Here is a 72,089-nt window from a genome sequence, read left to right as displayed (position 1 = left end):
CACTTCTGCAATGTCATTAAGCTTTACCCAACTACAGGTGGAACCCACCATTCCTTCTATTACCTATGTCATCCGGAAAGGATGATCCTCAGGGCTGCCTTTCATCAGGGGAACAGAGGACACAGCAGGCTCAGGGACTGAGTTATTCATATTTAATTCCTTTCCCTCCTGGGTTCATTAAAACCCTAACTTTATTTAAATTTCTTCTGGGCTCCTCTTCAACTCGAGCCTTGCTGATGCTCTTGCCTTTCACATCTATGGCCCTGAGGTCAAACACTAGCTTTGTTGTGAGAAAATAAGCTTTGCTGAATGGAGTTGTGGTGGATTTCTTATCCTATGTCCCATTGGTCCATGTCACAAAAGCAAGTGCTATGAGGTATAATCAATAGTTACATGGTTAGAATAGACAAAAACAGGAGGGGGAGCTGCATTTGCAAGGATTTCTGTGTTCCTTGCCAGGAATGGTTCTTTGCATTCATTCCTTGTGCGGTAGATTTGCATTTTGGCTGCTGTTGTTTTGAGTTTCAAAACAAACATGGGGTTAGCATTACAAATGTTTTTAATGTGTAATAAAAGCACCACACCAACAGAGCTGATGCAAACCCCAGAGGCCTTTTCTACCTCTTGGCACAGTTTATTATTGTGACATTGCACCCCATATTCTTCATAGAAATGTTGTTATAATATGATTATAGCATATATAAGATATATTTTATGCAAGATGGGTCTTGTGAGATATCATTGGAAAGGTTATGATTTACTGAATAGGATTATCCTCTTTGTATGCATGTACCATTTTGTACCTAAAGTTAGGAATATTGATTATACATCTGTACTACAAAAGTGTTTGCACCTGGGGAATGCCCACCAGACAAAATGCAATCAGTCTGGCTGGTTAGCTGGGGACAATTCAATAAACCATTAGGGAGAACAATAGGTCTTTGAAGATGCTACTCTCCCACCTTCCTGGGATGCTACAAATGGCCTTTGATTCATGGCTGCTTTGACACGTCAGGGTCATGTGATCATGTCACCTGGTACTGGACTCCATGATAGAATACCAGTATTTTTCCACTGCGGGGGAGGAGGAACCACAGTGGAAAACAAAGGATCCCCACCATATGTAAATTCTATTTAAGATAGGGGAGGGAGATGATCAGGGTTCCTTCTTCACTGAGTCCCCACCCAGGAAGACTGCTGGAAATATCTAAGAAAGAAAGACAGACAAGGGGAGAAAAGCTGAGTCTGGGCTGGAAAAGGTGCCTGGCCTGTGAAAGAAATACCTGGAGTTTTAAGCTGCAGGCAAGAGCAGCTGGCCTTCAAGAAACTCTGCAATCTGCCTAAAACAACATTGGGGGGGTGAGAAATTACTACTTGTAGCCAGTTTCTATAGTGTATTAAGCTTAGTTTGCGTGTTTGTTTTATTGCCTCAGTAATCTGCTTTGATGTGTTTGCTATCCCTTATAATCACTTAAAATCTATCCTTTGTAGTTAATAAAATTGTTTTTGTTTTCTCTAAAACCAGTTTGTGGAATTCCTAACGGGGGGGGGGGGCAAAAGCTGTGCATATCTTCCTCTACATTGTGGGGCGGGGGGCAATTTCATGAGGTTATGCTGTAAAGTTCTCTGTGCAGTGCAGGACAATACAATTTTGGGTTTACATCCCAGAGGGAGTGTGCACTTGAGTGCTGGGCAATTCCCTTGCTGAGTTTTCCCATGCAGAGCTGATCTCAGTGTCTGTGTCTTTCACAGCTGGATGTGTCCCTATCTGTGTGTGTGCTAGAGGAGGCTTGAGGGCCTGACTCAGCAAAACAGGGTAAGGGAGCCCAGGCTGGTGGAACACATGGGCTCAGTAGTACCCCACTACATCAGGTGGCATCCCGGAGGAGGGGGCAACCCATCACAATTATGACACCTCATCTTTATTACCATCCTAAATTCCCCGACAGCTGGATTCTTTCATAGACAGTTCATTTTGTATGAATGCCTGCATAATGTGATAACAAGGTATATCTGTGTGCTGGTGTCCTCTGAGCTAGAAAACAAGGGAGTTTTGTCAGGGAGTTTAGAGGGGGAGTGTGAGTCACTGCATCCAGGTACAGCTAAGAGACTATAACTACTAGAAAGGTGCCAAAAAAGCCCCCTTGAAGAAAAACATGGGTGGGAGGGGAAGGGGGAGAGAGAGAGAGAGTGAGAACAAAACCCTGATACACCTAACAAACATACTCTAAACGTAGGCCAATAACACCGCCACCCACCACCAGAAAAAAATCCTTACAGGAGTACAAATAATGCAGGCAGAAGTCCAGCAGCAGAGTGGGAGCTATCCAGTTTATTGCATTGAATGCAGCATGTACATTTTTTACCTGTCTCATGGGCACGTGGCTTGTGTGTGTATATGGTGCAAGCAACTCATGACTCTCAGAGACACAGTACAGGCTCTTGACATCAGAGTAGCTGAACTGGAGCCGCTAAGGGAGACAGAGAGGTACATAGATGAGCCTTTCAGGGACACATCAGAGCAGTCCCACCCCAGTCTGACAGCCTCCATGTTGTTGAGGAGGATGAAAGTCTCAGGGAAGAACAACATCAAGCTGGAATGGAGGGAAACAATTCCATAGTTGGGACCCTCTTTCCAGAAAATGCCATGGTATCCTCTGCACTGAGGATACCTCTCCAGGGGAGGGAACCCTCGTAACTTGGAAAAGCACATTAATAATAACGGGGGATTCTGTTATTAGAAATACAGATAGTTTGGTTTGTGATGACTGGGAGAACTGCATGGTAAATTAGCTTCTGGGTACAAAGGCTGCAGACCTCACAAGACATTTGAACAGATATATGTGCAGCATTCGGAAGGCGCCGGTGGTCATGGTACACGTAAGTACCGATGACTTAAGAAAAGGTAGAAGAGAGGTCCTGGAGGCCAAATTTAGGCTGCTAGGTAAGAGATTCAAGTCCAGGACCTCCATGGTAGCATTCTCTGAAATGCTTCCAATTCCATTCACAGAGTCAGAAAGACAGGCAGAACTGCAGGGTTTCAATGCATGGATGAGATGATGATGTTGGGAGGAAGGTTTTAGGTTTATAAGGAACTGGGGAACCCTTTCGGGAAGCAGGATCCTATACAGGAAGGAGGGGATTCACCTAAATCAATATGGAACCACATTGCTGGCATGTAGAATTAAAAAGCGTATAGCAGATTTTTTAAATTAAGGACTCGGGTGAAGCAGAGTGCAGTGGCGCACAGGATTTGGGCACAGACATCCCCCAGGGATGAATTTATTAAAGGGGGAACTCTATATCCTAATAAATAGGACAGGCAAGACATTGGTAAAGTACAGATAGGAGCTAGTGAGGAACAGTCAAATGTAAAAGAGTTCCATTTAAATATAACATGAAGGTAAACAACTGAATATTGACAAAATGTACTAGTGCTTATATAAAAATGCCAGAAATCTCAATGCTAAGATAGGTGAACTTGAATGCCTGGTATTAAAATGAGGATATTGATATAATAGGCATCATAGAAACATAATGGAATGAGGATAATCAGTGGAACCCAGTAATACCAGGGTAAAAATATACAGAGATCGTCACGGTGGTGGAAGAGTGGCAAAAATCATAAATGAATCAAACTGTACCACAGAATGAAATTCCATGCTTGAACAATAAGAGTATAGCAGTAGGAATATGCTCCCGACCACGTGACCAGGACAGTGATGGTGATTATGAAATGCGCAGGGAGATTAGTGAGTCTACAAAAGGCAGAAAATGCAATAATAATGGGTGAATTCAATTAGCCTCATACTGACTGGGAACATGTCACCATAGGAAGAGATGCAGAGAGAAATTTTCTAGACACCACAAATGACTGCTTCTTGGAGCAGCTTGTCCTAGAAAACAACGGGAGAGGCAATTCTTGATTTAGTCCTAAGTGGACCACAGGATCTGGTCCAAGAGATGAATATAGCTGAACCCCTCAGTAACAGTGACCATAATGTAATTAAATTTAATATCCTTGTACGGGAAAAATACCAACAAAACCCACCACAATAGCATTTAATTTCAAAAAGGAGAACTACACAAAAATGAGGATATTAAAAGGCAGAGTCACAAGGGTGAAATGTCTGCAAACTGCATGGAGACTACTTAAAAACACCATAATAAAAGCTCAAACAAAATGCATACCCAATATTCAAAACACACACACACAGTAAAAGGACCAAAAGGTCACCATTGCTAAACGGCAGAGTAAAAGAGGCAGTTAGAGCCAAAAAGGCATCTTTTAACAATTGGAAGTCAAATCCTCATGAGGAAAAAAAACGGATTCTGGCAAGTCAAGCATAAAAGTATAAGAACGCGGGCCAAAAAAGAATTTGAAGGGTAGAAATAATTGGTCAGTTTTCACAATGGAGAGATAAATAGCAGAGTCCCCCAAGGATCTGTACTGGGACTTGCAAAGACTTACAAAGGGATCTCACAAAACTGGGTGACCGTGCAACAAAATGGCAGATGAAATTAGATATTGATGAGTGCACAGTAATGCACATTGAAAAACATAATCCAAGCCCTACATACAAAATGAAGGGGTCTAAATTAGCTGTTTCTTGACCTTCACCACTGTGGTGTTTAGATGTTGCTTGTAATTATTAGAATTGGGAGAACTGGCTGTTGGGAGTCCGAAAGGCCTGAGGTAGCGTTTACATCGCAAATCTCTTCTGCTACAGTAATTAAGTTCCTCTCTTCAGTTTTTAGCAGGGAAGGTAACCCCAAAGAACTGGTTTCAGACAACTGTAGTCAATTTACTTCCCTGGAGTTTGAAACTTTTCTAGCACAGAGGAACATTTTACACAGAAGGTCATCCCTATAGTACCCTCAAGCCAATGGGGAAATTGAACAGTTTAACAGAAGTTTGAAAGGGAGTTTTCAAATGGCTAAACTAGGAGGGCGATTGTGGATACCCTTCACTACTGATTTCTTGCAAGCATACCAGGCTACACGACGTGCTACAACGCAAAGATCACCTGCAGAGTTACTGCATGGGAAACAGATGAATACTAAACTGAACATTGCTGGATTGTTAAAGGCACGACCTGAGGCCCCAATCGAGGATGATGTGAGAAAAACAGTTGAACAGAACCAAGTAAAGTCTAAGGCTTTCACAGACAAGCGGCGGGGTGCTAAGGAACCAAAGTTTGAGTGTGGTTCCTTCGTTAGAATACAAAAACCTGGAATTTTATGCAAAGGGGACCATAAATTCACAGCTCCTCTTAAAATCATAGAGAAGAAGGGACCTTACACCTATCAACTTTCTGATGGGCGAGTATGGGATGCTTCTTATCTTGCACCTGCCTATGCACCAAGAGGAGATTATGCCAACACCCAGTCTGCACTGGATGACTTCACCGTAGTACCAACACAACAAGACATTGCATCGGAACTGGGGCTTGAGAAATGGCCTGTCAGACCCAGACGACCACCTGTCTGGACTAGAGACTATGTTATGTAGTATCTACAGTGTTTTCAGTGTAATATTCTGCCAACAGTATAGGGTCTTGTTTCATATTTGTTCCTACGGTTAGAACAATAATGTTTATTTTAATTGGGAGAGTTTCTTAAGAGAGGAGGGAATGTGGTGTTTAGATGTTGCTTGTAATTATTAGAATTGGGAGCACTGGCTGTTGGGAGTCTGAAAGGACAGGAAACAGGAAGGAGGGGGAGAAGTTGAGAGGCTGGGAGAAAGCTACAGAGGGTGCAGCAGAAGGGCAACAAACATGATGAGGGGTATGGAAGAGCTTCAGTATGAGAAGAAAATAAAAAGACAGACCGGTCAGCTTAGAAAATGAAGGACTAATGGGAGAATATGATAGAAGTTTATAAAATCATGCATGGTGTGGAGAAAATGAGTAGGGAAGTGTTATTTACCCTTTCACATAACACAAGGACTTGGGGTCAGCTGATGAAATTAATAGGCAGGAGGAAGAAAGTACTTCTTCACACAACACACAATCAAGTTCCACAATTCATTGCCAGGGGATGTTGTGCAGGCCAAAAGTATAAGTGGATTCAAAAAAGAATTAGATAAGTTCATGGAGGCTTGGTCCATCAATGGCTATTAGACAAGCTGGTCAGGGATGCAACCCCATGCTCTGGATGTCCCTAAACCTCCAACTGCTAGAAGCTGGGACTGGACAACAGGGGATATATCACTCAGAATTGCCTTGTTCTGTTCCTTCCCTCTGAAGCACCTAGCACTGGCCACTGTCAGAAGGCAGGATACTGGGCTAGAGCTGGACCATCGGTCTGACCTAGTATGGCCATTCATATGTTGGTTGGAAGAATTTAATCAGGTACATGTGTTTACTTAGCCTCCTAGTGGCAGAAGCCTTCTCTTCCATTCCTCTCCCTGCTTGAGGTGTCAGGGAAACAGTCAGCTCCTGATCTTGGATATTGACAGGCGATGGGGAAAACAATTTTGATTTTGATACAAAATGTATTTATCAGACCTTTGCAGCCTTCCCAAATCCCTCCAGAGGTAATCTTCCTCAGGCACTTTGGTTTATTTTGACTTTTATGTGTAGCCTCGGTGAGTTCCATTTCTTAGTTGCTTTGGGCATTGGAGGAACCGCAACAGCTCCTATAACTTAAGGTCATTCAACCTGGGCCTTTAGAGGAAAGCTATAACTGAGCTCAATGAGGCGTAGGGGAGGATCGAGTGTGTCTGTACTTGCAGTTAGCAATACAAAGACACTGAACTCATATATTTTGAAAAATCGATTTTTCCTTACTGCTTAGATTATTCAACTGAAAGGACTTTAAAACTCTAAAGTACCAGTTATCATTTGAGCTCTTTACTTTTTGCTCCTCGCTCAGTTTAAGATGGTATAACTACAGCCTGCACCAGCTATCACTAGTCCTAAGGGACCATTATAACAGGCAAGGAGAGGCTGGGTGCAGGAACGGCTACTGTGTCTCCTGCACTGCCTTTATGCATCCAACGAAGTGGGTATTCACCCACGAAAGCTCATGCTCCAATACGTCTGTTAGTCTATAAGGTGCCACAGGACTCTTTGCCGCTTTTATGGAGGGGGATCACCCTGAGTGGGCTGAGACAGCTTTAGGGCTGCTTTGCACCCTGGAGCAGCGTGAGTGACTCATCCAGATACAGTACAATTAGAAGACTGTATCCTGTGGGGACACTATAGACCAGTGCTACTCAAAGTGGTGGTCCGTGGACTGGTGCCAGTCCGCGAGCCATCGGCTGCCGGTCTGCATGCACATTGGGAAAAAAATTGCCGGTCCCCCACATTAGATAGCTTGAGAAGCACTGGTCTAGAGAGCACAGCCACGGTTTGTTTTCCAGGGCTTCTGAAGGAATTCTTTGAAACCAGTGATTCTACTGTATGTCCTTCTAGGCCTTGTCTTCATTAGGGAAAAGGTGTGTTCTTACTTTGTGCTAGCTAACACATGGTAACTAACACAATGTTATATATCCTAGTGAAGACAATCCAATCTGCAGTTTCAATAAAAGTTAGGAGGTCCAAGTAAACCCTAGGTTCCCTTAGTGTCTTTACTATGACCTGCTTATGTAACGCTGACAGACTCCAATCCTCAGCAGGCGGGATCAAACCTGGGAGCTCTGAAGCTTATTATATGAGCCTCCACTGCAGGGGTGGGCAAATGTTTTGGCCCGAGGGCCACATCGGCATTGCAAAACTGTATGGAGCGCCTCCGCAAACAGCCTGGCCCCCACCCCCTATCCGCCCCCTCCCACTTCCTGCCCCCTGACTGCCCCGCTCAGAACCCCCGACCCATCCAAACCCCCTGCTCCTTGTCCCCTGGCTGCTCCCCTGGGACCCCACCCCCTATCCAACCCCCCCTGCTCCCGTCCTCTGACTGCCCCGGCTCCTATCCACACCTCCACCCCCTGACAGGCCCACCGGGACTCCCACACCTATCCAATCTCCCCCCCCCATTCCCTATCCCGACAGCCTCCCCCCAGAACCTCTGCCCCATCCAACTGCTCCCTGTCCCCTGACCACCCCCGCAGAACCTCCGCCCCATTCAACCCCCCCATTCCCTGTCCCCTGACCGCCCTCCCCAGAACCTCCGCCCCATCCAACCACCCCCTGACAGGCCCCCCACACCTATCCAACCCCCCCGTCCCGACAGCCTCCCCGCAGAACCTCCACCCCATCCAACTGCTCCCTGCTCCCTGTCCCCGACCACCCCCCCCAGAACCTCTGCCCCATCCAACCACCCTCCCACCCCGACAGGCCCCCCGGGACTCCCACGCCTATCCAACACCCCCCCATCCCCCGTCCCAACAGCTTCCCCCAAGAACCTCCTCCCCATTCAACCCCCCCCAGTTCCCTGTCCCCTGACTGCCCCCCGGAACCCCCTTCCCCTTATCCAACTCCCCTGCCCCCTTACCATGGCACTCAGAGCGGCAGGACTAGCAGCTACACTGCCTGGCCGGAGCCAGCTGCACTGCCTGCACGGTGGCATAGCTGCAGGGGAGCGGGGACTAGCCTCCCGGGCCAGGAGCTCAAGGGCCAGGCAGGATGATCCCGTGGGCTGTAGTTTGCCCACCTCTGCTCTACTGCACGACCTAAAAGCCATGGGCCTCAGCCAAGGCTGTAGCTGACTCATCCATCTCTAGGTGGGCTAGGTGCCACTAGAGGGAGACAGAGTGCCCCACCAAGAAGGCATGGGTTACACTACCAACTGCGTTGTCCTCGCTCAGATTTTCCCTCATGTTAATTATCATGTATTAGCTAATGCAAGGTATAAACACACCTTTTTCCTAGTGAAGATGTTTCCTTAGTGGGCTGAAATTCATCCCTAATGTTGTGTAACTTCACTGTGTTTGGTCCACCTGTGCTGTGGGTAACATGCTGACCCCCCTCTCTGACAAGCACGCAAGGCACTTGCCTTGATTTCAGGGCCATTTCAATGGGGTATGGAGCATGCTTTTCTAAGCCTGCCTGCTTCCCCCTGGTGTATTTTTACAATGTAGTCAGGGCATTCTGTTGGGTGAAACTGATCCATTCAGTAGATCTGAGGGTATGTATGTGCATGCCTTTCACAGACCCTTCAAGTGCCACACTGCACATTCCTGGCAGATCCTCCATGCCTTAAGCTGCACACGTATTCCTTTTATGAACACCACATGCATCACACTGCACATGCATTCCCCTTGCACATCCTGTGTGAGGAATGCATGAGTGCATTCCCCGTGATATTTTATGCTGCAAGTGCTGTTCCCGCTGCCTATTAATTAGTGTTACAGTACAACCTCAGAGTCACAAACTCTGACTTAAAGAGTCAAGAATTGACCAATCACACACCTCATTTGGAACTGGAAGTACACAATCAGGCAGCAGCAGAGACAAAAATAAAAAAGGCAAATACAGTACAATACTGTGTTAAATGTAAACTACTAAAAAATAAAGGGCAAGTTTTTTTAAAAAAAAAAAAGATTTGACAACATCAGGAAACTTTCTGGACTTTTTCAATTAAATTCAGATGGTTAAAAGCAGCATTTTTCTTCTGCATAGTCAAGTTTCAAAGCTGTATTAAGTCAATGTTCAGTTGTAAACTTTTGAAAGAACAACCATAACGTTTTGTTGAGAGTTATGAACATTTCAGAGCTACAAACAACTTCCATTCTCAAGGCGTTCGTAACTCCGAGGTTCTGCTGTATTAGGGATAATTAATCCTCTCTCTTTGGTAATTAGCCAATGAGAAATTCATGACAGGCAGTTATAAAGGATTTCATCTCAGAGCTTTAAAGCAAGTCAGGAAGAGATTTCACAAGCCTATCGCACTTTACCACAGATAGCCCACTGTGTAGGGCATTGTTTTAATCATCTTTTCCCTTGCAGCAGAGCCAGGCGTGCTCAAAGAGCAGCACTATGCAAACTACTGATTGAAGTCTTTGTTCGAAATCTCTGGAGCCTGATACTGTTTCCAGCTCTACCTGCACGGAGAGTCTGAGGCACCAGCAAAAATGGAAGCTGAGAGCAAGTTGGACTGATCAATCCTCATTATGAACAGAGGGCCACAAGCTTCATGCACTGCAAAGGAATTTGTTATTGAGGCTGCAGGACACCACCAGTCCCTCTGGTTCTCTATCTGCCAGTCTATGCTGCATGGTGTCCCCACCCAGAGATGCTGTAATTCCTGGCCTGGATTAGGCAGACACAGAAGGGCTTGCTGACTATACTACAGGCACCTTTCAGCAGCATGACATTCACTTAACAAGTGTGAAATGTTTGTAGCCTTGTGTGGAGGAAATGCACCCCGACCTGATTTATTTGGGAATTAGGTCCTGCTTTGAGCAGGGGATTGGATTAGATGACCTCCTGAGGTCCCTTTCAACCCTGATATTCTATGTTTCTATGATTCTCAAGAGGGAAAAAAGCGTTAAAAGGAAAAGACAAATAGCAAGCACAAATGATGGGAGGCTGTTATTGTCAAAGCACCTGCTGGATGTAACCATCTTCTCTGCACAGTGTAAGGGAATACCTGTGCTGTACCTATTCACCGATCTGTCATTCCATGTAGTTAACGCAGGGCTCTGTTATTGCCCTGTCACTTGTAGTAAGGCACATGGTGGGACTCCATGCTGAGGAGTGAAGCTGTTACATTAGCAAAGTACAGGACCTGAGTGTCTCTTCTGCCTGACGCACTCTCCCCTCCCTCCCTATCAGCTTTCCTGAGTGACTCTCATTACTCAGTGCATATTAGACATGCCCAGTGGTGAGCTGGAGCCGGTTCGTACCGGTTCGCTAGAACCGGTTGTTAAATTTAGAAGCCCTTTTAGAACCGGTTGTTCCGCGAGGGACAACCAGTTCTAAAAGGGTTTCTAAATTTAACCAGCCCAAAGTGGCACCTTAGGCGCCGACTCCACGGGTGCTCCAGCCCTGGAGCACCCAAGGGGAAAATTTTGTGGGTGCAGAGCACCCACTGGCAGCTCCCCACCCCACCCCTAGCCCCAGCTTACCTCACCTCCGCTCCGCCTCCTCCCCTGAACGCGCCGCCCCGCTCTGCTTCTCCGCCCCCCCCAGGCTTCCCATGAATCAGCTGTTCGCGGAGGAAGCTGGGGCGCACTGAGAAGCAAGCGGCAGCTTCGGGCTCAGGCCCAGGGAGGCAGAGCGGAGGTGAGCTGGGGCGGGGGGGCGCGAGGAGGGCCGCCCGCGCCGCAGCAGGTTCTCTCACCCCCTCAACCCCCTCCAAAAACCACACACACAGACTCACTCTCCTGCTGGTAATAGCCTATCCAAAGTGACCACTCTCCTTACAACCTGCATGAAAATCAAGGTGGGCCATTTGCAACACAAATCCAGGTTTTCTCACCCCCCCCCACCCCCCCCCACACACACAAACTCACTCTCCTGCTGGCAATAGCTCATCCAAACTGACCACTCTCCCCACAATGTGCATGACAATCAAGGTGGGCCACTTCCAGCATAAATCCAAGTTTAACCAGAACGTCTGGGGGGGGGGGTAGGAAAAAACAAGGGGAAATAGACTACCTTGCATAATGGACTTAGCCACTCCCAGTCTCTATTTAAGCCTAAATTAATAGTATCCAATTTGCAAATGAATTCCAATTCAGCAGTTTCTCGCTGGACTCTGGATTTGAAGTTTTTTTGTTGTAAGATAGCGACCTTCATGTCTCTGATTGCGTGACCAGAGAGATTGAAGTGTTCTCCGAGTCTGTGTGTGTGGTTTTTGGAGGGGGGTGAGGGGGTGAGAGAACCTGGATTTCTGCAGGAAATGGCCCACCTTGATTATCATACACATTGTGAAGAGAGTGGTCACTTTGGATGGGCTATTACCAGCAAGAGAGTGAGTTTGTCTGTGGGGGGGCGGAGGGTGAGAAAACCTGGATTTGTGCTGGAAATGGCCCAACTTGATGATCACTTTAGATAAGCTATTACCAGCAGGAGAGTGGGGTGGGAGGAGGTATTGTTTCATGGTGTCTGTGTATATAATGTCTTCTGCAATTTCCACAGTATGCATCCGATGAAGTGAGCTGTAGCTCACGAAAGCTCATGCTCAAATAAATTGGTTAGTCTCCAAGGTGCCACAAGTACTCCTTTTCTTTTTGCGAATAATTGCAAAGTTCTTTGTTCAGGCTTGAGGCAGCGATGGAATAAACCGCTGGCTTAAGTTAAGTCTCTGGTTGCTTCCAAATCATTGGAAGGTCCTCAATTCCTTAGTTAGAATGCTTCCATTACTATAAGCCCATAGTCCAGAGGATCGAGCAGGAAAGAGGCTGGAGCAGGAAAGAGGCAAAATGGAGATGTTTCCAGTGCCTTTTATAGCTTCTGCCATGTGGAGGGAAACACCATTGTTCTCACTGTGGAAAAGTACAGTAACAAGATGGTGTTTGGAGTCACATGGGCAAGTCACATATTCATGCATGATTTCACTTAGTCATAGCAGAAGCCATTACCTATACCCCAGACAGAACGTTCATAGGACAGTCCATTCAGTGTAGATGGGCATCTTCCACTGTGAGTTAAATGTCCTTTTGATGAGCCACTTAACTTGAATAGTTCCTTCACAATGTGCTGGCTAAACATCTTGTTGGTGTTTCCCAGAAGCAAACACATTAGAAATACAGGCATAGAGCCAATACTTATAACTTCAGATACAAAAATGATACATGCATACAAATAGCATAATCATAACCTTTCCATAGACACCTTGACATTTGTACAATATTTGTTGCAATTATATAACAGTGGTAGCAACAATGATCTACATGGTTATATTTTATCAGATAACGTCACAGCAGGCAAGAGAGCTTCAAAGTATAGAATAAATAACACTCTCCCCTCATCTTCTCCTCTCCCCCTATCCCCTGTTCAGAGGATGTGAAGGGATAGGTTTCCAGATCTTCATGCTGTTAGGTCACAGAGCTTAAAAAAAAACATCCTAAAATCTAATGGTTAACTGGGCAGTGTCCCTAACCTGTGAGCGGTCACAGCTATAGAACACAAGGAACGTCTGTGCATGTCTGTTCCAGAGGGGACCCCATGAGAGATACATCTGCTCTGAGTGGAGCATCTTTCTCAAACTGAAGAATTGCCAGGCATCTAGCTGATAAGCTTTGAATATCCTTGTAGTGTCTTGAATATCCTGCTAGAGATTTCCAGCAGTTCGAGGGATTGCATGCACCCCGGCATCCTAATGTGCTGCCAAAGTTTCTGCAAGGTGGGGCTGATAAAACAGGAAGGGGAGGGAGGAGCCAGCCTAGTTCTGATTTATAGGAAATGCGAGTTCCAGTCCCCCCTTCTCTGCTGCCAGCTGCTGTCTACAGATTGCTAGCTTTTATTCACAATAGCAAGAAAAATACCCCCCCCCCAACCCAGGGCTGCTTTGAACTGGATCCTGATGTGTGATGCCCAAAGTCTCAGCAAGACCAGAGGGGAACTCTACCTCTGTCTGTGTACACTGTCTCCACTTCCTTTCTCCCCAAGAGGACCCCAGCCTTTTGCATGTAACTCCTTCCCCTTTGGACATTTTCCAGGGGGCTGGGCTGTCCCCCTTCCATGAGTGTATGGTACCACACCGCCTGAGTACTCCAGACTGACATCTTACATAAAAGGCCGGTGGAAGAGCGTACACTCACCACACTCTGAGAGCTGGGTGTGGTGCAGCAGGCTCTCTTCCTCTGTCCACAGCCGCTGAGGCCTTCTGGGAGCCTGCCTCATCTCCAGGCTCAGCCCTCGGACCAGGTCACATTTAGTCTGCCCCTTCCAAGGTAAGCAAAGAGCCCACTAAACTGAATGTAAATAAACCTAACTCTTTGACCCTGCCTTGGCCCACTCCTCTGCAGGTGCCTTGCCCCTTCCCAGGCTCAGCAGGGTATCCCCCTACACTTGTGCAGGGCAACACCTCCCAGGCCTGTCTCCTGGGAGCCTGGCTTCAGACTCAGTAGTCCTTGTCCCCTTTGTGTCAGGGGGTTCTACAAAACCTTTTCTAGCTGCTGGTAGGGAAATCCAGGCCCTCTCTCCTCTCTGGGCTCCAGCCCAGGGCTCCTAGGGCAAGCAGCTATGGTCTACTTCCGGAAACTCTTTGCTGTCTCCCTGGACTACTTCTTCTTACCTTGGCCTTCCCCCAGGGCCATTCCTTCCGCCCCTCCCTGGGCTTACGATACACATGCCTCAATCTAGGCCTTTCCTCCATTCTCTCGCAACCAGAGGGCCTGCAGAGCTCCTTTCTCCCTGCAGTCCCCTCCTCATCTGGGCTTCCTCTCATAATGCTCACCACCCACCTCCTCCCCCTGCTGGGTTTCTTCTTAGTTTGGGCCTTGCCCATCCTGCAGGTGTAGCCAGGTGCACTAATTTCTCTTTCATTAGCTGTGTGGGGTATATACTGGAACTCCACAGCATATCAGCATTATTAAGGCTAGAGAGGTGAACAGTATTGGCTAGAACTAGGTTTAATGCAACCTGCAGTGGTAGCCTTTCATCACACAGCTCTGCCAATGCACCTCAATCCTCATTTGCAGCATCCCCTACGTTTCTTGGTTCCCAAACAGGAAGAATGAGGTGCGTGCGTTACAGTCATCTGGAAGCCAAAGGATGTGAGCTAAGTGAAAATTCAGCAGTTATATTCTGAAGTCCAGCTACAACAATCTGCAGGGAAATTCTCTTCAAATCCTGCTCTTCCAGCACGGTAAATCTGGAATTCTTCTCCAAAACTGAGCCACAATATGCCAGGCCTTATGAAGTCAAGCTGTTCTCTGTGAGCAGGCTTCATAGCTCTTAGCCAAAATCCCAAGATTTGCTTGGAAACATTCCCTTCAACTCTGGACCAGGACTTTGGAACAACCCAGGCAGGGGTCGAAGAATGCAGGGCACATTTTACCGAAAACATCAGCCCAGGCAGACTAATCGACATTGTTTACACTTTGTAGCCCTCCAGCCTGGTTGGCTGTGCTTAGCACAGCTACGAGTTCTACATTTCAATATTAACTCTTAGGGTATGTCTACAGTGCAATTAGACGCCCGTGGGCTAGAGGGGCTGTTCAATTGCCATGTAGACGTTCAGGCTCAGTCTGGAGCCTGGGCTCTAGGAGGGTCCCAGAACTTGGACTGCAGCCTGAGTCCGAACATCTACTGCCCCTTGGCTCAAGTCAGCTAGGACAGGCCAGCCGTCTGGGTGTAATTGCAGTATAGACATACCCTTAGGGCAGGGGTCGGCAACCTTTAAGAAGTGGTGTGCCGAGTCTTCATTTATTCACTTTAATTTAAAGTTTCGCATGCCAGTAATACATTTTAACGTTTTTTAGAAGGTCTCTCTCTATAAGTCTACATATTATATAACTAAATTATTGACATATGTAAAGTAAACAAGGTTTTCAAAATGTTTAAGAAGCTTCATTTAAAATTAAATTAAAATGCTGATCTTATGCTGCCGGCCCGCTCAGCCTGCTGCCAGCCTGGGATTCCATTCACCTAGGCCGGCAGCGGGCTGAGCGAGGCCTGCGGCCGGGACCCCGGCTGGCAAGGGGCCAGCGGCTGGGACCCCAGACCGGCAGTGGGCTGAGAGGCTCAGCCAGCTGCCACTCAGCCCCCTGCTGGTCTGGGATTCCATCCGCTGGCTCCTGCCAGCCAGAGTCCCGGCTGCCGGCCCCGCTCAGCTCACTGCCAGTCTGGGATCCCGGCCCTGTCCACATAGAGTGGGTACCTACCTTCTCCCTGGTTCTAGCCCATTCTCTTCCACCCTCAGCTCAGTGCAGAGAGAGGGAGTGCACTGAGCACAGGGCTGGGGGTGAAGGAGCAGGCTGGGAGTTGGGGTGTAGGGTCTGGCCAGGAGCTAGAATGAGGGAGGGGGCTCAGGGTTGGGGCAGGAGGTTTGGATGTGGAGTACTTACCTGAGCAGCTCCCATTTGGTGCAAGTGGGAATGTGGTGGGGGGTGCAGGAGCTCCCGTTTGGTGCTCAGGGTGGGGGTGGGAATGTGGGGGGTGCAAGAGTCAGGGCCTGGGGTGTGGGGGGGCTGGATATGTGTGGGGGGTGCAGGAGTCAGGACAGGGGGCTAGGGGTGTGTGAGGAGGGTGCTGGAGTCAGGGCTGGGGTTGTGGGGGGTTGCAGGGGTCAGTGCATGAGGCTGGGGTGTGTAGGGGGTGCAGGGGTCAGTGCATGAGGCTGGGGTGTGTAGGGGGTGCAGAGATCAGGGCTGGGGGGGTGAGGGGGTGCAGGAGTCAGGGCATGGGATGTGGGGGGCTGGGTATATGTGGGGGTGCTAGAGTCAGGGCTGGGGTCGTGGGGGGGTCAGTGCAGGATGCTGGGGTGTGGGGGGATGCAGGGATCAGGGCTGGGTGTGTGGGGGGGGTGCAGGGGTCACAGCAGAGGGCTAGGGGTGTGGGGGTGCTCCCAGCCCCCTGCCGTGAGCCGCTCTGGGCAGGGGGCTGGAGGGGGTATGCCCTGATTCCACCCCCTTCCCCAAGGCCCCATCCCCACCTCTTCTCCACCTCCTCCCCAGAGCAGCGAGCACGGCGAGGGGAAGAGGCAGGGGAGAGGGGAGCTTGCCTGCCCTTCAGCAGCAGCCGGCAGGACCAAGTTTCTTCACTCTGCCCCCATGGGTGGGGGGCGGAGAAGAGCAGGCCGGGGCGGGCAGGATTTTTAATGGCATGCTGCTGCCTGCCGTGGTCCCGGCCGCTGGACCCGCTCAGTCCCCTGCAGGCCTGGGTTTGGTAGCGGGCTGAGCGGGGCTGCCATGTGCCGTCTTTGGCACGCATGCCATAGGTTGCCGACCCCTGCCTTAGGGTGTTGTTTCAAGCATCTCTGAAAATGGAGATGCAATACTGCCCTCTCAGCTCCAAGAAAGCAGCTTCTTTAGAAACCCTGCAAGCTGAACTGCAGCCTTGCACCAGGCCTGAGGTTGTGTGGTTCAGTTGTGTCTTCACAAAAGAACAGTTTCACTGACCTTTTTCACTAGGGCTCGTCTACATTCACATTGTACCAGCATAGTTAAAGTGGTACAAAGCCCCTAGTGTGGATATAATTATACCACTATAAAAGTGTTTGTAGGGGTATAGCTTATTCTCCTTCCTATACAGGAATAAGTTATACAAGTATAAGGCACCATTAGACCAATGTAACGGTGTCCACGTTAGGGCTTGTACCAGCATAAGTACTTCAGTGAAAAAATATTACCCCAGTACCAGTACAACTTTCAAGAGTAGACCAGACTAATATTTCCAAAACTGAGTGTTTGAAGTTAGGTACCTATACCTCTATACCTAAACAAGTTGTCTCATTTTCACAGATTAAGAACCACAGCTCCAACTCAAATTATTGCGCATATAACCTTAACGCTGCCCCTTTATGTGTGGTCATATCTTATTTCCTCACATGGTTTTTGTTTTTCCTATCATGTGGAACATCTTGTAGTTCTGTGTCTTGTTCTGTATATGTCGGACAAACAGAATGGGGGAAAAAACTCGCTGAAAACCACCAATATTTCCTTCTTAAAAATTTATTTAACTACAAATACAAAAAACATTCAAGAGCATTGAGTCCAAGATGGAATGTGGGAAGCCCCAAAACATTCCCTAGTACATTAAAACACAGGATTTTTTTTTTTTTAAACAGCTGACGGGGGGAAAGGAAAGAGCTACAGCACTGATTTACAATGCCAGTGAATTTACAAAAATATAAATTACCTGTTCACAACCTTTACAAAAATAACATTCACCATAAAAAATACAAACCCTATGTATTTCCATGGGCAATCCCTGACTACAGCAATTGAAAACAACAACAAAAACCTCATGAGATGCACCAGGATGAGTACCATGAGGATGTCCTCCTAGCACTTTAATTAGAGCTTTCTGAACACACGAGAATTAAGAGTGCCTGGAGCACTAAAACAGCTTTCCCAGCAGCTACCTGCTCACATAAAAGCATATTCAGGCTAATTCAATTCAGTATCCCTGTTCAAGACAGCATTTGAAATACATGTTTAAATGCCATTAAAGTCAACTGGACTTAAGCACACACTTAAAGGTAAAAATGTGCTTAATTGCTGCCCTAAACAGGGATGGACTTAAGGATTTTACTACATTCTTTCCTGAATTAGGGCCTGAGACATGACTGGGAAAAAGGAAGTTGAGCCAGGAAATATTTCCATGTTTCAAAATCAGTTATTCCCAACTGAACTCTTACAGAGGCTGAATAATTTTATTTCCTTTAGCTCATTATAAGCCATCTCTGCTCAGCATTACTTTCTACACCGAAATGCAAGATTCACACTCTCTGGAGATTCCCCACATCCGAGTTTGTTCAACATTAAAATAGAAACTAAGTCACAGATTTCTGGAAATTTCATATCCCATGCATTGTGCTGAACTATTTCTTAAAAAAGTCAAGAACAGATCTCACTGGTTTACAGCCAAACCTTCAAAATGGCCATTGACTGTGGATGCCACAATTTTTGGGGCCAAACTGAGATGACCAGAGCCTTATTTTCAGAGGTGCTAAATACCCACAGCTTCCATAGACTTCTGCAGGAGTTGTGAAAATCAAATCCAAGGCATCTCAAGCTGGGCACCCAAAAGCAGTGGGCCACTCTTTAAAATTCTGGCATTAGTAAATAACTTTGGGCCCAGTCCTGCTCCCACTGAAGTCAAGGGAGTTTTGCCATCGACTTACCTGGAAGCAGGAACCGGACCTTGAACTCCTGTTACATTTTTCCTAACCATTAAAGGCCCAGTTCTGCAACCCCTTACTCAGACAATCAATCCTCTTCAAAGAATTTCATTGAAGCCAATGGGATGACTCACACAAGAACTACTTGCAGAAGGGGTTGCTTGGGCTCCTAATTTGCTACATGCTGAAGAGTAACTAGAATCCAGTTAAACTAGGCAAAAACAGTCCCATCCTGTATTTAATGAACACTCTTTCATTAAATACACCATAATTGAACAGCTACACTGTGATTGGTCTAGAGAATACAGCCAGAGTGTGAGTCACAGTAGCTTATCTGCATGCTATACTTGAACAAAGAACCTTACATCGCAACCGCTTCATTCCTAAGGCAGAAGTTAATAAGGTTTGTCAATGAATAATATTGATCAGCCTCTGAACAACACGGTATGCAGCTTAAAAATGATAGGGCACCTTAAAATATATACATAAAAACCTTGAACTAGGGAAAGGACATGTTCGCTTAGACCAAATTCTTCAAAAGGAAAAACTCCTTTACATTGTGCTTTCCCCATTCACCAGCAAGGCTACCAGGTGAGATCAGCAAGGACAAACACCACATCAGCAAGTGGCAAGAATTTGCAACACACATTATAATACTCACATACAGAAATCACTGATTGTTAACACTTACAAAAGGATCAGCAGCATTTACCCAAGTTTAGCTTTTTCTCCCAGAGTGTAACTCCAGAGGATCATTCATTTTTAATTACATGATTATGCTGCTGGGCACTAATAGACACAGCAGCCCCTGAAACAAATGAAGGACAAGGGAAAGCCTTACATTCAAACTGGGCCGGATCCTGCATGGGGGCACTGCTGAGCACTCTCAGTGCTCCCCCTGAAGTCAACGGGAGCTGATGTACTTAGCTTGCAAAACTAACTCATGGGGCAGAACTACCACTGATTCCAATAACCCATAGTTGATGACATGAAGGGCAGGGGAAAATCCATCACACTAGTGACCGGATTTTGATTTCACTGGTAAAGGAGTAAATCCAGAGTAGCCACTTAAGTCAATGACGTTACTACAAATTTATGTCGGTATAACAGAGATCAGGATCTTGGCCCCAGATCTGCATTTGCCCTGAGATGTTCTACATTTCAGGCACCTTTTTAATTAGTGCTGCATAGCTAAGTAACCAAGTAATGAGGGATAATTTATTGACATTTTAACTTAGAAGGGATAAAACGTTCAATACCTCTGTTTACTGCAAGGCAATCTCAAAAACTGCAACGAGTTGACCTTGACTTTGCCAGAGGTAAATAGCAGACAGGGAAAGCATCATGTCCAGCTTTAGGTGGCCATGCCCTGCATGAGTTGACTTGTCCTCAACAGATTCAGGTCTTAAAGATGTTCAACAGATACCAATGTCTATTAGTAACAAACCATCCAGGCAAAATGCACACTTGAGTTTAAACAAGGCAATACTGCCCCCTGCTGGCTGCCGGGAGACACCATGCCTTTAATTACTCTATAAAAGGCAAACACCAATTAATTATAATCTAATTACACATTCCCATGTGGTCTGTGTTCCCAGCCAATTTCAGGCACCCAGAGCTATGATAACAGCCAAGGGATTGCTATGATCAGATGAACCCAATGGGGTTCTGATATATGCATTTCCTATTGTCAAACTTTCAACCGTAACATTTAATAATGAAATCACAATACATGTCAGTCTGTTAAGACAGCCTTTACATGCCAGTTAATTAGTAATGAAATGGTTTTAGCTAGCCCAGCACTGGAACTGTCAATACCAGGGGCTCTCTAATCAGAACCCTGGTCTTAAAAATATTCAGACATTACTCAGAACAACAGATCAGGGGCGTTACTGAGTGCACAAAGGGTATAGTAGATGGCAGCCTATCCTGGGCTTAAAAGAGAGCTGACGTTTCTGTCCGAGGCTGGGATACACAGCTGATATCAGAAAAGTGCAGAACAGTGCACACTTCTTGGACTGTAAATAGTCTGAAAATTTAACTTAGGGGAAAGAGGGCAGGAAAAAGGCAGGAAAATGCACAGAAATAAAGGGAGAAGAGGGGAGCCTGAGACACAGGATAGGAAAGGGAGGAACCATGTACCACAGGCCAAATCGTGATCCCATTGCGGTTAATGATTGTTTTGCCTCTGACTTTAATGGGACCAGGCTTTATGCTACTAGGACAGCTCTGTCATTCCCATTTGCCTCCCGTCTGAGGGTTTCAAAGGCGGCTGTAAACATTAATGGAGTAGTCCTCACAACAGATCTGCGAGGTAGGAGAGTATTATTGTCTCTACATTAGAAGTGGGGAAACAGGAATGAAGAGGTGAAGTGACCTCCCAGACGCATTCAACATGTGTGGCATAGCTATGTGCAGATCTCCTGACTTCGTGTTATGCTTTATCCACAAGACCATCCTTCTGCTTTGTCCCTTTATAGCTTGATGGCTGCCAAGCAACGCTGGTAACTGGCATAAGCAATATGTTTTTCGCTCTGGAGAGTTGTTTACTAAACGCAGGGAAAACCACCACCCTTTCTGCTCTCTAACCCTTCAACTACTGCAAAACATACCCGGAATACTCAGCAGCAGGGACACGGTGTTCTCAAATGTACCAGTGTGGTCCCTGGCACTCCCCTGATGCTCAGGCAATGTGAATGAAATTAAGACAGCACAGCACTGTCAACAGCTTATGGTTCTTAGCTGGGATAAGGTGAAGGGTTTAATCAGGGACATTCCAGCTCATTTTTCCCAAAGCTCTTGGGAAGATGAACAGTGCCCACAATGCTAACTGGGTGCAGATGGTCTGATATTTTGCACCCTATGCCTATGCACTTTGGCAGCGCTATGTTTGCTCAGCAAAACTCCCTCCTCACCACCCAGTATTGTTCTAGGGACCCTAGCATCAGTGAAACTCTGCGAGTATATCCCAGAGCTCATGAGGTTAACTCTACATTGGACTTGAACCCTCAAGGGTGTAGCAGGATGAAACAGACTAAATGGGGCAACTCCAACGCCAGCCCCAGATATCGGTCTCAAGCCTTCACTAAAAAAAGCAATCCCCACGTGTTGAGGTGCAGCAAAATACAGCACACATGGGAAATGTCATGCAGCCCAACACCATCACCCTGTGCAATGTGGAGCTAGCCACATTCTTCTCCATTCTTGTTTGAAACAGCCAGCTCCACAGACTGGGCAAGAACCTAGGAGAGATTATTAGAAAGGCACCTCCTTCCCCATCCACTAGGTGTCAAGGTTGTGTCACCAATGAAGTAAAGATCCACCTGAAGATGGTGTTCTAGGGAGCCTATGTCATCTGTCACTTGACAGAGCCACAATGAATCCCACCTAGAGTGAACCATAGTGAAACAGTGTGTTTTATGGAATCCGAATGAAAGCCCCCATCTGTCTGAATTCATGGCAAAGTGCTGATTGCAATCAGGCTCCCAGCAACGCCTCTCCTTCTGGAGCAGCTGCTCTGTGAAAATGACCTCACTATGAAAGGAATCCATCACAGCTGAGTGCCAGGGCTGAACAACACATCAATATAACAGAGTATGTCACATGCCCTGAGTGCTAGGGTCCTCTCATGAATGGACCGTGGGTGTGTTCTGCAACCACAAAACAGACTATCGCAGCTGATCACCAGGGCTGGATTCCTGTCCTCTCTCCGGGAGGTGTGGGGTGTGTCATGTGGCACGATTTCTCCAGCCTTACAGGAGACTTGGATTGTTTCATATTCTACAACTTCCTCCCACCAATCCAATTTGTCAGATAGCAGTTCAAAGTGTAACCTGCTCCTACTTAATGCACAGTAACAAGAGAAGCTGGTGGCAGCTTTGAGAAAATAGCACAAGAACCTGCAGCCACCAACCTTGGAAGCTGCCTCCAGATACCAGTTCCAGGAACTTCAGGAAGTCTAACACAGCCAAACCATGGCAAGCTCTGACAAATCCTCCTAGAGAAAATTAAAGTCAGAAGAGTGTGTCCCTATGGAACAGCCATTCTCAGAAACCAGAAAATGAGGTCATCTTTAGTCTGAACAACACATTATTTTAAAATAAGGCCGCTTCACCACTAATGGCATGATTACTTTAACAGGCAGCATAACATGGCCAGGAAACAAACCTCTGGACACCAGAGTCATTCAGCCAAATCAAATACACATGGCACTGGGATGAGAAGTCATACTTTCCTGCTCTTCCAATAGAAGCCTCTTGCAGGCAAATGGCGACCCTGGGAGTAGTATTTAGCCTCCCTGCACAGGCTAATAATCAGAACCTGATCACACAAAGGTCTGATTAATTCCAGTAGGGGGCGTTATGCACATGGCAGTACATTACACTAGCAGTGAGAAAATACTTCTGAGAATACTCCATAGTGTTTCATCCAGCATTTCCCATTATGAACTTGGCATAGTTAGTTCTTGAGGGGTTCCATCCTTTTAGTTTTTAATTAACTAGGGCAAAGGAATAGAGTGGTTGTGCCATTGAGACACCCTTCGTTATTATACTGCGTTTATTTTCTTGTAGCTACGTAACATACTAAACCCCACAGGCTCTGTTTTCCCACCATAGAATAGGAGCATCTCCCACAAAAGCCAATGGGAATGGCCTGCATCCTACAGCAAGAGAATTGGGCACCGGATGAGCTGAAAGCCAAGCCATCCTTCCAATCTGCACTTCAAAGGGGCGCCATCCAGGCCAAGTGGTCTCCATTTAGTGTTTAGAAGATGAGACCCTGTGGTGCTCACAGGAGGGGTAATGGAGGGGAGACCCTGACCCTGGGATTACACATCCAGATTCCCACAAGGGTTTTATTTGTGTCACGTGTTCTGAAAACTTCAGATGTGCAGAAGAGTAGAATATGTGCTGTGCTGTCCTCCAAACATCATCACAGAGGAGCCCATTAGCAAGCCCCTTAGGGCAAGGGAGCTGAAGTGCTTAGCAGAAGACTGGGGAATGCAGCAAGTACCCTGCCATCTGCACTGGAGCAAACTCCACCATGCTTAAAAAAATCCTGACTCACAATTAGAAATATCGCTTAACGAAAACGGTACTATTTCACAGCCAGGAAATACAATTAAACACACTGCTATTTTGGTATGGCACACAGAAATTCAGTGCATGAGTCCCTCCTCCCTGGCCAAAAAAAAGAAAAAAAAAAAGAAAGGAGTGGCAGCTAAACAACCCTTCTCCAAGAACAGGTCCCCTCGTCGATGCACAAAAGGAGAAGTAAACAAAAAGGCAGCCACAGCAGAAAGCTGAGCAGAAAGCCAGCAAAATACAATGTCTGCCAAATGGAGAAGGCCCACATCTAAAAAGTGGGGGGGAAGAACAAATGATTATCAGGTCTCTAAGAGAAAGATACAATCAGCTGCGAGGGAGAAATCCAACACAGAGGGTCCAGACCCTCTGAGCTCCATCTTAGAGTTGGGGGATATTTTCACACACCATCCAGCCTCTCACTCAAAGAGTTCAATCATTACAGCTGAGATGTGATTCAAGGAAACACTGTGTGCTTGAAGGGCCCATTATAAATCCACACCTGCCCATGGAGGCAAATGGCCCTGTAACCATGCATGGTGACCATGAGGGCCACAACGTTTCTGGGCATCAATATAAACAAGTATTAAGAAAGGTGGCATTTGGAGGTACCACGTGCATCTGCCAGCTATCACCAGCACAAGGTAGGTCTCAAGCAGTGGTCAAGAGAGAGAAGTTTGCTGAGTGAGCACTCACAGACTCATCATTCTACTGTGATTCTACCCCAAGGATTCAAAGGCAACCTCCACACAGCCCACAAAGAGTGGGTAGGAAACCAGGCAGCAGCATCGCTGCCAGGTTCACCCAGCCAAAACTATGCCTGGAGTTGCCCCTCCCTCTGTGTGCGGAGGCAGCAACGTGGGTTTCCCCTAGTGTTGGCAGCCCTGGGCCTGGCTCATAATGAAATGATCACAGAGTAGGAGCAAGGCATCGAAGCGCTGGAGTCGCTGTAGGACCCGGGCCAGGGCGGGAACAGTGACTGTGTCTCCTGAGGAGGCGAGGTGAGCAACGAGCTGCTTGAATCCAGACATCCTGCTCACCAGATGGGATGGGACCCCCAGCTCCACCCCCACATGGCTGAAATTCTTGAGACCAGACAAGCAAGGGTCCAACTGGAAGCCAAGTGACAGCACCAAGGAGTGGGGGAGCTGTGCTATGGGGAGACCTGGGGATGGCAGAAAAGTGAGGTGAGAGCCTGTCTACTCAGCGAGGGAAGGGTGTCCTGAAAATAAGGCAGTGAGGCCCATACCACGGCCCCTGTCCCACCCATCTGATGAGCAGCTGCAACACCCCCTTCTGCCTGGCCTCACCACAGAGGGAACTTTTGCCACAGGGCACCAATGCATATCCTTTCAGAGCTTAGCCGCATGGAACCTGCCTCTCAGCCCCAGGGGAGCTTAATCCTCATCACAAGCACCGACTTTTCAAACTGCCAGGGGGTGCTTGATCCCCGGCTCTGCCCCAGGCCCAGCCCCCACTCCACCCCTTCCCCCAAAGCCCCACCCCCACTCCGCTTCTTCTTGCCTCCGCTCCACCCCTGCCCAGCCTCTTCCCATGCAGTTCTGCCCCGTCCCCCGAGTGCACCGCGTCCCCCCTCCTCCCCCTCCCTCCCAGCCTCCCTGCATGCAGCAAAACAGCTGTTCACGGCGGGTGGGAGGTGTGGGGAGGGAGGTGCTGACTGGCGGGCGGGAGGTGCTGGGGCGGGGAGAGCTGATAGGGGGCTGCCAGTGGGTGCTCAGCACCCACCATTTTTTCCCCTGTGGGTGCTCCAGCCCCTCAGCACCCACGGAGTCAGTGCCTATGATCCTCACTGTTAATAGAGGTAAACTATGTGCCTGTCCCCCAACCCACCCACATTCCAAGGGGTATCACAGAAGGGCTTGTCTATTCCCCGCATTAATGCCACAGGCCCCATGAAAGAGGGTCAGCCACAGATCTCTATGTCGACAGTCAGTGCGACACTGGCCAGGCTGGGGCTCTGCAGGTGCTCCTCCCCCCATGGTCTCCCTCCACCTGAACCCCAGGAGAGCAAGGGTGTGACTGAAAAATGCTGCCCAGATATCCACTCACCTTGTGTGGCTCTGATAATCTCACTCACAAGGCTCAGGACATCATTCACCTGCTAAGAGAAAGACCCCAAGGATTGGGGAGATTCATCAGAGAATGAGCAACAATCACATGTGGATCTTGTCAGTGCTCCACTCACAGGACCTGCCATGTATTAGTAATGGCCTGGATATTTCTATTCAGGACATCACCACTCAATTAGGACAGCAACCCTATTAAGATGCTCTACGTTCTTCCAGCAAACCATCATCTCAATAAAGAAGTACTTGAACCTCAACTAGTAAGTTAATTACCTGCTAGACATTTTTTAGACTTATGTTAATCATTAATCCGTCACAAACTGGTGAGGAGACCAGATGGCTCAGGGGACTGGGAAGCTGAGTTGTTCACCACTAGGTCAGTTTTCCATACTGGCAAACATGCAAAGATGATTCGTGGGCGATGCAAGGATCAGGTGAAGTGCACAATTCCTGCTGAGTTAAGGATATGCTTGGACTTTGCCGTTTTGCGAGGCTGAGTATCTGAACCCAGCCCAGGTTGGTAGTGAGTGAGTTTTGCTACCATCTGACAGCTCTTTGGTGGCCCTTAGATAAGTTGGTGGGTCTTAGACCAGTTCCTTGCAAACAGAAAAAGCACCACACCTGGTCACTTCCCTTGGGCTCTCAACACCAGTTAGTTTAATGGTGGAAGTGTTACACGCTACCCTGGCCAATGGGAACTGGGTGGTGTCCCTTCCCAAACTCATGCCACACAGTTCACTGAACGGCAGACGGTTATGACTTTTGAATGGTCACTACCAGCCAGTGCTAGATCTGAACCTGCTCAGAGGTGAAACGTTTTGTACCCCCAGCCCCTCCGATATCCCGTCCCTCCCTGTGTGAGCCCTGTAGTAGCTGTTATTATACAGAGGGGGGCAAGACGGGAAGAACTTACAGGCTGCTCCCTGCTTTCAGCAGTGGGAATTTGGAAGGATGAGGATGACCCCCTGGCAGGGTCCAGAACAAGTTCACTTTGTGTTATCAGAGGGGCACCAAACAGGGGCACTTCAAGGGTTAGTTCATCTGTATGTCTCCGGACCCTCTGAGCCACCTGCTTCTCTGCATCCTCCTGGCTTTTGGTACCCGTAAACTCAGCCTGGGTGGAGAACTTCTGCAGGTCTAGCTCCGTGCACTCCACCGGGGCATGGGGCCACCTGGGCTGCATCTCTGAGGCACATGATGAGAGGGGAGTCAGGGTCTCTGTGAACACAGCTGGGCCCTGCCTGGCATCTGAGGATGACGAGACCCCCGCAGAATAGTCGCTGGACCCTGAGTTCCTTATCAGGGGTTGGGTCTCCAAGACGCTCCTCGCCAGCTGGGATGTGGGATTGGGGCTGATGGCAATCGCTTCCAAATTGGGCTGGAGAGCAGGGATCTGCAGGCCTATGGCTTCACCATCTGAAATGAACTGAACCGGTTCAACGGGACCTGGAACCAGAAACCCCATGGCTTAAAAGTATGTTGGTTTCCCTTCCACCAGCCTCTCCACCTGCTGGGGCTTGGCCTCCCTCCAGTCAACCACTCCTTAAAAACCCCATTTCCCCCACGGCACTGCACTGCCAATGACTGTCTCCAGCTGCAGAGGAAGAGACAGCACAGGACTACTCAGTGCCTTTTGTCTGCGAGGTGGCAGTGAGCACTGCTGAACAAAGCAAGGCTCCCCGCTCTTCCAGGGGTCGACCACCAGCCCTCCAGGGTCACTCCCACTGCAACAGTCAAGCACTCTCTCCTCCAGAGCCCACACATTCCTAGGAGAGAAAGACACTGAAGCCGGAGGAGTGAAACCTACATCTTCCCAAAGCCAGTGCAACGTCTTCTGAGTTCAGAATCCTCCCCAGGCTTCCACCTTTCACCCTGAGGAAGATTCCTAGTGGCACTGGGCTCTGTCCACCTTGATTATTCCAGTGTCTGACCACAGGGGCTAACCCTGGCAGTAAGCCTCATGGCAGCAGAGATTGTGACAGCCCGCCAATGGGGTGCTCCTTCCTGCCTGAGGAATGGAAACTGAACAGATATTATGATGTGAGGGTCACAGCCCAGCCTGCCCTTCCCCCCAGACCCAAGCTAAAGCAGCAGAGCAATGAGAGACGTTACCTTCTGCTTGCCTGGAGCATGGGCTCAGGTTCTTCACACCCAAGCAGCAGGGACTAGACATCTGTTCCTCACAGGGAAACCTGCTTGGCATGGCTGAGGCCCAGAACATCACCCTCTGGGCCGAGAAACTCTGGGTCCTCAGAAACACTTTAAAGGATAAAGAGCAACTGATATCAGCGAAGACCTGGCTTGTTTTCCCAGAATGCACTTGGCCATCTGGTACGGCTATTTATTTGGTGACTGTAAAATTTAGGAGCAATCAGGCCTCACTTCCTGGCATGGAGAGGGCTAGTGCTGTGCACTGTTCCCCATGCAGCTGTGCCAATGCCCCTCAATCATATCTCTCTAACCTACTCCTCCTTGCTGTTTCCCTCATCCTCTTGTTTCATCCTCTGCTGCTCCAACCCTGGCCCCCTCACCTCCACAACTGCCAAAATCTCCTCAGTCTTGACCCAGCCTGGGAAAACCCGAGAAGAGAAAGCACTAACCTCGCAAGTGACAACCTTGCTGGCCCCACCTGGCACGCTGTTTGAATCTGAGCCCTTACATCCTCCTCCTCCTCTTCCCTGCTATTTCTAGGGAAGAGGGGGCAGGGGAAGGAGGACCAGAGGGATGCTGCCTTGCATTCACTCACCTCGCTGACACTGGCTCTTCCAGAAGCGCTTGCAGCAGATGATGGCGAGTGCCAGCAGCACCAATGCAATGATGACTAGCGCACTGCTGGTTAGCACTAGGAGGGCAGTGTCCTGGGGAGGTACTGTGGGAATCGCTGCCTTCACCAGGCTAGACCTGGAGCTGCCTGCAAACATACCAGCCAAAGAAAGAGGTCAGAGTCCTATCATCACCACATGGTGAGCTGCAGGATGCTACAGAAAAGAAAGCAGAGAGGACCAGCGCAGCACAGATCCAGCCTGGAGTGATTAGTACATGACCAGTTACAAGGATATTAATCCCTTAGGACAAGAGGTCTCAACCTGGAAGTTAAAAGCACCAAAGGGGTTTAGGAGCCTAATTCCCACTGACAGTCAAAGAAAGTTAATGGACTTAGATTCCTAAGTCACTCTTAAGTGGTCACTGTCAGAGATAGGGGATATTGAATTACATGCACCACTAGATTGCTCCACTCCACCACTCCTCCCACCTCCTGTTACTCTTAGGAATCTAAGTCCATTAACTTTCTTTGACTGTCAGTGTGAATTAGGCTTCTAAACCCCTTAGGTGCTTTTGAAAATTGAATATAATAATCCAGTGCCATCCAGCAGCACAGTATTTTTAGCTCTAGTTTACAGATGGAGAAACTGAGACACAAGCAGTTTAAGTGACTTGTCCACAGTCAGTGTGACTCAGTGGCAGAACCACCAACTGGACCCAGGAGGACTGAGAAACAACAGCTAAAATTATCTCCCGGCTGCAGAACGACGGCAAAGCGAAGGGGATGATTTTCCTTGATTTTTAACAACAGAAATAACAAAACATTACAGGATAGAGAATGGCTGAGCTGCTGAGTCTGACCACATAGATACTCACGTTTATCATGGCACTGCTGGCCCCAGCTGCCCCTCCCCTCCATATATACACTGTCAGTACTTCCTTGGTCAGATCGCACTGGGGCAGAATTCTTCTGCTACAGCTAGCGTAATAAACTTCAAAACAAGGACCAGTCATTTAAATGAATAAGCACAGCCTCTGCAAGGACACTCATGAGGACAGAAACAACAAAAAGCCTCAATCTTCATGTTTCAGGGCAAAAGATGATCGGCAGCAGGGGTCAGGAGGGAATTTTCTTTTGCACACTTAGGGCAAGTTTACACTACAGAATTACTTTGGTATAACTACTTCAGTCAAGGGCATAAAAAATCCACAGCCCGAGTGATGTAATTATACTGACCTAAGTGCTGGTGTAGACAGTGCTATGTTGGTGGGAGAGCTTCTCCCGCCAATGAAGCTAACGCCTCTCGCGGAGGTGGATTAACTAAACCAACAGGAGAGTTGTTCTCTCCCGTCGGCTTAGAGCGTCCTCATTAAAGCGCTACATCAGCACAACTGTGCCAATGCAGCGTTTTAAGTGCAGACCTACCCTTAGTTATACCGTGGGGGTTTATGCCTTCATTTGAAGCGTGTAACAGTGACCACTGTTGGAGATAGGTGATACTGAATTACATGCACCACTGCCCCACTCCACTCCACCACTCCTCCCATCTCCTGTTAATCCTGCAGGGCTCACCCCGTGCCCTGTGAAATGACATGTTACACAGCGAAAGACAGCAGGTTGCAGTGCTGCTGGCTACGTACACTGAGGCTCAGAGGAAGGCGTCTGCTTTGTGCATGGGATGCATTCCAGATCCTGCAGCCCGCCAATCCGGGTTTTACTGTAAAACCTGCCAAAGAGAAAGTGGAGAATGCTCTAACAACAGGACAAGGTATAAGAGAATTGTATATATCAGGGATCGGCAACCTTTGGCATGTGACCCGCCAGGGTAAGCCCCCTGGCGCGCTGGGCCGGTTTGTTTACCTGCCGCGTCCGCAGGTTTGGCCGATCGCAGCTCCCACTGGCCATGGTTCACCACTCCGGGCCAATGGGGGCTGCAGGAAGCCACGGCCAGCACATCCCTCAGCCCACGCCGCTTCCCGCAGCTCCCATTGGCCTGGAGCGGCGAACCGCGGCCAGTGGGAGCTGCGATTGGCCGAACCTGCGGACGTGGCAGGTAAACAAACCGTCCCGGCCTGCCAGGGGGCTTAACCTGGAGGGCCACGCGCCAAAGGTTGCAGATCCCTGGTATATCTCATCTTTTTGAACAGCACCTCCCTATGCCCTCCCAAGAGCATCTGCTGCTGGTGTTCCAGCTGCCAGCTGTACTCACCCTGGCAGACATTCCCCACAGGCTGCATTGGAAGTGGCAGTGCAGTTGGATTTCTGGACACGGTTGATGAGGGGGCAGGAAAGACAAGGTTTGCAACCATGGAACCCCCAGCTGTCCTTAAACCTCCTGGGAGGGCAAGCAGTGCACTGTGCATCCCTTCCTTCACCATAGCCACACTCCTGCAAGAGACAAGCGCAGGGCCATGTCTGAGACAAAGAAATGGCATCAGATCCGAAGATACCACGGAGGGAAGAAGCTGTCCTGTTCTCTAGAGGCAGATGGCTTCTCTTCAGTGAGAGAATTCTCCGTTGCCTTTCACACTCTGGGCATCTCACATCTTTGCACTGCACTGAAGCAGATAGCAGCAGTGCTGTGCCTGTGCAAACAAATGGGGCAGCCATTCTGCACTCAGCAATAGCTCACACATTGCCTCAGTCACTAAAACTTGTTTTATTGCGAGGGAGATGCTGGTGTAATGCTGTGCCCTCAGGGGGAGGAGAGGGTTTGCTGGCAGCTGGGATCAAACAGTATGAGCCTGAGTTAGTCAAGGCTATATAACAACAAGCTCACTAACCTCAATGGAGTGTGTAAATCACACCCATTCAGTATGGCGTTCTGTCCCCTTCTAGTGGTGACTGGATCATATATAGAGGTTGAGGAGTCTATAGTCTTGGTGAACAGAGCTAGGTCTCTTAGCTTAGGCATAGACGCTCATTTATAGAGCCAGAGATCCCAGGTGGAAACCTGCTGCCAGTGACCCACACAAGGACAGAGATTAAGGGTCTATTTCAAGAGTGGGTGAGGTTCTGTGACCTGCAATGCGCAGGAGGTCAGACTAGATGATCACGATGGTCCCTTCTGACCTAAAAGTCTATAAGTCCAAGAGACATTGTCTAGCTCTGACCAGGACACTGGAGTTATCCGCCAGAGGGATTTTTGACTTCCCCTGGGAGCTGGAGATGATGGACTCTCCTTGGTGTTTACGTAATAAGATGCACCAATTTGAAACCTCTCCTTAATTATGGTACTTCCATCTTCCCATCCTCCTATCCCTATCCCTGCATCACTGATGATCAGTGGAATAGTCTAACCTCCCTTGCCAATGAAGCTCTCTTCTTTTTAAAGGCACAGACGCCCATATCAGAGAAAGCTCTAACTCTACCTTTCTAGTAAAGGCTAGCAGAGGATTCATCTAGTACCACCAGTGCCAACAATCCAGGTTCATCTCAGAGCAGCCAAATTACCTTGGAAAGCTCCCATCCAGGGCCACACTCTCTGCAAGGAACACACTTCCTGTGCTCATCCAGATACTCACTCTCCTGGCATTCCATTGGGTTTGGAGCAGCACCTCGGACCTGGAGAAACAACTGGGGTTACTACAAGTCCCAGAACGCTCCTGAGGTGAACCAAGCATGTTGTTTACTGTGCAAAGCTTTCTCATTGGAAGGAACATTTGCCTGCATTCTTTGCACACTGTGGCCACTGGGAGCTGTGGGCAGCTGTGCCTGCGGACGGTCAATGTAAACAAACTGTCTTGCAGCCTCCCAGTGGATTACCCTGATGGGCCGCATGCGGCCCGCAGGTTGTCCATCACTGCTTTAGTAGATGCTTGTGTTGCACCAGGAAAACCTGACTTCGGCAAGAGCAAAGCCATGTGCCTTCTTCCCAAAGAGCAGTATGAGGTGCAACTGGCTAAACAGTGACAGAGGAGGGACTTAAGTAGTAGGTCATGCAGCTGAACTATCCATTCCTTGTGCCATTTGGTAGCATTTAAAAGTGAAGTGAGGTGCTGTCAGTTTTTATTTCCAAACTCATGTTGGACACACTTTTTTAAGTTCAGGTCAGCAGCTTCCCTGATGGGAGGTCAGTACATAGTCCAGATCAAATAACTTGTTATCCTGGTCTGCTAAACAGTCGGACTGTTCCTAACTTAGAAGCATCACAAAGATCTGCATAAATGGAGCAGTGGAAAGTACCACCAATGTGGTATCCAGATCTGCAGAGAGCACCAAACTGGATGGAGCACACAAAGCAGATGTTCAATCCAGAGCCTTAGTTGGTATAGAGTTGGCGAGAGGCAAATACTTCCACTCAGATGAGCTCATGTTCATGTGATTTGGCATGAAAACAGTGCAAGAGAAGATAAGTTAACTACACAGTCTTGGGTCAGTGGGGCAGAAGGAATCTGGGGATACGTAATATGGGGCACAGAACATAGCAAGGGATAACTATCAGTTCTCTGAAGAACTAAAGCCACACTTTATATTACTGGGCACCATACTGCCACCCGAGATTTTAATGCAACGAATGGAATTCATGGCCAGAACTCAGCACAAGACACAAAACTGATTTGAATCCTCTGCTTCAAACTGAACAGAACTAGTCAAAGGCACTAGGTAAGGCTAGCCTACAGACTTACACCCTGGTCATGCATTCCTTGGTGAAATCCTGGCCGCACTGAAGTCAATGGCAAAACTCCTATTGAGTTCAGCGGGGCCTGGATTTCAGCCCCCCCGCGAACTCATTTGGAATTTGGGCAATGCAAATAATACAGACCAGAGAGAGCAGAGCACATAGAAAGAATTCAACAGAAATCAAACTGAAGCTATTAAAACACATTAGGCAGAGTTTTTGGTTCATTTGTTTCAAGTGGGTTCCTACCTCGGTGACAAGAAATAGGGTAAAAACCAGCACCGGGCCTCTCTTCATGTCACTTCTCTCATAACCTCATGCACCAAATGAGGAAAGGAATTAATAACGCCGTGTCTGCCTCATGAGGTCGGCTCATTGGAATCTAAACATTAAAGAAGAGTACAAAGGGCTTGAGAAACATGCTTTCAAAGGAAGCCACTGTTCTAACTTGAAACAATTCAAAAATGGGTGGAGCGCAAGTTTTTGTCAGCCCAGCCTCAGGCCTCATTAGGAGCAAGTCAAAGGACAGCCTGGCTAATGTTCGCCTAGTTGGGCCTAGTAACATACTGGAAAGAATGATGTTACAGCAGGAGATATATGAGCCTTCTCCACTTCTCTTCCTGCCCCAGTCATAACCCATTTCTATCTATGCCACCATTTGAAACTGTACATTTCATTTTGTCACAAACAAAATGAAAAGGGCCCCTCAGTAAATGTTCCTTGTTATGCCTTGTCAGCCCGCTCAGGTCTGATCTCCTACCACCCTCATGAGCCCTATGCAAAGTAGGCTGCACTTTGGAAGTGGGCTATTGGCCAGGCTTTTCCCACTATCCAAACAATCAGGACTCATCTCATGTGGCGTCTCCACTGGATAAGCACAGAAAGCAAGATATTAGTTATTACTATCAACTCACATACCCTGAGCAAAATTAAGGGCACTAAATTTATCTAGCCCAGTAAAGCAAAGATCGCAGGAGGGATGAGATCACAGTCCATAAATAGCTTCAAGATTACTGACACGATAGAGTAAATAAAGAGAGTTTGTCATAGTCTCAGAAGATGGTGGTCAGGGAGCTATGGGCTGAAGCTAAAGGAGGAAATGTTTAGGCTCAATATTAATGTCTAGTTAGGGCCTATTTCCATTAGAAAAAAATAGAAATGGGCCTGAACCATCATCCCAAATATGAACCAATCACAGATTTGAATCCAAGTTCATATCTGAAATTTGTCTCCATAATAGGCTGACTCCAAACACCTTGAACTTTGGATAAGTTCAGTGTTTGAAGCCCCAAGTTCAGCACTGTTTAGATCCATGGTTTTGCATCTGATCATTATAGAGGTAAAACATTCAGATATGGAGTTTGGAATGGAGGCTTTGATTTGGGCCCATATCTATGAATAAAAACAAATGGAATAAGAGCAAATTCCCAAGTGAAGTGGAAAGGCACCATTCACTAGGGTGTCTTAAGAACAATGGGGACCTGATCTTGGTGGGGGACCCCAGGTGACACCCTAGTACAAAAAATAAATAGTAATAAAAAAGAACAGGCAAGGTGAGACAATAATAGGAATGATGTAGGGAGTAGGCCTCCCAAATATAGTTTTATCCTGCATAATCTTTTCTATCCTTTGTATCTATGGTTCCATGGTCCTCACTCCTGTTTAGCAATACCTGGCCATTGAAAGCTTTATTGAATTTCTGGTGTGGGTTACAGCAGTGGAATTTTTAAAATTTTCTCCTATAATACCAAAACCAAGGCCATCAATTTACTTGTGAAGTCTAATTTGTAAGTGAAATTTACATAAACAAAACAAGCTCACACAGCATTGTCATTGTGGGGGCCTCGGGTACAGTGCACCTCAGTGCCTCCTATTCTCTGCTTATGACACATAACAGTATAGTCTCCTATGGGCTATAATACTTGGGTCTAGTTCTGATTGCTAGATTTAGTTTGGGGGTGCTGGTGGCCTGCGATATGCAGGAGGTCAGACTAGATGATCTGGTGGTCTTAAACTCTATGACTGCCCTCAATAGAAAGCCACCTTGAGATTCTAGTAAGTGGTTAAAACATCTGATCCCAATTAGGTTAAAATGAGATATTCTCCCATCTCTGCAGAAGCTGTACAGAATCTCAAGGCAACTGCCAGAATCAGATCTCATTTTCCGGATAGGGACCTAAACATCTCACAGTATCAGTCTCCTCACTGATTTTATAGGGAAACAACCCACAGTCATTGTTCTGTGTTAACGGGAATCTATGAACTTGGTGAATAAAACCTGTTAAATTATTGAATGATTTCATGATTTGTTAAAAATCTCAGTGAAAACAGCTTTCCCCTATTTAAACACTCCCTTGTATGTGTAATACGCACCCAAAATACTGCACTAAAACTATTGTAAAATGAAGTGGTTTGAACCATTAGTGTAGAATACCATAGTTTTGGTAAACTTGCTGTTTTCTGCAGTTCCACCATTCTTATCCCACTGGGTTAGACTGCAGCATTTATGCCAGGGCCCTGGGGAGGGGTGGGGCAGCACAGCATCAGCGAGATTGTATCTCAGGAGACAACCTCTCAGGGATGGCTCGGTGACCACAGTGGATGAATCTGATTAACTCCCAGGCACACCAGCCATACCCCGGAAGCCAGTGCAGATGCGAGGCTGGCCCATTACCTTGCCTCATCCTGACCCCTCTCTTATGGCATCATGCTTCCCAGGGGAAGCACAAGACCCCGCACTCCCCAGAGTACAGGGACTGCAGAGACTGCTGGTATAGGAGGCCCTTAGGTAGCTGCAAAAAGGGGGAGGAAGCTTCACCTTTGCACTCCATCACAGTGTGCCCATGCAAGGGCCACTCACAGCGTAGCCTTTTAACTAGACAATAGGACATTTCACGGAGGACTTAACAAGCTAGACTGGCACCTCGCAATACATAGATCTACAACTGCATACTGGGGCCCTGATTAAAAGCCCACTGAAGTCAATGGGAGTGTTTGGATTAGGCCCTACCTAACTTGCACTTTCCTTGAACATTGGTCAGACTTCATATTCAACTGAAAACTGTTGTTTTTTTTCCCCAGTAGATGCTTGATTTATAAATATCCAAAGCACTGAATTGAAATAAAAATCCAGAAACTGATAGCAAAACTCAAATTCTTTACCGGAACATCCCTGAAATTCGAGGGTGCATTTTTTTGGTTTATAACCTAGTCTGACCTACAATCTTTACACAGTGAAGAAAATTTATATTTGTTTGATAAACGCTTGCCATCTTTTGAGATGGCTCCTGCTGTTCCTAATGGATTTCAAGGCATCTGTCTACATTTTCAAAGTGGCAAAGGGATTTCAATGGACCAGGATAGTGGCATCAGGTTTAGCATTACTGGATTATCAGGTCAACATATTAGAGTTAAGGGATCATAGAAGATTTACCTAGTCTTTGCTGGTAACATACAGCACTACTTGCAATATACCAAAACAGGAAAAATTGCTATAAAACACTTACTGCATATCTGAAGTTGGCAGCTGGTAGAATTGGGCAGTGGAAAACAGGTCAGCCAGATTAAATGCCATCATGTGGGTTATATGTTGCTTTAAAAAAGAAAGAATGACAATGTTAAATAAAAGCAACAGGAGAAAAAGAATTTTTTAAAATCCCAAAATATTAACCTGGAAAATATTTCTGCATGTCTAGCATTTTCCCCTGCTATTAAGTCAAGTCCCTGCCTTTAGTGCAAATATCTTCTGTTCCCCAATCACTCAATGCTATTCATTTTGTTCTGCAAGCATTTCTTGACACTATATTTGCTTAATATATAGGACTCTGAGCCAAATTCTTCTATCTTTACTCATATCAAATAGTACCTTACTTTGTAAACAATCCCACTGATTTTAATATGGTTACCTGCAGAATAAGGTATTGCTCGTCATAAGTAAAAAGTGGCTGAATCTTTTAGCCTGGTTTGGAAATAAACACGTTTTTCAGTGAACTTGTAGACTTTCTCCGGGTCACAAAAAGTCCAGTAAGTGTGTAATTTGTAATACTTCAAGCTAAAAGTTTTGTTTTCTGTTTGTTTTTAGAAGAAAACACCCCAATATCAAAAGGGGGAGTGTGCAGTGCTGATTTTACACCTCTCTGACATGATGACAATTTTTTAATTTCCCACTTTTGTCGTAATGGTCAGTTTAGACTTCTGTTTGTTTCTTTCAACTGTGTTCTAACAGCAAATAAAATGAGACTTTAAAATACAGTAATAATACCCAATGCAGGAGTTATTGTATTATTATTATGTGCATTCCTGTAGTGCTCACAGCACGCAAAATGCCATTTGAACACATAGGAAGACCTATATCATCCCCAAAAGAATTTAATCCGAAGCCCCAATCATGTGTTGGGATCTGATTAATACAGAACTCCGCACCCATGTGAAGTTCTGTTTTACTTCAGTGAGATTCCTCAGGAGTGCTGAGAGCCATGTTAGCAAATCACAATGCAGGATTGAGGCTTAAGATGACAAACAATACAGGAAAGAAAGGGATACACTTGAGACCTTGAAATCAATGGGACTGCTCACGTACATACAGTTTGTCTTGTGCATAAGTGTTTGCAGGATCATGGCCATAATATGTATAATTTTTATATACAATATATGTTTTATATACATAATTATACACTAGGATCAAGATTGCCAAATGTGACTAGTCTGTGTTGGGGGTTGTTTGAGTATTTTTCAGTGCCTCAAATTTTTGGATGACCAATCTGAGCACCCATTTTCTAAAAATCAGGCCATTTTAGAGTGTCTCAAACTGACTTCCCAAAATCACTGGTATCTTTTGAAAATCTTGGCTTCTTTTTTGTCTGTTTGTTTTTCCCCTCGACCTATCCATTATTAACTGGCCAGTTTCTTGATTATTGTAACAATTTTTTGTACCCCCATGTTACTCCTTTTTGCTTTTGTCCTCTGTAATGTCTAACACATAATACCACCGACAACCTGTCATTCATACTCAGCTCAAAGGAAAAAAATTGTGCCTAATTTGTAATTAATTTTACAAAGAAAACCATTTCTAATCTGTACTTACTAAGAATTACTCCAAATGTACATAAAAATGCTGAGTACATTTCAGTTGCTAGACAGAAGAATTTAAAATATTTACAGATGAAGAGCACACCCAGAGATACCAGAAGTGTTATACACACAGTGCTCAGGAAATGCATTTTTAAGAATTAAAGAAATTATCAACTACTAGATCAACTGTAGCTCATTATTTATTAAAAACTTTAATATGAAGTCTTACAATAATGGAAAAAGTGGCTTGTACTCATCAGTATTTGCGGGTGCCAATCCTAAACTCAACAGCGTAGTTTATAATAAATAACCAATAAGATTATTAATTTGTAATCTTCACTAATATTTTCGTTGGCTGCAATCTCAGCCTTGAAATCTACAGCTCAGCGCTCTAAACACTTTGGTGTCTGCTGTGTTTTAGAATCGGGCATGCCACCCCCGCAATCGCTTAAGTTAAAGTGTCGAAACCTGCAGCGTGCCCTTGCAGACTAGAGTGGTGTCACTTACCAGTGACTCTTTGGCACGCAGTCAAAGTATTCCAGGGTTTATTCCAAAGTCTGCGTTTGCAGGGATCAGAATATCTGGGCCGTTTGTGAAGCGAGCAGATGAAACCCCATCCGCGGGGAGTGGGAGACTGAGCTATGGCTGGAGATTGTACCTGCAAGTCCTGACTTGCCCAGCGCACCACGTGTCAGTATCAGTTTCCTTCCTCTCCGGACCCTTTGCACGGCTAGTGCGGATCCGTTACCCCCTCGCTCCCGGGAAGAAACGGAGGGCCCTGCTTTGCGGTTTGGTACCGGACAATCCTAACCTAGACTCGGAGCGCGGAAACTAACAAGGAAAGCTGATTAAGAAGACCGATCCTTCCTGGCAGCCCGCTTCTCTTCTCCCTACAAGGATCTCTAGCTGAGACAGAGACAGGCTCGCCCACTGGAGCCTCTCCATCCCCTGAAGCACAAACGGGAAAGGGCGAGGGATGCTCCAGCGCGCTGGGATATGCCCAGGCATGTACACAGCACAGCGACTCCGCAGCCTGAACCAGCCCCAGACCTGTTCATGCCGGAGAGCCCGAGCCGGAGCGAAAGCAATGCACGGGCCGGGATTGGACACACGCAACCCAGGCGGACAAGTAGATTCAGGGCGCCACATCTCGATTACAGCTGCTACATACCGGGCATGCCCCGGTGGTTGAGCATCTAGAGATGCGCAGTACCCTCAGCCGCCCCGGCAGGCCGGGTGGGAAGTCCAGGGACAAGACGAGGCAGCTCAGACACAGAGAGGTGATCGGCAAATAACTGCCCTATCCATGAGACAGGCAAGCACCAAAAGGCATCAGGTGCCAGGCAAACATGTCCCATTTTACCTGCTTCCCAGCCGCAGCGATCCAGGTGCGGGATCCTGAGCAAGTCCGGGCTGTTCTGCCCTGCCCCAGGCAGACCCACCGGCCGGCCCGCAGCCCCACGGTTGATGAAATCAGCTGCAAGACCCACCCGCCCGCCTGCCCTAGAGGGACCCACGAGAAGCGAAGTTCCACCCCCGGGACTCCGCCCCCACGGGCAGGCCCGGCTCCCCATTGGATATAAGCCGCCCTCGTGGGCGGGGCGATGCAGATCAGCCTGCCCAAAGGGGCGGGGCCTGACGGCGGCAAACAAGGTGGTGGATGCCGAACGGGACGCCGCGGTGGCCGGGCTGGGGACAGTCTCAGGGTCTGTGGCTAAAGTGCATTACCAATAAGCAGCAGGGCGGAGTGGCTTGAGAAGGGGTCACAGCAGCACAGCGAGCAGTTTGGGGTTATTTCTAAAACTGCGAGGCACGGAACAGCAGGGCAGCGTAATGCTACACAATAGCACGGCGAGATGCAGGAGAACACAACAGGACAGACCAATGCAATCCAACACAACAGCACAACACGTCATAATATGAAAATGGGGTGTAATAAAATACCATATAGCCACACAGTACAATCAAAACAGGCGGAGTGCAGCGATACAGTAGGACAGGATAGTTCATAAGAGTACAGCAGTACCATGGTTAGAACAAAAACACAGCAGAACCACCCCACTTATAGAGTGCAGTATCCTGCAGTGATAATTGCAACACCGTTCACTGACCTCAGCCAAGTAAAATATAATACATACAATGATGAACACAAACAAGAATGACAGAGATACCATTAAGCCATATAGCACTGCCTCTGGAACAGAAAAGGACAGTCATGCTCAACACAGACAGGGAATACCAATCACTGCAATGCCCTTATTTTGGGTAGATACTTGATATATTGCACCTAGCAGAGAAACAAGAGTTTTGTCTGCTATTATTAATTTTTACTACTGTACACCTAGCAGCCCCAGTCATGCACCTGGATCTCATTGTGCTAGGCACTGTACAAACAGAAGAAAAAGACAGTCCCTTCCTTAAATAAGGCTATAATTTAAAGGAGTACTAGTCGCACCTTAGAGACTAACCAATTTATTTGAGCATAAGCTTTCGTGAGCTACGGCTCACTTCATCGGATGAAGTGAGCCGTAGCTCACGAAAGCTTATGCTCAAATAAATTGGTTAGTCTCTAAGGTGCAAAGTGAGCTGTAGCTCACGAAAGCTTATGCTCAGATAAATTGGTTAGTCTCTAAGGTGCAAAGTGAGCTTAGCTCACGAAAGCTTGTGCTCAAATAAATTGGTTAGTCTCTAAGATGCGACTAGTACTCCTTTTCTTTTTGCGAATACAGACTAACACGGCTGCTACTCTGAAATCTATAATTTAAATATAAGAGAAGAGGCAACAGATGGAGACAGAGAAGGGGGACATAAGGAAACATTGAGACTAGAGATGATCATAAAAACTTGGATGGAACTGTCAGAAAATGCAGTTTGTTAAAACAGAAACGCTTTGTGAAATCATATCAATTTTGCTGAAATTTTGTTTTGGAGAAATAAAGGGGGAAATTTTCCAGCAATGTTGAAATGTCCTATTTGTATATTTTCAGCACAAAATATTTCAATTTTTTCTTTTGAAACAACTTTTCATATTGATTTTTAAAATTTTGTATTATAGAGTATAATACAATAATATACATGTAAAATAAAAGGAAGATTAAACTTTTCAATTTTGTTGAAAAAAACATTTTGATGGCCTGAAACAATTTTCCCCGCAGACTTTTCTTTCACAGAGACGATCTGAGACGACAAAGAGATGATATTGGTCAGCAAGCTACGCTGGTTTCAGCATACCGGTTGCGTAACTGTTGTCCACTTTTTGCACATTGGCAACAGTTGTGTGGTGTGCCAGTGAAGTATTTTAAATCTGATTTAAATACAACCTGATGCAACTGTATAAAACAATGTCACACAATAGTACAATATGACAATAGACCAGCATGCAATAGAATTGTACAACACTGCAATATAATACAGTACAGCATAAACATTGTTTATTAAGTCAGGGGATGTGGAAGTTATACAGATAAACAGGGGTTTGGATGCATAAAGAACTTTGCTATGTATTTGATATGGGTTGGTGGTCATGATAATTTTAAATGAGTTTTTGGAAGGACGGTCAGGTGGTCCCCAAGTGCACTGGGACGCAGGAGATCTGGGTTCATTTTTCAGCTCTGCCGTAGACTTCCAGTATGACAATGGGCAAGTCTCTTATTCTCTATGCCTCAGTGCCCCATCTGTAAAATGGGGATCATAACTTTATTTTTCTCACCGTTTGTCTGCCTTGTACTTTGTATTGCCTTGTGAACTCTGTGGGGCAGGGACTATTTCCCACTAATTATATATGTACAGTGCCTAGCACAGTGGGACCTCCTAGCACCATTGCAACACAAAATAAATATTGGCGTGGATAGAGCACTGGACTGGAACACAGGAGACTGAGGTTTTATTTCAGCTCTCTCACTGTCCTGCTGGGTGACATTAGGCAAGTCATTTCCCCTCTCTTTGCCTCAATTTTCCCTTCTGTAAAATGGGAATAATCATAGAAGATTAGGAATGGAAGAGACCTCAGGAGGTCTTCTAGTCCAACCCCCTGCTCAAAGCAGGACCAACACCAACTAAATCATCCCAGCCAGGGCTTTGTCAAGCCAGACCTTAAAAACCTCTAAGAATGGAGATTACACCACCTCCCTAGGTAACCCATTCCAGTACTTCACCTCCTAGTGAAATAGTTTTTCCTAATATCCAACCTAGACCTCCCCCACTGCAACTTGAGACTATTGCTTCTTGTTCTTTCATCTGCCACCACTGAGAACACCTGAGCTCCATCCTCTTTGGAACCCCCCTTCAGGTAGCTGAGGGCTGCTATCAAATCCCCCCTCACTCTTCTCTTCTGCAGACTAAACAAGCCCAGTTCCCTCAGCCTCTCCTCGTAAGTCATGGGCCCCAGCCCCCTGATCATTTCCGTTGCCCTCCACTGGACTCCCTCCAATTTGTCCACATCCTTTCTGTAGTGGGGGACCCAAAACTGGATGCAATACTCCAGTTGTGGCCTCACCAGTGCCCAAGAGAGGGGAATAATCACTTCCATCAATCTGCTGGCAAAGTGCTCCTACTAATGCAGCCCAATATGCCATTAGCCTTCTTGGCAACAAGGGCACACTGCTGACTCATATCCAGCTTCTCATCCACTGTAATCCCCAGGTCCTTTTCTGAAGAACTGCTGCTTAGCCAGTTGGTTTCCAGCCTGTAGCGGTGCATAGGATTCTTCCGTCCTAAGTGCAGGACTCTGCACTTGTCCTTGTTGAACCTCATCCGATTTCTTTTGGCCCAATCCTCCAATTTGTCTAGGTCACTCTGGACCCTATCCCTACCCTCCAGCATATCTACCTCTCCCCCAAGCTTAGTGTCATCTGCAAACTTGCTGAGGGTGCAATCTATCCCATCATCCAGATCATGAATGAAGATGTTGAACAAAACCAGCTCCAGGACCAACCTCTGGGGCACTCCGCTTGATACCAGCTGCCAACTGGACATCGAGCTGTTGATCACTACCTGTTGAGCCCGACAATCTAGCCAGCTTTCTATCCACCTTATAGTCCATTCATCCAATCCATACTTTTTTAATTTGCTGGCAAGAATACTGTGGGAGACCATATCTAAAGCTTTGCTGAAGTCCAGATATATCACATCCACTGCTTTCCCCATATCCACAGAGCCAGTTATTTCATCACAGAAGGCAATCAGGTTGGTCAGGCATGACTTGCCCTTGGTGAATCCATGTTGACTGTTCCTAATTACCTTCCTCTCCTCGAAGTACTTCAAAATGGTATCCTTGAGGACCTGCTCCTTGATTTTTCCAGGAACTGAGGTGAGGCTTAACGGTCTGTAGTTCCCTGGGTTCTCCTTCCCTTTATTAAAGATGGGCACTATATTGGCCCTTTTCCAATTGTCCAGGACCTCGCCCGATCGCCATGAGTTTTCAAAGATAATGGCCAATGGCTGTGCAATCACATCAGCCAATTCTCTCAGCACCTTTGGATGCATTAAATCTGGACCCATGGACTTGTGCATGTTCACCTTTTCTAAATAGCCTTTAACCTGTTCTTTTATCACTGAGGGCTGCTCACCTCCTCCCCATACTGTGTTGCCCCTTGTCTGTGAAGACCGAGGCAAAAAGAGCATAGAGTACTTCAGCTTTTTCCACATCATCTGTCACTAGGTAGCCTCCCCCATTCACTAAGGGTCCCACACTTTCCCTGACCTTTTTCTTGTTGCTAACATACCTGTAGAAACCTTTCTTGTTACTGTTCACATCCCTTGCTAACTGCAACTCCAGTTGTGTTCTGGTTACACCCCTGCATGCTCGAGCAATATTTTTATACTCCTCCCTAGTCATCTGTCCAAGTTTCCACTTCTTGTAAGCTTCCTTTTTGTGTTTAAGCTCACCAAAGATTTCACTTTTAAGCCAAGCTGGTCGCCTGCCATATTTGCTGTTCTTTCTGCACATCGGGATGGTTTGTTCCTGCACCCGCAATAAGGCTTCTTTAAAATACAGCCAGCTTTCCTAGACTCCTTTCCCCCTCATATTAGCCTTCCAAGGGATCCCTAAGGGAGTCAAAGTCTGCCTTTCTGAAGTCCAGAGTCTGTATTTTGCTGCTCTCCTTTCTTCCTTTTGTGAGGATCCTAAACTCAACCGTCTCATGGTCACGGCTTCCCAGGTTGCCACCCACTTCTACTTCCCCTACCAATTCTTCCCTGTTTGTAAGCAGCAGGTGAAGAGGAGAACGGTCCCTGGTTGGTTCCTCCAGTAATTGCACCAGGAAGTTGTCTCCAACATTCTCCAAAAACTTCCTTGATTGTTTGTGTACTGCTGTGTTGCTCTCCCAGCAGATGTCAGGGTGATTGAAGTCCCCCATTGGAACCAGGGCCTGTGTTCTGGAAACTTCAGTTAATTGTCTGAAGAAAGCCTCATCCACCTCATCCTCCTGGTCCGGTGGTCTATAACACATGCCCACCACGACATCACCCTTGTTGCTCTCGGTTCTAAACTTAACCCAAAGACTCTCAACAGGCTTTTCTCCAGTTTCATACTGGAGCTCTGAGCAATCGTACTGCTCTCTTACATACAGGGCAACTCCTCCAGCTTTCCTCCCCTGCCTGTCCTTCCTGAACAGTTTATACCCATCCATGACAGTGCTCCGGTCATGTGAGTTACCCCACCAAGTCTCTGTTATTCCAATCACATCATAGTTCTTTGACTGTGCCAGGACTTCCAATACTTCCTGCTTGTTTCTCAGGCTTCTTGCGTTCGTGTACCTGCACTTAAGATAACTAGCCGATTTTCTTTCTTTCTCAGTATGAATCAGGAACCCCCGCTCCATCCGCCTGTTGCACTCTCGTCCTTGTGTTTTCTCCTGGTAGCCCACTTACCTCAGGGCTTAGGTCACCGACCCCTGGCGAACCTAGTTTAAAGCCCTCCTCACTAGGTTAGCAAGCCTGCCTGCGAAGATACTCTTCCCTCTCTTCATTAGGTGGATCCCATCTCTTCTTAGCAATCCTTCTTCCCGGAACATCTCATTGTCGAAGAATCCAAAGCTCTCTCTCCGACACCACCTGCGTGACCTTGCATTTACTTCCACAGTTCGAAGGTCCCTAAGAGCTAGGTATCAACATCATCAAGGGCCTTATCTAGACTACAGAATTAGACTGATTGTTCTTATCTCATGTTTTGTAGCTCAATTAAAGTTAACACAATGGTTTGTATCCCCACTTGCATTCACACATGCATTAGGTACATCTTTCACTGAGTGTGGCCTCTGCTGAGGAGATGAAAGAAATGGGCTGAGAGTCAGATAGGCGACTTTGGCTTTGTCTACACTACGGACCTTACAGCCAGACCTTACAGCCGTGTAGCTGCTCTATGCTGGCAGGAGAGAGCTCTCCTGTCGTCATAATTAAACTACCCCCAATGAGTGGCAGTAGCTATGTCGGCAGGAAAACGTCTTCTGCCAACATAGCACAGTCCGTGCCAGCAGTTTTGTTGGTGAAACTTATGTCAGTCGGGGGTGTTTTTTTCACACCCCCGACAGACAAAAGTTTTACCGACAAAAGTGCTAGGGTAGACATAGCCTTTGTTGGGCATTGTGGAGTAGCATCGGAGGATTGATTTAAGTTGATTACTATAACCCTGCATCAGCCAGCAATTACACTGGTGCTTTCAGGATTGAGATAACCCATCTGAAGCTAACACGGAGGCATACTGCAGGCCTTCACCTGAGTTACTTGGTATGATGGGGTGTTCACCTCAGTGGTGTAGCTAGGATTGGAAATTTGGGCGGGCCTCAACTTTTGGGCGGGCGGGCGGGCAATGACAGACTGTGTTAGCTCAGCTTCTCCCCTGACTCCTTGCCCTCTTCCTAGCCCTGGTCCCCCCAGACACAAGGCTTCACCTGCCGAGCTGGGCATGCACATGGGGCCAGGACCCCATTCGCATGTGCCAGTGTGGGTAGCTGCTGGGGTAAAAGAGGTTCCCGCCCCTTCGGGCTGAAATTCCCACATTCCTTAGAGCAGAGGGGGGATAATAGGCACTGACCCCCACTTCAGTTGAGCAGAGTCTGAAGACTACATCCTCCTTCCCCCGGCAGGGTATCCAGCCAGTGAAACAGGTTCCCTGAGCCTCGCCATCTTGGGAAGAGGGAAAGTTTATCCAGAGTGGGGAGGGAAAACTGGGGAGGGGCAGGAAGAAGCTGGATTGGGAAGGGTAGAGGCCAAGGTCCAGAGCTGGGGGGAAGGGGCCAGACCCAGGGGGGCGTGGGACATGAGTGAAGCAGCAGAACTGGGGGGCATAGCAGAGCCTAGCACTGGGGGTACAGGGACAGGACTGGGGCACAGGAGGTATTGGGGGCACAGAAAGGATTGGGGGATGCAGGAGGGATCAGGAGTGCAAGAAGGATCAGAGGCCTGGGGGAGGGGGCACAGGAGGGATCTGGGGGCCTGGGGAGGGGGGCAGGAGTGATCAGGGGGCAGCCTCCCCCCACCTCCTCCAACCGGCCCTTACCGCTCTCAGACACCAGAAGACAAGGCTGCCCAGGGCGCACAGGCTATCGGGCACACCCATGAGGAGGAGGGGGACCCCGCCAGCGGTCAAGCTCTGCCCACCCCTTCTGAATCCAGCTTGGTGTCTGTCCACCCAGCCGGCCTTGTCCCTCTGTCCTGCCGGCGCCGCTGTGTCTGTGCATCCTGCACTGTGCGCTGCTGCCCCTGTCTTTGGAGGCCTGTCCATGCCCAGCCCACTCATCCTCCTAGTCACCAGGCTTGGCTCCACTCTGGCCCCAGCACTAGTCCTACCCAGACCCACCCCCACAAGGCACACACCCTGCCTGGGACAACTCATCCCTTCCCAGTCTGTGGATTCAGGGGGCTCCGGCCCTGCCCACACTCCATCCTGGATTTCAGGTGCCCAAGTGATGCTCTGGGCTGCTGTGGCAGCACTACATCCCTGCTCAGATTTGGGTGGGCCTGGATGCTAAGTGGGTAGACCACAGCCCAGCCAGGCCCAACCCTGGCTACCCCTCTGGTTTGCCCTCACACCAGTCTAGAAGGGGTTAATGAGGCTGAGATGGGGCCAATTAACCAGATAGGTCAGAGCTGAGGGGAAATAGGTGGCCTAAGTAATCCCCTGAATGCTGATGGAGTCCAGCTGAGAAAGAAGTGCGGAGGTGGGGTGCTAGGGTAAAGCTGGGAAGGTGAGAGAAGGGAGATGTGTTTGGAGATTACAGTGCTAAGTAGCCTGCAATTTCTGCCTGGGAGGAAGGCGTTTGGGCTGGCAAACCCACAGAGTTAGGGAGTCAGAAGGTAGAGGTGAGAAGTAGGAAGAAGTCCAGGGAAAGAGCAACCAGTGTTGAAGGAAAGTGGACTACAATTGCAGGTATAGGGTCCCTGGACTGGCGCTTGGAATAGTGGAAGAGCTGAGGTTCCCCACCAGCTACTGAGGAAATGGCATGGACCAGACAGTGGCGTGCAGATTGCCTAGGATGGTTGTCCGGGGAGACTTTGTGACCCTCAGGAAGGGAGGACTATAGTGACCTGGCTGGAGGGCTGAGTTATGAAGAGGGAGCACCCTGAGTCCCAGAGACAGGAGGAGACAATGGGGTGAAGAGCTGACAGAAGGGGGCATTAGACCTGCAACCAGCTAATCCCCAGAGCAACCAGGAGGAGCGCTCCGATGGTGAGTGGACTCCATGCTGCATGGCATAAGCTATAACTTGACTGGTACATGAATGAGGGTCTTGTGCATACTGATGGAAAGTGAATTAATGTCAAGCTAAAGAAAGGAATCCATTTGTAACTCAACCTTAAACTAATAGTGGTCTGATAAAAAACAAATGGGAAACTAAACTTTAAGGGTCTGTGATATAACAGAAATCTAATGGTTCAAGCTTTTGAGTTGTTATGGCACAACAGTATTACCTTGAAAAGTTTCACTGGATTGTGGCTTTAAACATAACTAACTATAGAGAGCACTAAAAATATCTAATTCTGATACTAATTCCTTTAACTCTTTACTGCTCTAGGGGATGCATCTGAATTAATAGATTTTTATATGTGTAACGTCCTTGTTATGTTCCCGATTAGAGGGAGCTGCCTTAATCAAGGCAGTGAAACAACAGTCAGGTGTATAAACTTTGAGATTTCTTGATCATGAGTACTGCATCTGTATTCACACAACCCTCACTAAAATCCCCAAATTCTTCCCCAGAATGCACTCTGCCTCAGTATAAAACGTGGGATGTATTATCTGGGTTTGGGTTTTCCTTTGGTTATTCCAAAGTTCTGGTCAGGGATCTGAAGGTGAATCTTCCCTTGCACATTACAATTCATTTTAAAAAATTGGGACATCAAGAAGGACCAGGCCCATTTGTCTGCATGGCAAGAACATGTTTCTTGGATAGACCTTATCCTAGAAAGCAGTAAAGGGATTAGAATGGACCAAGCGCTCGAGAATACACTGTAGCAAATTATTCTGCTGTGGTCCCCAGAGGTAAGGTGACCAGTTAGCAAGTGTAAAAAATCAGGACAGGGGATGGGGTGTAATAGCCCCAAAATCGGGACTGTCCCATAAAACCAGGACAACTGGCCACCCTACCCAGAGGGAATAGACTAAAAGTGATTGTAACTCGGTAGCTTGCCCCGGGGCTGGAGAGCCTATGGCCAAGCCAACCCTGACTACAGAATAAGCCCCACCCGAGAGGAATCGAGCGATTTCCTAATAAGAGCAGAATGTGGCTGCAGTAAGGGGGAAGCTCAGGAGGTTGTGCTGAGATTTCAGAGACTGAGTGAGGCTCCTGTAGAGAAGGCCTTGGGACCAGAGGAATTGCTCCAGCTAAGAAGGGCTGGGAATAGCCTACCAAGACAGTAAGGACTCTGGCCAGACCAAGGGAGTTTGGGCTGTACCCAGCTGAAGGCTGGAGGGAAGGCATTTGTGTTTAGGTTTGAACTTTAAGTTAATAAAGCAGACCCTAAGGAGGGTTGTTGTGACTGGACTGGAAAAACTCTGTGTGCAATTTATTTGGGGCAGTGGTTCTCAACCAGGGGTATGTCTTCCAGAGGGTACATGAACTCATCTAGATATTTGTCTAGTTTTACAACAGGCTACATAAAAAGCACTAGCAAAGTCAGTACAATCTAAAATTTCATATAGACCAAGACTTGTTTATACTGCTCTATATATTGTACACTGAAATGTAAACACAATATTTATATTCCAGTTGATTTATTTTATAATTATGCAGTAAAAATGAGAAAGTGAGCAATTTTTCAGTAATAGTGTGCTGGGACAGTTTTGTATTTTTATGTCTGATTGTGTAAGAAAGTAGTTTTTAAGTGAGATGAAACTTGGGGGTATGCAAAACAAATCAGACTCCTGAAAGGGATATAATAGTCTGGAAAGGATGAGAGCCACTGATTTGGTGGATCCAGGAATGGAAACTGAGATGAGGGTCTGTGTGCAGGCCTGCATGAGGCCAACACAGGGCTCTGTGAGGCAGCCACTAATCTGCAGTGGTCACACAGGTTGTTCCCCCTGCTAACTTATAGGGGCCTAGCTCCTGCAACAGGAGCTCTTGAAGTATACTGTGAATACTGAACTGATCCTCAAAATTTTCCAAAAGTTACCATGGGATCTTTAACTTCCATCTGGAGAGACTTCAGGTATGACCAGAAAGGGTTTTAGTTTCACAGTAGTTCTGATCTTTTTACTTTTTGGCAATGCTTGCATAGTTTATTGAACCAACAGAATATTTCTGAGTTTCACTTCAATACAACTTGAGTTTGTTGATCTTCCAGGCATGTTGCAAAGCTATTGTATTTCCACAGGCTTTTTAATGATAGGCTGGAGATAGCTGAGGGTTGCTTATTTTCTTTTGGATAGGTTAGGAAGTAGCCCTTGGTGTCACTGATGTGTGAATTTGATTTTGAATGTGTTTTGAAATTTTGTATTTTGGGGTGCTGTATCTGGGTCACTATGTATATCTTGTTAGATTAACAGTCAGGCAGACTGACAGCCAGTAGAGGTCTTTCACTGAAGAAATCACAGAAGTCCTCACTAATGTCCAGCCAACATGTAATAGAGAAGTTTGACTGTCCAGTGATCGCAGGCTGGCAGGATTTTATATGGAGTTCAGTTAAATTGTCAGTCCACAGAATCCAGTCTTTCTCACAGAAGCTATTTGCTTTTTACAATACACTGATTTGGCTGAGGAAGACATTAGTCTTCACAGGGAGCAAAGGAGAACAAGTCTTGTAGTACAGAAGAGCAAGCATGATTTCATCTTTTGTGTAGAGCAGCATGTCTCCTGTGATTCCAGAGTCTGATGCAATTGACCTGTGCTGATACTTGTCTTGCATCATTTGAATGACTGAATGCATCCAGCCAGCTGTCTGACCAGTGGCAGCTCATAACTGTTATTGAGTCATTGCTTTACAGATGGCATAGGTCAAGAAATTTACATGAGCTTCTGCAGTTTCTATGACAGACTGCAGGTCTGTTCTTTCCAGGGCTGCTATTTAAATAATTGTGAAAGTTTTGTACTAGAGCATCATGCCCAAGCTGTATGGGTTGATGACTGACCACAAGTCTCGCTAGTACAAGACTCTGAGTGTAGTGTGTGATCCTGCTCATGGTCAGTGCTCATCATTGCTAGAGAGCTGTCAAATAAGGTGTGTGATACTTACCAAATGTGGGACACAATAATCACAGAAGTCCGTTAGGTCTACCAAGCTTTGTACTTCTGTGTGGTTGCCTTTTGTATGGCTGAGGTTGCCTGTGTGATAGTACAAAACTATCCCTGAAAAATCCCCTCTTGTACCCACTGTGCAGTTAGTGTGATGTTGTGTTCATGAAGAACATGGCTATGAGGTGAGAATTATGCTCTTCAGATGTTTTCCTGTGTGCTGTGATGTTTAGAACTCCTGATGGCCCTAAGACTTCACAGATTGTGTTTTGAAAGAACTATGCAGCTGGAGAGATTCTAAAATCATTTGTAGCAATGCAGGAATTCATGTGTCATGAATGTTATGGATCTGATCTCCAGGTGAAGCTCTGTTCAGTGGTACTCTGCTGCAAAAAAACCTGGGATCCATTTAGTTCATCTGATCCATAATGAGGTGATGTGTCTCAGGTCTTATTTCTTTGTTTAGTAGGTGCACACGGACACTGATTCAGATCTTGCCTTGTTGCTTTGTTTTAGTTTTTCTTTTTAACTCCCACAATAGGAGAAACCTAGAGGATGAGGCCATCTTTGTTAAACATTGAGCTTTTCTGGGCACATTAGTCCTTCTGCCTCAGTTTCCTGATGTGGAATAGGTTTTACCTGTGTGGTAAGGCTTCAAGGTGAATTGTCCCCTGTGTGCAAGTTGACTCAATGTCCTCTCAGTTTCTAATGCCTTGGAATAGAGAGTGTTTGGCAGAATTGATTCATTAGTCAGATGTCACAGCATTTACAGCATGTATCCATCCTACCTCAGTGGCTGTGGTTTCTGTCCCCGGGTCATTATTTTAATTGAAAAAAGAAAAGGAGTACTTGTGGCACATTAGAGACTAACCAGTTTATTTGAGCATAAGCTTTTGTGAGCTACAGCTCACTTCATCGGATGCATTCAGTGGAAAATACAGTGGGGAGATTTATATACATAGAGAACATCAAACAGTGGGTGTTACCATACACACTGTAAGGAGAGTGATCACGTAAGGTGAGCTATTACCAGCAGAAGAGTGGGGGTGGTGGGGGGGAACCTTTTGTAGTGATAATCAAGGTGGGCCATTTCCAGCAGTTGACAAGAACATCTGAGGAGGAGTGCGGGGGAGGGGGAAGGGGGAATAAACATGGGGAAATAGTTTTACTTTGTGTAATGACCCAGCCACTCCCAGTCTTTATTCAAGCCTAAGTTAATTGTATCCAGTTTGCAAATTCATTCCAATTCAGCAGTCTCTCATTGGAATCTTTTTTTTTTTTTGAAGTTTTTTGTTGAAGAATTGCCACTTTTAGGTCTGTAATCGAGTGACCAAAGAGATTGAAATGTTCTCCGACTGGTTTTTGAATGTTATAATTCTTGATGTTGTCAACTGCTGGAAATGGCCCACCTTGATTATCATTACAAAAGGTCCCCCCTCCCACCCCCCGCTCTCCTGCTGGTAATAGCTCACCTTACCCGATCACTCTCCCTACAGTGTGTATGGTAACACCCATTGTTTCATGTTCTCTATGTATATAAATCTCCCCACTGTATTTTCCACTGAATGCATCCGATGAAGTGAGCTGTAGCTCATGAAAGCTTATGCTCAAATTTGTTAGTCTCTAAGGTGCCACAAGTACTCCTTTTCTTTTTGCGGATACAGACTAACACGGCTGCTACTCTGAAACCTGTCATTATTTCAATTGGGCTTTTCATCTAATTACCTCATGTTAGCTGTGACTCCACCACATACACAGCTAGTGATTCCATGTGGACAAATTTAGACTGTTGCCTTTTTGCAAGGGCATGAAACTCATGTATACCCTTTTGGCCTGCTTGCTTCTTGTGTTATTCCAAAGTCCTGGTCTGGAACTCAGACGGGATTTTCCCCAAGACACTGCACACACTGCTATGTCAGAAGCTGGCATGTGCTCTAGTTTTGCTATGGGACTTGCTATCCTAGAAGTGAGTGTTACAAAATGAGACACAGTGAAAACTAACTGGACAATTAGCTTAAACCTGTCCAACAACCAATCCAACATAGGCTCAGTCCTGGGTCCAGTTCTGGACAATGTCTTCAGCAGTGATTTAGATAATGGCATAGAGAGCAAACTTATAAAGTTTGTGGATGTTGGGAGGGGTTGCAAGTGCTTTGGAGGATACGATTAAAATTCAGAATGATCAAACCCTTTCTCCAGTTTATCCAGAAATAAATAGGATGAAATTCAGTAAGGACAAATCCAAAGTACTCCACTTTGGAAGGAACAATCAATTGCACACATGAAATGGGAAATGACTGCCTAGGAAGGAGTACGACAGAAAGGGATCTGGGGGTCATGGTGGATCACAAGCTAAATGAGTCAACAGTGAAACACTGTTGCCAAAAAAAAAAAAAATGAATATCATTCTGGGATGTATTAGCAGGAGTGTTGTAAACAAGACAGGAGAAGTAATTCTTCCGCTCTACTCTGTGCTGATAAGGCCTCAGCTGGAGTATTGTGTCCAGTTCTGGGTGCCACATTTCAGGAAGGATGTGGACAAACTGGACAAAGTCCAGAGGAGAGCAACAAAAATGATGAAAGGTCCAGAAAACATGACCTTGGATGAAACATTGAAGAGAACTAGGTTTGTTTAGTCTGGAAAAGAGAAGACTGAGAGGGGACATAACAGTTTTCAAGTACATAAAAGTTTGCTACAAGGAGGAGGGTGACAAACTGTTTTTGTTGACCTCAGAGGATAGGACAAGAAGCAATGGGCTTAAACTGCAGTAAGGGAGGTTTAGGTTGGACATTAGGAAAAACTTCCTGTCAGAGTAGTTAAGCACTGGAACATATTGCCTAGGAAACGTGTGGAATCTCAGTCATTGTCTAACTTGTTCTTAAAAACCTCTAAACACCTACCAGGGATGATCTAGGTCTTACTTAGTTCTGCCTTGAGTGCAGGGAACTAGACTAGATCTAATGAGGTCCCTTCCAGTCCTTCACTTCTATGGTTGTGTTGATGGGATAACTTGTTTATGATCTGTTAGTCTCCGCGTTAGAAGACATCACCTCTAAATTTACTTCATCCCTCAGTTAGTTCCCAGATGTTGTTTTACCTTTGTCCAGCAGAGGGTGACCTATGTATGCTACAAAATAGCCTCTGAATCCTCCTTTCTAGCAACATCGCATCTTCACTCTCACATGTGAGAGTATCCACTGTCCCAGAGGAACAGCTCATTCTAATAGCACAGTTTGGCCATGACACCTAGTTGAATTTGAATTATGAATAGGTGAAGATGCACACTTGTAGAGATGGGCACGAATAGGAAATAGGACCTAAACCCTCAAGAACTTTACAGAAGGTGAGATCCAAATCTGTTTTGGAATTGGATCTTTGTGACTCAGGCTCATCTGTTTTTTCCCATGGCTGTCAAGGGAATCAAGGATTTTTTAATGATTTTAAAAACAGCCATGACTTTAACTGTTCAAGGGTTTTGGCACACAAGCTGCCTTTTGCCCAGGAGAGGGCACTGAATCGCTGCTTTGAAACAGCAGCCAGAATAGCTGCCCATTTCTGCTGCTTACAGAAAAGTCTTTGGGAGAATTTTGTTCTCATTTCTGAGTCTGGTTTTGAAGATCCCACGATCTCAAACACAGAATTCATTTTCTTTAGCCTCAGGCTTTACTCTCCCTGTCTGCTTCATGCTCTTATTGATCTGCTAATATTTATCCAGGTTCTTAGCCCTTTGCCCACTCCATTCTCTATCACCAACAAGACAGTTTTACTAACTATCCCAGACCCCACCACCTAACCCGTTCAGTGCTGCCCTTTGCCATGTCTCCCCACAACTTCTGCCTGCACATGACCCAGCAGAGCAGAACAGTCCTGTTCTCTCTCTTTCATAAAGATACGCACAATATGCAGCTTTAATTATAAGCCTAAAAGGGGGCTCCAACTGAGGGCTTCCACTGAGGGAACTGGATGTGTGTGAATTGGCCCTTGAGAGAACATTCCACAGGCTTCATTGTCAAGAGGTGCTTCCTGACAGCCAGTCTTACTTTACCTTCTTTCAACTTCATCCCTTTACTCCTACTCCCTCATATGGTTGGTGAATGCCCTGTCTCTCTCCTTGGTGTGCTCCCCCGCCTACCCCTCCCGTGACCCCACCGTCTTCAGGACTGGTTAGAATGTAGGCCACTTCATAATAGCTGATTAGGCAACTGAGGTGGATTTAGTTCTTATCTGGTCTTTGTAAGTCAGCGCTTCCAGTTCCTGGATCACCTGTATTGAACTCTATCCAGTCTGTCAATCTCTCTGGCACTGAGGTGGCCTGAACTAAATGGAGGATACCAGGAATTATCTCATGTGGACCTCTGCTTCCCTGAGCATTATCATTCCTACGTTTCAGTCTTACTGCTTTCTAGATTTCTCCCTTCCATGAGATATTAATATTATGGTAATGAGTAGAGTCCCCAAAAGAGAGCCCAGGCCCCATTGTGCTAGGCACTGTACAAATGCATAGTGAGAAACGTGCCCTGCTCTGAAGAGCTTACAGTTTAAATAAAAAAGACAGATAAAGATGGAAGGAAAAATAGAAGTGGCATGACTGACCCAAGGTAACACAGGTCAGAGACCAAGCTGAGAATTGAATCCAAATTTTTGAGTCCAGTGTTCTGGCCACTGCACCACACTGCCTCTCAACATTTGTCTTCCACCTGATTTCTCCCAAACATATTAACTTGAAATTTTCCAAGCTGAGTCACTTTGCCCTTTTCCTGCCCATGGTTCTCACTTCTCTAGGTTCCTTTGTATTGTTTTTCTGTCCTCACTAGTTATTTACAGTGCCTCTGAACTTAGTGCCAACCACAAATGCCATTAAGATTCTGTTTATCTGCTTACACCCCTTGTCTTCAGGCCCATTAATGAGGCTTGAAACGAGTGCCAATAACAGTGGTAACCTGCTGAACACCTCCCGCAACTCATTATGATTTGTGATCTTTGTTTGGCTTTTCAGCCAAGTCTTCAATCATGTCATTGTGCCCAATATAGAATTGTGCAAGTAAAATGTCATGATATGCTTGAACAAATGCATTATTAAACACAAAACACTAGCTGTTACACTAATGTAATTCTATAAAAAAAAAAGTCACATTTGCCCAGGGTGATGACTTATATATGTCCAAATCATGTCCTCGGTGACATTTGTGCTACCCCCATTGCCTTTGATGCAATCGCACAGATGTTGTAGTTTGGCCCTATATCTGGAACACAGGATCTCTTCCAGCCCTATTCCCCCCGCACCCCCCCCCCCTTGACTTCAAAGAAAGCAGGATCAGACTCTGAGTAAACACTACTAAAGATTTTTGTCACTAAAAGGAGAAGAGATGGCTCAGGCTCCGTGTGGCTGTCCTATCTGAGTAAGAAGGAGCTTTATTGTTATACTGTCATCACATTTCAGAGCAGATCAGCACTTAAAAAAAAGACGCTATTATCATGTCCATTTTCATCTGTAGCAGATACAGCCAGGTGAGTAAGTGACTTTTTGGGGCCGGTGACTGAACCAAAAAATTGCATATGTCCTTTTGAGTTGAACAAAACATTTTTTGTCCTGAAACATTTGTGGGTTTTTTCATTTTGTTTCATTAATGGGTGCCTTTCAGCCTCTCCTTTAAAAAAAAAAAAATCCTGTAAACTTCAAAATGAAAAGTCAAAAACCATTTTCTTTCAAAACTGTTGGCACCAAAAGGTATACATTTTTTTTCAATTTTTTCTTTTCCATCTGAAACTGCTCCCCCACCCCCTTTGTGAATAGACTATCCAAATTTCACCCAGCTCTTGTAGCAGAGTCACTTAGTATCCCATCCTGGGTGATACTGTTCTGTGCATTCTTACCCCATATAACTTTGTACTTTTGTAGAAACTGGTGACAGCCATAAGATAAATACACTAACCTCAGGAATTAATGCCACCTGGGACTTCAGTTAACTCAGTGGGTGAAATACTTCCTTGATATACAGTACTGTATGTAGACCATCCACTTATATAGTATCTTTCATTCTGAGGCTTCCTAGAGCACCTTACAAACTTTTAGAGTAAGAGCATTACTGTTGTGTATATGACCTGTCAGACTTCTAACCTTTGTTCCTCTCTAGACCTTTTCAACCTCAGCTAGATCCTTTCTTAAGTAGCGAAGAATGGAGAAAGTTCAACTCAATCCTTCAGCCTAGTGTTTGCTTTTTGCAAGGTTAAAGTCATAAGCAAAAGTGGATGTAAGAATGCCTAAAGAACACTGGGGAAATGACTGCAGTTGGGAAAATATCAGCCGTTAAAACAGTGTTTCCTAATGGATTTGTTCAAGTTTTCCACCAGATGTCTGCAGCTCTTTAAGTTCAAAGCACGCTATGCTCGCTTGTACTAGCCGAGTTAAAAGGGCAAGGTTGCAGTGTCTCCCCTTCATGTTTTTCACCCTCACCTTCTCCACTTCCAATGCCTTAGATACCCAATGAACTCCTCCTCTTTCCTTGGCTTTGTCTGGGGCACCCTTATCTAGCAAAATGCCAGTAGGGCTGCAGTGGAGGGTCAGAGATTTGTGTTATCAGGAAACAGAATGAAAGGGAACTGAATTTCAGAGAAGAAGGACGAGGGCTGTTTTTAGGGTTTTTTTGCATTCCCAGACTGAAAGACTAAGAGCTACATCCTAGTAGGGGAGAGACCACATGCCAGCAAGTCATAACTCCAGAGCAGCTGGGTCATGGACACTGGCAGAGTCGACTGTGGGTGTTGAATGTTGTACTTTGATATCTATGTTGCTTTTCTGTATGAATTTGAGTCAGCGGTTACCATGTGATGTTTGTTTAGTGTCTGAGGCAAAATGCGTTGTGGGACTAAGGGCTTGTCTGCACGATGAGGTAATGCACTGTATGGGGATGTGATTTCTAAAGTGCACTAGCATGTGCATTAACTGGTCTTGTCGACGCTCTGCTGGCGCACTTTAATGCAGCGCTGTTGGAAATAGTACTATGCTAAAGCACAGTAGGGAACACATAGGCTATGTCGGCACTGCGCAGCTTACAGTGGCACAGCTGTGCTGCTAAAGCCTTGCCAGTGTAAGGCACGCTGTGTAGCCCCTCTTCGTCGGCAGCAGAGAGCTCTCCTGCTGACAAAATAAAACCACCCTCCAAGGAGGGGCAGTAGCTTTGTCGATGTGAGAGCATCTCCCACTGACGAAGCATTGTCCCCACCGGCGCTTTTTGCCATTAAAACTTGTAGTTCAGGGGGTGTTTTTCATACCCCTGACAGACAAAAGTTTTAACGACAAAAGTGCAGGGTAGACACAGCCTTAGTGCGCATCAGTAAGGTCTACGTGGACTGATTAATATGCAACGCGTTAGTGTGCTTTAGAAATCACACCACTGTAGAGCCCATTACCTCACCACTCTAGACAAGCCCCATCAGTCCCATTTCTGGTTGGCAGGTGTCCCCGTATAGAAACTACTTCCCCCTTTGTAAAAGCCTGGTTACCTGTGTAAGGGTCAAAACTGCGATACATCCACCTACCTAAAAGCCTCCCACCACCCTGCCACTGAAAAAACCCTAACACATACAAATCAGGCAATCAACACTAAATAAACCTGAGAAGTGGCAGAGACTCCAGGAAGGCCACCATAGACTTCACTATTGCCTTTTTTTTTTTTTTGGGGGGGGGGGTGTCTGTTTGTGTGTATGAAAAGATAGATGTGCTGTGTGTCTATGTGGGTGAAGAAGTTACTGGGGCTAAGCAGGGAGGCCAATGAGTGAATGGACCATGGAGACTGAACTCCAGTATTACCTATAGACAAAAAGGGATGGGGAGGAGCTATGTGGGAGTACCTTTCAGTGCTGCTGCATGTGATATACAAGGAGCTAGATTTGGGACATCCGTTTGCAGGGCTGTTAATCCAGCAGTTTTCACTAGCATTAACTAACGCAGCAAATCACAAACTAGATTTAATTAAGTTCCTGTTTTATTGACTGCAATAGAAAGCAGTCATCATCCTGAAGCAACCATCCAATGCTAACGCAAGTCCCTTCTTTGTGCACTAGTGAGTCAGCGATCTTTTTATTGAACATTATCGACTGTACACAGAGCCATGGGATTCTAGAAGAACCAGTAAACCAAAATCAAACCCAAAAAACCTGAACAAAAGACTAGCCTGAGACTGTATTAGTGTGCATGGAAACTTTAGGCTGAGGCTTTAAAAGCTGCCCATGGATTGGGAATATCCAGTTCCCTTTAACATTAACTGGGAATTGGGCATTCAAATTCCTTATATGTCTCTGAAAAATCTCAGCATTAGAGTTTACAGGCAACATTCAGAGAAGCCCCTACCTGTGGGCAACAACCCCAATCACACATAAGTAAGTGATAGAAGGAAAGAGAAGAATGCGCCAGTGAGTCTGTTTGAGGGCACTGTTTTCCACCACAAGCGCACACACACACACACACATATATATATATTGAACAGTTCAGCAGCACCCACCTTCCTTTGAGACTTAACTCCTTCTATCTTGCCCTGCCCCAAAAGCCTGCAATGCCTTTTCCATACTAGTTCATCTAGACCAGTGGTTTTCAACTTTTTTTTTCATTTGCAGACCCCTACAAAAATTTCAAATGGAGCTGCGGACCCCTTTGGACCCCCAGGAGACCATGAAGCATAGGCTGAAAACCACTGATCTATACATCACCTTCCTGAACACTCACCTCTTCCATATTATAGATCATTGCTTGTGTGCAATGTTTTTAAAAGGCTCCAAATTCTTCCTTCCTCTGGTCTTCCCAGCATATTCCATGTCCTTCATTCCATTTATTAAATTATAAGATCTTGATGGTAGGGCCTGTATTCATATTGTACATGGTGCTGTACAAGGCACAAAGTCAGCACCAAACAAATAATAGAATCATGGTGGTGCTTTTTGTATTAATTGGGCCTATGCATTTGGTCTAATTGTGAGCTCAACTGTAAGAAGTAAGTAAAAGTTCATAACATTACAATCTATAACAATGACTGTTGATGGGGAAAGGTGAAAAAGAGAGACAGACTGAATTTGCACAAATAAAAGGCCTCCTGATAGAACTCAAAGACAGTGTTAATAGCCTGCCTGGTAAACAAAAGAAATGTGGGACTGAAAATCAATGGACCAAAATTGGTGTGTCAGAAATTAGGCCTAATTGTTTAGCAAAATAATGAGGGGATAGGCTATTCTTCCCATCACCCCGTTGTGGGTCTTTAAAAGAAAAGACTCGGGTGGAGGGGGAGGGGGGATGAAGATGGCAAAGAAGCTAAGATAAGAGTTGCTGGATGAAAGAAGAGGAAGGAGTGTCCATCATCAACGTTTTTACCCCCACCATCTCCTGGGACCCTGGGATCCAACTTGATATTGTTGGGCCTTTGTCTTGATCCCAAAAGTAGCCTGGCTTGCTCAGGACATGAGATGGGGACGCAGGTGACACTGTCACCTCCACCGGCGTCACCTAAATCCCAAATACCACTTGGGATGTGAGATTTTTGTCACTCCCTCCTTGTGTGTCCTTTTCATTCCTCATCTTATTTCTTCTCTTTCCTACCCTTCTCCTTTTTGCTTTCTGTCTAATTCCTGACTGGCCAAGACTGTATTCTGCAACACTGCTGTAAGCCGGCCACCAGAAAGAGGCAGTTAAAAGAAATGCCTTAACTAGCCTAGCTCTGGTACAAATTTGCCATGTCTCAGAGTGGCTAATAAGACCACATGTTGTGCCTTTGTTTCTTCCAGAAGCTGGAGTTTCTATCTTTACTGTTCTTTTCTCTATCCTCATGTGTGTTTGTCTTGCTTTCCATTCTAGGAAATGGGATCAAACTTTAACGATGACAGTCCCAGTCCAGCTCAACTAACTTCTCTTCTCTTCCTCAAAAGAACAGTTATTACCATTTTTAATACCATGTGAAAAACTGTCCGATAGGGAGGGGTTTCCTTCTAAAAACACTCTCCAGCTAAAGCATCACTGAACAGGGGACAATGTTAAACTTTCATTTTTACTTAATCCCTTACATTTCAAATGTGTCAACTGTGTTCCTTTTTCTACATCCTTAATAAAAGGTTAACATGATTTTAATGGTGTATTTGCCATGGTAGTAAGCAGGCTGAGGCCTCTGCATTCCAAACCTTGGTTAGCATTGTTTAATATTGGACAGGAACATGGAACACCACCTTTGGTTTTTTGGGCCCATATATTCCATCTAAATTAATGTATGCTCCACAGCCAATGAGCGAGAGAAAGTGTACATGTCACTTGTCTTCCTGAGTAATTCATCCATCTACGTGTGATTGCAGCCTGGCCCTTGCAAACTGGGAAATGCTGGGCCATGTGCTCTGGGTGGACTGAGATACCAGAGGGTGGAAATGCAGTGTGGAACACTGAAACACTAGCAGCCTAGTTTGTCCTGTTCATTAGGTCTGAGGAGCTTTAGATCATTGTTTCAGACCCTGTAGGCTGTGACACAAAGGCTTGAGAGTGCTTTGATCCCAAGCCATTCCCATTCCTCATCTCCAGTCTTCCAGTGAAGCAGATTTGCTGAGCTACTTGCAACTAAGTCCACCTCAGATGCCCAGGTCATCCCTTAAACCATTGCACCAATTCCTCTAGAACCTCTATGCAATACCTCTTTGAAGGACTCCTTTTGCTTGTTCACCTGAGTCTATATATCAGAACAGGGTCCTAGGGAAAGGGGCAATCTGGAATGCTAGTCATGAGCACCATAAGCAGGGATTCAGCCATTTTGTTACGTCAGAGTACAGCTCCTCCTCAATGTAAAAATGTATTACAGCACATACACTTTGGGTATAGAAGGAATTGTCTGAGCATTTACAAGGAAATTGGTTATTTACTTTATACCCTAAAACTAATTTTAAAATGGATCCTTTCAGAAATTTAACACCCATGTCAGATTATTTATCCCAAATTATGTTAACAGAATAATGCGGAGTATTCCATAGAGTTAAAACTCACTGAAATCTCATGCTTTGACTAAGTTTGAAGAATTAAATTTGTTAGGATTAATGGTCATTTTTTTTGCTGTTGTCCTTCATAACTGAAAGCTTTTCCTTTAGCAGATGACAAATATTGTTTGACAACAGAGAATTCCATGAAGAACTACCTTCTCTCAAAATGGCTGCCATCCCTTACTGCTCCCAAGGGGAGTGCTGCTAGAAGCCTCCTATTGTTCCCAAGGGGAATGAGGCCAAGCTGCCCGCAGGGAAGATGCTGACCCATACAAATATAAGTGGCCACCATCTTCCCTGAGGGCAGCTTGACTTCACTCCTATAGGGAACAATGGGAAGCTGGTATTACAGAATGGAGTGGTGCAAAAGGGCCAGAGTGATGGCAGAATTCCCGAGCCCCAGATTCCTCTGGCATGGGGGATTCCTTAACTAGTGTGGAGCCAGCTCCGATGTCACAATGTGCGTAGCCTATGCAATATGGGTTCTGCATGGGGCACATTTGAGGGTTAGTGCTGCTGGACTAAGCTGTGTTGTAGTGATCTCTGGCTACCAGATAGCAGTAGCTCCAGAGGCCTATTTCTCCCTCACCTCATCCTTTGCCCCAGTAACCAAGAATCTAAATAATAAACACGAAAAGGAAGATCTTGAACTAACCTGGTGTGTGCCCATCATCACTCCATCTGCATGGTGTACCACTTTAACTAACCTATCCTCTTTATTCTTTTGGCTTTTCAGATAGTAAAGACTGTCTCTTGCCATTGTGTTTTGTGCAGTGCCCAATACAATAGGGTCCTAATTTCTCATTGGGGCCTGTGGACAGTATTGTTATAATAATCTTCAGGCCCTGAAATATACATGAAGATAGTATAGAAACTATAGTTACAAGATGTCGATTTTGTCTGACTTTGCAGACTTGAGAGTCTGTTGCTTTCCCACAAAATGAGTTATGATCTGCTATGAAGCAAATGACACATCATGGCCTCATGAATAGCTTTATATCTGCTTGCTTCATGTCAAACAGTTTCTGTTTCCTCAAAACTATTCACACTGTTTACCGCCTGAATTTTCTGCTATTAAACACAGACATTGTCACTTTTGCTTCTGGTCACCACTTCTTAAACATACCTCTCGTTTTGTTGACTCCATTTTCCTTATCCAGAGTGATTCATTTGTTCACTCATTGACTGCTCTCTAGCACATCTGTAGCATCCTGAAATAGCCTCTCTCCCTGGCACTGTGTGATGGTGCCGAACTCAGGGCACTTCATAACTATATATGTCACCAATCTTGGCAACAGTTGCTGGTTTGGAACCATTTTCTTAGGTTATTTATGTAACACTCATCACGGTGATATCTAAGCCCTGACCTCTCAAGATGTGGCTCAGGAAAACAAAGAAAGATGTTGGAGCATCAGCTTTCTGGCCTAAGTAGAAGCAGTGTACTAATGATATATTTATTCTTACCAGTGTGCAGCATCCTGGCCACCTTTTTCCATTTCATCTAAAGACTTGCTTGCCTTTCAAAGGATTTTCTTTTCGGTACATTTTATTATTTCCAGCAGATTTTGCTAGGTATACTGGGATCCATTTTCACCTGCTGTTCATACATTTCAACCCCAGATTCTTTTCATAAGACCAGTCATTCAGCAATGCCCCCATTCTCTCATAGGCCCTGGGTGAAAACCCGCTGAATTCAATGGAAGGACTCTCCACTAATGGGCTTTGAATCAGACTCAGAAATAGGCATCTCTCTCTCCACCTCAGGCTGTGTCAAGGGAGCATTCTCCAGAATTGGATCCTGAATCTAGATCATCACCTACCACCTCTCTCCTTTCAGGGCTCCCCTGTTCATGTCTGGCTGTGTTAATGCAGTACTTCCTCAGTGTTCAAACTTTCACTGTTCTGGAGCATGTTGATGACAAAAGTAGGTTCACTGCTTTTTTCATAGATTCAAGGGCCAGAAGGGATAATTGTGATCACCTGACTTCATGTATTACACAGGCCAGATAACTTCCCCCAAAATAATTCCTAGAGCAGATCTCTTAGAAAAACATCCACCTTGATTTAAAATGGTCAGTGATGGAGAATCCGACACAACCCATGGTAAGTTGTTCAATGGTGATAACAGTCAGCTCTGGGTTCTTGGGGAACCAGGGCGCAGTATCTAGCCTGTCTGACTCATGAAAGACAGCCCCCACCATACACACACACACACCAGTCTCTGCTTGAACCAAAACCGATCAGAGAAAAGGCTTACAGAGAGCAGTGAAGGGTGTTGGGAGACACACCTAGACCACTCCTGACAAGGGGGACGAGATTAAGACATCTCCATTAGCATACAGAATGAAGAACAGAGACAACTCCCCTAGCCTCATCTGCATGAAAGATGGGACAGAGAGACATCTCCATTTGCATACAGAATGGAGAACAGAGAACCGGACTGAACTCTGGGACCAGAAAAGCAGGGAAGCACTGCATCATGGGGGATCTCTGCTCCAGATGTTAATGAACCTATGCCTGCACACATCCAGCTCAGCAATTATCTGACCAATTCTCATAATAAATCCTTGATTGATATCCAAAATACTGAAGCAGCCTCGTTGCATTGTGAGCTCCCTAGAAGAAAACACCACCCATAGCCAAGAGTGATCCGCTCCTATTGTCTAGCCTAAAGAAAACCCTTGAGTCATCAGTTTACCTATAAACAAATCTAGTGTTCTCCCTTGAACCATTGTATTTTCTCTACAAAAATCCTACACATCCTCCAGTCAGTGTTCTGCTGCATGGATCCAACCTCTGCCTCAGTTCCACTGGGACTCCTTCTCCTGACTGATCATGCTGGGGGCTCTGCCAGTCTCCAGCACTCAGGATCCTGAGCTACCACCATCACCTGGGAACCCCGACCAGTTCATGCTTCAGGGAGGAGTGAGATCTTTTTTTCTCTTTCTCTCTCTGTTTTCCTTTCTACCTCAGGTATTAACCTTTAATAATGTATGTTATGTTGGTTTAGGCTCTCCTTGTGTAGTTATCACTGTTATTCAATAAATAACTTTTATGGTTAAGCTGGTTGCTTCTCTCTCTCTGAACTTTACTCTTTTGTGTTTTTAGCTTCCCCCATTTACTCTGTAGCAATGCTTCTTTTACCTAAGCTAAAGATCCCTGTAGCACCCAAAAATACTGTGGGGTTTGCTAATCAAGTGGGTTACTACCAGTACAATTGTGATGTGAAAGTGGGATAGGGATGTGTTAAACCTGTGGTATATAAGGGGGGGAAGCTGAAAGTGCTGCTTGAGTACAGGGACATATAAGGGGATCAGCTTGAGAGTGATGATTGACCCGGTCCGCTCAGACTTGCACGCGCACACACACAAACAGAGCATGTTCATCTGGTTCTAGGGCTGGAGGAACCCAGTCCTGGGGAAACTTCAGGATAGCTCCCCTGGGAGGGGACTTGCAGAAGGAAGGAGTAGAGCTCCATATGAACACACAAGTGACATAAGCAGTACATTAATAGAATTACAGACCTCCCCCCCCCCGAAGAGTAACCCCAATAAATGAGCATACCCAAAAGTAACAGGCACATCTGGTAACAATAGCTAATTACTCTCACCATTAAAAATTTACACCTTATTACCGATCTGAATTTGTCTAGCTTCAACTTCCAGACATTGGATTGTGTTGTACCGTTCTCTGCTAGACTGAAGAGTCTGTTAAGTATTTGTTAGCCCCATAGGTACTGATAGACTGTAATCAAGTCATCCCTTAACCTTCTTTTTATTAAGCTAAATTGATTCAATCTATCACTATAAGGGATGTTTTTAATCCTTTAATTATTCTTGTGGCTCCACTCTGAACCCTCTCCAATTTATCAACATCCTTCTTGAATTGTGGGCACCAGAACTGGACACAGGATTCCAGCAGAGGTTGCCCCTGTGCCAAATACAGAGGCTATATAATCCTTCTACTCCTACTTGAGAGTCTGCTGTTTATACATCGCAGGACTGCATTAGTCCTTTTGGTCACAGTGGGAGTGTATGTTCAGCTGATTATCCATCATGACCCACAAATCTTTTTCAGAGTCACTGCTTCCCAGGATAGAGTCCTCCTCCTGTGAGTATGGCCTACATTCTTTGATCCTTTTGTGGATGCCTCTCTGATGGTGTGGTGCTGGTTGTTATGATTATTTATTTACAGTAGCATCCATTATGTGCTGGGTGCTTTCCAAACATGTAAGGATACTCCCTGCTTAGAGCTCACTACAGTTGGAATGATACAGAGAAGATTAGCATGCCCCCTGTGCAAGGATGACACACAAATTCATGATCTAAAGATAGAGGCCAGGGGAAGGAGAAAAACAAAAGCAAGATATGTACAATGAAGGTACAGATCAGCACTATTCACTGTAACTGGCACAGTAGTCCTGGATCTCTACAGGGACTTGAGTGTGAACAACCCAAGGGAGGTCAAACCATGCATAAGGACTGCATGGAAGAAAGCATGGAGGTGATTCTGGGAAAATCCAAGAAAGTAGGATGAGGTTGGAAGCCTTGGCAGAATGGAGGGGACAGGGTGACATGAAGCCAGACAAGAGAGGATAAGCAGGGAAGGGCAGAGTTATGTAGCGCTTTGAAAGTTGCGGGACACAACATAAATTTCATATGATATTAGATAGGAAGCCAATGGAGGGATTCAAAAACAGGAGTTACACGGTCAAACCAATGGGCAAGGAAGAGTTTACTCCCTTTAGAGCTTTTCAGTTCAGGCTTCCTCCTTTATATCCTTCTTGTTTCCATGGCTGGCACTACTACTAGATGCCAGTACTTCCACCACTAGACGCCAGCTGTAACAGTAATGATGTTTTTGCATTCACATCCCAGTTTGTTCATGGTGGGGAGAAGAGCCTGAGCCTTATTGCAAGCTAAATTAAGAAAAAACCCAAGAAGAGTAGTCAAATCCTCACTGCTGCTGTAAATTGATTTCCATGGAGTTTTGCTCATGTTGCCCCAGACCTGAGCAGCTACTTAATGTTCACTTTCTTGGGGATATTCCAGTTAGGTGAAGAAATTGGTGACAGTCAAGTATTTCTTCAATGCAGTCTTGTTATTTACAGGGAATATATCAAGTCCTGTGTGTCTGAACACAGAAGGAATCAAATAGCAAGAAACAGCTTATTTTACTCACAGCCCCCAGAACACACTCTTCTTTTCAACCCACACCCCACCCAAAAACTTCTCCCCAGTTTCTTCCAGGGTCAGATACTTTGCTTTCAGCTGCTCCTTCATGCTGATTGTGTTTCTCTCTGGTCTCCGGTGTTCTGCCTTCTCTTGCTCACACTCACACATACCACATTCTCTCCCTCCCCCAAACAATACTCAAGAAAAACTCATGGGTGGGGTCACATACTCCTTTTGTCCTAGGTGGGGGCTTATCATTACAATTATGTCAATTGAAAAGTGTATTCACACCTGTGAATCTGAATAAGGTTTTAACTCAACCCTTAACAAGGTTTCACCCAGCTCCTGACAATCCATTTGCACCAGCTGAAAATTTGGCCCAATGTTTCTGGGTGTGTCAGATGCCATTGCAAGACAGTCAGTACTGCAGATTAAAAATAATTAAGCAGAAACACACAGCAACCACAGAGAGAACCTTTTGCCTCAAGTGTATTTATTAGTAGGCACCTATGGAAACCAAATGCCATCAACCACCTGAGGCAGTTGACTATCCCTGTGCACAATCTGTTGTTCTCACAACTATTGTGTGGTGTTGTGTTGCTAATATTAAATGACATTTCAGGATTTGACCAATATATGTGGTAAATAGTTTAGTTTTGTTTTTAAATACAGTCATTGCATAAAGTTACCCAAAACCAACAGGGGAAAAGTAGTGGCTGGCATTGAAGGAGAGGGCTTGAGTAGCTACTAGGTGGGTGGTTTTAGCAAGCTGACAGCTAGCAAAGTACAAGCAAGACTCCTTCACACTTGAGGCAGGGGGTAACAAGGTGACTCAGAGTCCTGGGTACCCTGAGAAACCATCCCACAGACATCCACAGCTGTCCAGTTGTAAAGCAATCCCAGCATTTCTTCAGCATGAGGGAAGGCACTATAAAAAAGACGACAATTATTATCCCAGTCTCAGGCCTCATACTTAGCAATGGCTGCCAATTCTATGGTAGTTTAGTGATGTGGGCAAATATGTTTTAGAAATCAATATGAGCAACATAGCTATCTTCTCTTCTGATCCAGCTCAGGATCTGAGCAAAGGTTTGCAGAAGTGAGAGACTAAGTTCTTCAAAATTCTTGCCTTCATTTCCTTATAAGAGTTGTAAACCTGCACACGCTTTCTTTGATTATTTACTGGGTCCTTTGCCACATGGAATGAGTAATTTACATGTCCCAGAGCACTCTTCCCAAGCTGAGCAGCATGTGTGTGACACAGACCTGGTTAGTTATGCAACTTCTTCATATTTTATTTTATAGACCTTATTTATGGTGGCATTATTGTTTGGTGGCCTTTTGTCCTTTTTTTTTTTTTTTTTTTTTCTGGCAGTGATAATGATTTTTCTGCTGTAATATAAACCGGGAGCTGTGTCCATGAGAGTATTCCAGGTCATTTTCACAGTACACTGCTCATAAACACTGGGCAGGCTGCCTGCCAGAAGTTCCCTGCCTGCCGTGGGGCAGACAGCTCTAGTGTTGCTGTGCACAATGGGACCATTATAATATATGTTTTAAAAAACAGAAATTTTATTTTAAGGGTGGCCCAAAACCAAAATCTCTCTCTGTCTCTCTCTCCTGACTAGAAGCCCAGGACTGAATTAACTAGGGATGCTGCAGGTCAAGCCTGAGGTTCAGAACTGTGGGAGAGTCCATGACTGCAATAGCAGGAGCTGCAGGTCAGGATGGAGGAATACTGGTAAAGCTCCATATGGGAAGCCTTCAGAGTACCGGCCTACACTGAACTTGGCTGTAGACCAGTGGGTCTCAACCTACAGCCCCCAGGCCACTTTCAGCCCAATCAGCACAGAGCTGTGGTCCATGTCACATCCGCAGGGCCATACAGGTAGCATTGGATGTGGCCCACAATGGTAAATAGGTTGAGAACCACTGCTGTAGACTGTGTCAGCCCAGCACTTGCATGAATACCTCATGCATTCAAAACTTTCAATAAAAAAAACTTCTCTGGATCCATGGCAATTGGAATTACCAGGAAGTTTATCATAATTTACCCATCATGTGGCTTCTTCTTAGACTCATTTTCCTTTATGAAGACAGTAGTGAACCAGATAATTTATTGTTATTTCCTGTCTGCAGCCTATTCCCTTTTCCCAAATCTTTCTCAGCAGTTCTGACAATCTTTGGCTGTAACTTCGCTAGCCCAGCTCCAGTCTTCAACTCCCATGTCTTGTCCAGAGTTGTGGAGGATGAAATGCATCCTGAGACAACCTCTGATCCAGGGAATCCCCAAAGTGTGAGATTAGACAGGCCCAGATAATCAGAGTCCAGCAGCCAATGTGTGACAGATGATTCATTCCTAGCCAGGCCACCTCCCTGATTGAATATCACCAATAATAGGTGACAGGGTTAGGAAGAAGCAGTAAGGGAGCCAAGAGGAACAGGTTGTATGCTGCGGAGACTCTGGGGCAGGGGTGGCCAACCTGTGGCTCCAGAGCCACATGCGACTCTTCAGAAGTTAATATGCAGCTCCTTGTATAGGACTCTGGGGCTGGAGCTATAGGTGCCAACTTTCCACTGCTCAACTCCAGGCCCTGCCCCCTCCACCCCTTACCCCAAGGCCCCTGCCCCTTCCTACCCCCTCCCCTGAGTGTGCTGCACCCTTGCTCCTCCCCCCTCCATCCCAGAGCCTACTGTACACTGGGAAACAGCTGATTGCAGCAGGCAGGAGGCATGGGGAGGGAGGGGGAGGTGCTGATCGGCAGGGCTGCCGGTGGGCAGGAGGTTCTGGGAGTGGGGGTGGAGGGGCTGATGGGGACTGCTGATGTATTACTGTGGCTCTTTGGCAATGTACAGCTCTGGCTCTTTCTCAGGCTCAGGTTGGCCACCCCTGCTATGGGAGATTAGGGACAAGGACATAGGAAGAAGATGACCTGTCCATGGTTGAATATTAGTGATCAGAAGAAGGACAGGATAAGGATCCATTGGAATTTATGTGTCAGCACATTGGAGTGAGAAGGAGGGAAAACTGCAATTTGGGATAAGTCTTCAAGGAATTGGGTCTCACCAGGCAGAGAGTCCGTTCACACACTACTATACAATTGGATTCAGGAAATGATCCCGTGAGCTGCTGCATGTGCTCAACTCCCATGGTAGTCCTATTAGAGTTGAGAGCACTCCAAACCTAGCAGCTTGTAGGATTGGGCTGAACATTTGCAATGGCCATGCTCACTCTGTATTAAGGACTAGCCCACACTGCTATGATCTAGGAAGCCTGGAAAAATGAGGTAGGGTTTGTCTTATTCTGGAGGCAACTCATAGGAACTTGACCTGAGACCCCAGGAGGACCTATCTGGAAAAACAAAAGGAGCTCAGCTTAGGGAATATGGAGGGAGGCGTCCTTTTGCAGCTTGCTTGCATGGTTCGGAGCTCCACTGTCATACATGAAAACAATAGATTAATCTATCATTTCATTCATTGCGGTTGGTTTTGCCCTTGACTCTGTTGATCTTTCCAAGGTAAATATCAAACAGTTTTGGCCTTTCAGCTGTAGTGAAAACAAACTTCCACTGATTTATTACTTTAATTCTTAATTAAAAATTTCTTTTGTAGCTGCTCACTCATATGAAACACCTTTGGCTTCAAGAGGAGTTTGGAACAAGGTAATGAATACAGCCTTGCTTTGCTTATGGGTAGCACTACCTCTTGGCTCAGACACAGATAATTTCATCTTTGCCTGGAAGATGTAAAGAGGGGTAAGGAAGCAAGGCTGTGTATGGCTATAGATAAGTGTGGAGAGCTTGGGGGACTGGATGTCTCATGGAACTGATAGTGGCACATTGAACCATTCACCTCTGTTTCCAGCTTGGATCCAGCCCAGGTGACTAGTGAGCTGTGATAGGAAGTTACCCATCTGGCAGCAGTCCAAATGATATAAATCTCAGTCCACATCCCAACAAACACTGGCACTAACTGGCAACCTGGTTGTCAATCTCAGAAGAGACCAGGGACTGCTGGGACCTTGGAGACTGAACTTGCTTCTTGAGGAGTTCCTTCTAGTTCAGGGGAAAGGCATCATAGCATGGAGTTTGGAGGAAATTTGCAGCCTGAGCAAGAGCAGTACATCTGTTCTTGGAATAAAAGAGGAGGCTGCCAAGCTCGCACTACAAAAAAAGAGAGTCCAGAGCCAAAGGACTGGTGTATGAAGATATCTAGGAAGGTAGCTTTCATGAGCATGCGCTGTTGGGGTAATAGCAAGGTGGCTGAGTACAAACTCCTCTTTCTTGTCTCTTCTCCAGCAGTAGGATTTTGGGCAGTGTCAGGGTGAATTAACTAGTAGAAATGGAGAAGGAAGTAAGAGCTGTTACAGACAAGACCCAAAATACCTGAACTTATAACAGTTGGACAGTAGTGCTTTAAGCATCCAGAACAGGGCCTTTTTAAAATATTCGTTGTTTGGATCCCATTTCAATAGAGGGGTGGTCTTGTGGACATGTCTCCTCTCATTCATGTTTGTGGGTACCACCTCCCCTCCATCTAGAAACCTATTAGGAGTAGTAACGACATCAATTGTTTGCATGGGAAACTAGCATTAGGGAAAATGCCAATCAGAGCTGGATGAAAAACAGGGGGGTGATTTCATGAAACACTTATTTGGAAGTTGATTCCATTTCACAGGGTTTGTAACAATCCATATTCTGGTTTTCACAAAACTTCCCCCCTTCTTTTTATTGACTAGAAACTTTATCTGAATTTTTATTGAGATGTTCTCCAATAATTTTTTATCAAAATCGCTATCTACATTTTCTAGATTACCAAAAACTACATTTTCTTACTCAGTGTTTGGTAAATAAAAAATGTTACGGACACGGCTTTGAAAAATGATTTGAAAGAAAACTTGGCAAAAATGTCACTAATGCTATCACAGAAAAATGTCGTGGA

General features: G+C 46.0%; 1 protein-coding gene and 1 non-coding gene across 2 annotated transcripts; one reads left to right on the top strand and one right to left on the bottom strand.

Moving 5' to 3' along the window:
- Positions 1 to 21,759: 21,759 nt before the first annotated feature.
- EDA2R (ectodysplasin A2 receptor) lies at positions 21,760 to 39,792 on the bottom strand. The gene is made up of 11 exons (XM_074963139.1): positions 39,668 to 39,792; positions 36,741 to 36,826; positions 33,484 to 33,616; positions 32,067 to 32,177; positions 30,823 to 31,001; positions 30,254 to 30,339; positions 28,596 to 28,760; positions 27,962 to 28,108; positions 26,763 to 27,295; positions 25,833 to 25,884; positions 21,760 to 24,927 (listed from the first exon to the last, which is right to left on the bottom strand). Exons 3-11 carry the CDS (start codon positions 33,529 to 33,531, stop codon positions 24,632 to 24,634), a joined length of 1,617 nt encoding a protein of 538 aa, XP_074819240.1. The 5' UTR covers positions 33,532 to 33,616; positions 36,741 to 36,826; positions 39,668 to 39,792; the 3' UTR covers positions 21,760 to 24,631.
- Positions 39,793 to 66,211: 26,419 nt separating this feature from the next.
- LOC141994277 (U6 spliceosomal RNA) lies at positions 66,212 to 66,313 on the top strand. Its single transcript, XR_012641066.1, has one exon. It is a non-coding gene; the product is annotated as a U6 spliceosomal RNA (small nuclear RNA).
- The last annotated feature ends 5,776 nt before the right edge of the window (positions 66,314 to 72,089 follow it).

The sequence above is a fragment of the Natator depressus genome, chromosome 9 (assembly GCF_965152275.1).
Source record: "Natator depressus isolate rNatDep1 chromosome 9, rNatDep2.hap1, whole genome shotgun sequence".
Lineage (NCBI taxonomy): Eukaryota > Metazoa > Chordata > Testudines > Cheloniidae > Natator > Natator depressus.
The sequence above is the reverse complement of the archived record's forward strand: the minus strand, read 5'-3'. Positions and strand labels throughout refer to the sequence as shown.

Coding starts and splice junctions, on each gene's coding strand:
- EDA2R (XM_074963139.1), bottom strand. CDS start 33,531: ATGAAGAGAGGCCCGGTGCTGGTTTTTACCCTATTTCTTGTCACCGAG. Junction 28,109..28,595: donor GAAGAGCCAGTGTCAGCGAG/GTGAGTGAATGC, acceptor TATCCTTTAAAG/TGTTTCTGAGGACCCAGAGT. Junction 24,928..25,832: donor GATTATCAGAGCCACACAAG/GTGAGTGGATAT, acceptor TGCCATCCCCAG/GTCTCCCCATAGCACAGCTC.